The sequence below is a fragment of the Cebus imitator genome, unplaced genomic scaffold (assembly GCF_001604975.1).
Source record: "Cebus imitator isolate Cc_AM_T3 unplaced genomic scaffold, Cebus_imitator-1.0 Scaffold93, whole genome shotgun sequence".
Taxonomy (NCBI): Eukaryota; Metazoa; Chordata; class Mammalia; order Primates; family Cebidae; genus Cebus; species Cebus imitator.
The window spans coordinates 6,693,653-6,759,877 of NW_016107408.1; the positions used below are offsets into that span (position 1 = coordinate 6,693,653).

Here is a 66,225-nt window from a genome sequence, read left to right on the forward strand (position 1 = left end):
CATGATAAAGAAAGATTCATTTTATTGTATTTTATGCTTTGAGATGGAGCCTTGCTCTGTTGCCCAGACACGTGCAACAGCACGATCACAGCTTACTGCAGCCTCGACCTCGTGTGCAAGTGCTGGGATTACAGGCGTTCTAAAGCAAAACAAAACAAAACAAAACAAAAACATTTATTAACTTTTTCCACTTGGTTCCAACTATGGGAGGGGGCGATTTTCCTGAGTGTGTACAAGGCTGCAAAGAGAATCCTCCACTTCCTTCTCCTGAAAGAAGCTGGGACGGCATTCCTCCAGCTTCTCTGGTCTCAGGCTGCAGCGCGGCTGCACCTCCTGAAAGAGAGGGAGGATGGGGTCACCCCAAGCAGTCACTTCCTGAAAGAGAGGGAGGAAGGGGTCACCCCAGGCAGGTAACGGGTCCGGGCGCAAGAGGCGGCTCCTGGTGAGGATCCCTCCGCGGCCAGCAGGGGACGCTGTGGGGCTGCGGCGCCAGGACCGCGTTTCCGGGAAAGGAGCCGCAGCGCACCCCGGTTCCCGACACCCACGTCGCTCACAGCCCCGGCTCGCCCGGGGAGCTGACCCACTTGCTCAGCGCCTGGGCGAGATGGCTAACGCTGGGTGTCGAGAACAACCGAAGCCCAGACGTTGCTTCTTACCCACTCGTCCCCTGCGCTCAGGCATGGCCCACCGAGAATCCCACGCCTTCCCCCCGCAAGGCCTCTGGGGGTGCCTGGTTTGTACCAGCTCCAAGCCGCATCCTCAGCCCGGGTCTGGCTGACTCGCTAATTGCCAGTGTCCTCTCTGTCGGGAGTGGAGAACAGGGAGAGCCTTCCCGAAGGGCCACATTCCCGAAGGATTCCAGTTTTGATGCGTTCAGAAGCCCCTTCACCATTCTCAAGCCAACTGATGTGGGAGGGGGGCCGGGCTGTCTTCCCGGAAGGTCTGCCCCACCCCGACCTCAGAAGCCCGTTTTCCTCCAGAGTCCCGGTAGTCCCTACAGCCCTGGCTCTGTGGCCCACATTGGCTTCGGTTCCAGCTCTGGCTTGCCTGGGCCCAGGAGTTGGAAGCGCTCCTGGTTTCCTGCTATTCTGTTTCTTTTCTTTTTTNCACTGCACCGGCCAAAACAGCGGCGTTATGATTGATGGTGCTTTTCTGACTCTGCACCAAGAACCACCGCACCAAGGCAGTGGCAAAACTGCCTCACCGGCCATGGCGACCCATGGGGCTTCTCCACTGGGAATCTCCTGGTGTGTGAGCAACAAAAATTCGTCTGAAAGTGTGGCGTCCTCTCGTTCTCTGCTTTTTCACTGCGAGCTACAATCCCAAGCTGCTAGTGATCAGCCATCTTGGATCTCTCTCCAAGACTCAATCTTGTTAGTGGCTGCTTGGATTTCTCAGTTTGGCTAGACCTTGATTTATTTAACCGTTCCCCTCTGATGGGTGTCATTTTTAAAGGCTTTGATGTCACAAACAATACTGCTGAATGTCCTCACATGGACTCCTTTCTTCCCACAGTTGGCAAACCTTTCTTAGGACAGAAGTGACCTGGCTGTCTTGGAGGAGATTCTGAGACCGCTGCTGCATCGCTCTCCCCAGGAACTGTGTTTCCACGGTCCTTTGGATGCTCTTAAATTGTAGTGAGTGCTGGCTGTCAGCCAGAGCCTGGGGGTGCATGGTGTCCAAGGTAGGCCCTGCCCTAGGGCAGCTGCAATCTTTGAGTCCTATGAGGAGATGGTTCCAGAGCCAGGGGCTCCAGTCCTGGGGTCAAAGGGCAAGTTCAGGGAAGGCTTCCTGGAGGAGTTGATGTCCAGGCAGAAACCTGCCTGCTGAATAGCAGCTTGTCAGGCAGAGGAGCAAGTGGAAGGGCTGCTCCAGCTAGAGGGGGACTTGGCCAGCTGAGGCCCTGAAAGAGCCAGGGCCTTCTATGCACCTCTGAGTAATGGTGCTCCCTAAATGCTCACCACAGGGGCTGAAGGGAGTGGCAGTGGGTGGGGCTGACAGGAAGCTGGGGCAGCTAAGGAGTAGGAATGTTGCCAGAGGCAAGTGAGAGACTTGATTACACACCCAAGGAAGTGAGCCACAGGCTGGAGCGGAAAAAGGACCCCTGCTGGGGATGGAGGTTGGGCAGGAATTCACACCTGGCAAATGCCCCCCAGGACCTGGGTTCCATGTGAGGGGAGGCCCCTCTTCCTCTCTTCCTTTCTTCTTTCCTTCTTTCCTCTCTCCCTTCCTTCCCACCCTCCCTCTTTTTCTCTCCTCCCTTCTTCCCTTCTCTCCTCCTCTCCTCCCTTCCTCTCCTCCCTTCCTTCCTTCCCTCCCTCCCTCCCTCCGTCCCTTCTTCCCTCCTTCCCTCCTTCCCTCCTTCCTTCCTTCCTTCCTTCCTTCCTTAATTAATAGACTTTCTAAAAGATCAATGTTAGGTTTACAACAGAAAAATTGAGCCAAAGTACAGGGAGTTCCCATTGACCTCTCTCCAGGTTAACCACCATTTGTCCTATGGGTAACTTGGTGTGAGCATGTTACAGCTGACAACCAATGCTGACATACACAGACCATTCACTAAGCTCCGTCATTCACATCAGACTTCACCCTTGGTGGTGTACGCTCTATGGGTTTTGACAAAGGCATAATGACATGTCTCCACCATTACAGTAGCCTACAGAGTATTTTCATGGCCCCAAAATTCCTTGTGCTCCTCCTACCCCAATCTTTTTTTTTTTTTTTTTTTTTTTTTTGAGACAGTCTCACACTTACCCCAGGCTGGAGTGCAGTGGCTCAATCTCAGCTCACTGCAATCTCAGCCTCCCAGGTTCAAGCAATTCTCCTGCCTCAGCCTCCGAGTGGCTGGGATTACAGGCCCCCACCACCACGCCCAGCTAATTTTTTGTATGTTTTTAGTAGAGATGGGGTTTCACTATGTTGACCAGGCTGGTCTCAAACTCCTGAACTTGTGATCTGCCCGCTTCAGCCTCCCAAAGTGCTGGAATTACATGAGTGAGCCACTGTGCCCGGCCAATCTTTTTACTGTCTTTATAGTTTTGCCTTTTCCAGAGTGTCGAATAGTTGCAAATATACAGTCTGCAGCCTTTTCAGGTTGGCTTCTTTCACCTAGCAATGTGGAGTTAGGGTTCCTCCTGGTGTTTTCATGGCTTGATAGTACATTTCTTTTTCTTGTTGAACAATATTGTGTTGCATGGATGTACCCAGTTTATCTATTTCTGAAGGATATCTTAGTTGTTCTGAATGTTTAGCAATTATGAATAACACTGACATAAACATTCATATGCAGTTTTTTTTATGGACATAGTTTTCAACTCATTTGGGGAAATACAACATTTGTCTTTTTGTGGCTGGCTTACTTTGCTTAGCGCAATATCCCCAGGTTTGCTCCGTGCTGTGGCATGCGCCCTTTCTTTTCAAGGTTGATTCATATTTCATTGTCTATAAATACACACCGCTAGCTATTGACTATTTAAATAAGATCCTGCTTTCAATTCTTTGGGCTCTATTTCAGGAAATGGGATTGCTGAATCATATGGTAATTCTATTTTTAATTTTTCAAGGAAGCACCATACTGGTTTTTCCACAGAGGCTTCACCAACACTTCTTATTTTCTGGTTCCTCTTTTTTCTTTTAGTAGCTATCTCAATGGGCGTGAAATGATACCTCATTGTGGTTTTGATTTGCATTTCCATGATGATGAGTGATGACTCTGAGCATCTTGTCACATGCTTCTTGGCCATTTAGATATCATCTTTGGAGAAACGTCAACTTAAGTCCTTTGTTCATTTTAAAATCACATTCCTTTTTGTTGCTGAGTTGTAGGAGTCTTTATGTATTTTGAATATTAACCCTTTATCATTTATATATTTGCAAATATTTTCTCCCAGTCTGTAGATTGCTTTTCCACTTTATTGATTGTTTCCTTTGGTGTACAGATTTTTTTTTTTTTTTTTTTTTTGAGACGGATTTTCGTTCTGTCTCCCAGGCTGGAGTGTTGTGGCTCCATCTTGGCACACTGCAACCTCCTCCTCCTGAGTTCAAGTGATTCTCCTGCTTCAGCCTCTCAAGTATCTGGGATTATAGGTGCCTGCCGCCACACCCAGCTAATTTTTGTATTTTTAGTAGAGACAAGATTTCACCATGCTGGCCATGCTGGCCTCGAACTCCTGACCTCAAGTGATCTGCCTGCCTCTGACTCCCAAAGTGCTGGAATTACAGGCATGAGCTACTGCGCCCAGCTAGTTCCTTCTACTTCTTTTCCTTTGCCTCCTGACATGGCCCCGATGGCCTGTCACTGTCCCCTTTCCTGTGGCATCCATCCTCCTCCTCGTCGTACCTGCCTTGTAAGGCAGCCTTCATGTTCACTCCTGTTGTAAGTTAGAGGTAACTGCAGCTCAGAAAGGCTGCGTAACTTGCCCAAGGTCAAATAGCAGCAAGAGATGGAGTCTGGGCCCAGAGCCAGTGCGCTGTCTTTTGGCATCGCCTTCCTGGAAGGGCCAGGCCCGCGCTGTCCTCTCTGCCCTGCACTGTTTTAGTTCATACAGCTCACTCTTGGCCCGTACTAGGTACTTGTCTTGCTTTCTAAGAGCAGTTCTTTATCGATTCTTTGGATTTCTACTGAGTTCCTCCCCTGTGCCAGGCCCAGGAGACAAAGGCAGAGGCTTCGCTCAAGGAGATCATGGTCTGGGAGACAAGACTCTTCCTGCATGTCCGCTGAGTCTTCCCAGGCAGCCCGCAGGCCTCCCAAGGGGCAGAGGCCGTTTCCTGCTTCTCCTGCAGCCCACCCGGCGCTGGTGACCTCCTGGTCCCTTCTCAGGGAACTGCTGCTGCTGCTGCCTTCATCATGAAGTGGGGGCTGGGCAGGCCTGACCCAGCCGGCTATGGGGTGAGGGATAGAGGGCTGGGGAGGGAATCTGGGAGCTGAGAGCACAGAGAAGGCATTGGGGGTTTAAGGCTTATGAGAGTAGTCTTCCTTTCTCAAATACCCAAGGGCTGATCCACTGCATGTAACTTGAGGTGGGGGGATCATCTGAGGTCAAGAGTTCGAGCCAACATGGAGAAACCCTGTCTCTACTAAAAACACAAAAGTAGCTGAGCGTGGTGACGCATGCCTGTAATTCCAGCTACTCGGGAGGCTGAGGCAGGAGAATCACTTGAACCGGGGAGGCAGGGGTTTTGGTGAGCCAAGATTGCGTCATTGCACTCCAACCTGGCAACAAAAGCGAAACTCTGTCTCAAAAAAAAAAACGGTCAAGGTTCAATCCTTGGCTCTATCACTAAAGCACTGGGACAAACAGGGTCCTTCTGTCTGGATATCTCGCCTCTGATTCCTTCCTCCCTATTCTACTCTTGCTGGGAAGAGATTTCCAGAACCAAATCTTAAAACCTCCTGACTTTTTTTTTTTTGAGACCAAGTCTTGCTCTTTTGCCCAGGCTGGAGTGCAGTGGCACAATCTCGGCTCACTGCAACCTCCACCTCCCGGAGTCAAGTGATTCTCCTTCCTCAGCCTCCCAAGTAGCTGGGATTACAGGTGCCCGCCACCACGCCTGGCTAATTTTTGTATTTTTAGTAGAGACAGGGTTTCACCATGTTGGTCAGACTGGTCTCCAACTCCTGACCTTGTGATCTGCCTGCCTCAGCCTCCCAAAGTGCTGGGATTACAGGCATGAGCCACCACGGCTGGCCAAGGGAGGACTTTCAGGAAAAAGGCCTGAGCCCAGAACCAGGGAGGGGAGGCAGAGGTGAGGAAGAGACCGCACAAGTGTGCACAGGTACAGCAAGAACAGGTCTGTTTAATGACACAGCTGGGTCTGGTTACAAACATCAGAAACTAGAAAAGGAAGACAGGCAGTTACACAGATGACAGCCTGAAGATGGGACAGGAGGGGACACAGGCATAGTAGCCACAGCAGCAAAACATCCTTGAAGACAATACATGTGACCAAGGGGCACACTTGGGGGGGTCCCCCTCCCCCGACAAGGCTGACACAGATAAATAGACAGGGCCGACCACTGGCCAGGAGGAGGATGGGGTGGGGAAGGCCCTCGGCCCTCAGAACTGAGGATGAGACCCAGGGATGTGGTCCCACCGACCTGCTGCCCAGCAGCCCGGATCCCCTGGGGCTGCTCTGGTGGCCAAGGCAGGTGGAGCTGGCGGTCCAAGTTTCTGGACTGAGGCCCCTCCCCCAGTGCGGTCAGCCCGTCCAGAATGCGCCAACCCATTCTCGGGCAATTGGTGAGTCAGTTCCTCTGGGGGAGTGGGGGGAGCCCCTTCCTTTCTGCCTGGAAGTGGAATGCAGGAATGTGGGGAGCTGGTCTGAGAAGGGGCTGGACTTTGCTGCCAAGCCGGGTTGCCCCAGCCCTGCCCCTCCAGGCCCAGGTCCTCTGCGCCGCCGTGGGACTTCCTTTCTGCCAGAACACTGTTCTCTGCGCAACAGGAACTCCTCCCTGCCCCACTCACAGGTGGGCAGAACCGAGGCTTCTGGGCCCCGCAGATACACATTCTAGATATGTACGTGTGTATATATATGTATATATATATTTATATATAGCTCATATATAGAATATATCTGTATATATGGTAGATGTGTGCGTGATACTCTAGATGGTGATATGGAGACTTGTGTGCCGGCTGGGCTGATAGAAACGGGGCTGGTTTATTCCCCAAGGGACTCCTAGACCTGTCCTGAGCCCCGCCAGCCACACAGCTAGGTCTCTCTCTAACAGTGAGTAGAAAAGCTAAGAGTGGGCCCCGCTCTGCGAGGAGGAAGGGTCCCCCACCCGCCCGCCACGCTGGGGTCAGCATCCAGGCAGCCAGCGCTGCCTCCCAGCAGCTCCGGGGGGGCTGTGGCCGCCGCAGAGGCCTCCTTCGGGGAAGTCGAGTCAGGGATTCCTCCAGCTTCCTTGGTTGTCAAGGAGGGTCTTCAGAACTCGGCCTTCTGCTCAAGGTGCTGCCAGGGAGGGGGGTGGAGGGAGGGGTCCTACGGCCCCGAAGAGGGCAGTGTGGCCGGTGGGCTGTGGACGAGATAGGAAGGGAAGGATATAGGTTACCAGAGGCAGGAAGGACCCTGGGGGGAAAGGGACCTGGGGCTGGCGAGGCTCACTTCCTGCCAGGAGACCCAGCACAGTGTGGTTGAAAGCAACCGTGAGAGCCAAGTTCCATTCTGTGTCCTGCTCCGAACCTGCTGTGATCTCAGGCAAGTCTGCTGGCCCATGGGAACTCTGGATCTTTTTCTCTAAAACGTGAATAATGTCTGTCTTGTGCATAAACTGAGCAAAAAAATGTTTCACAAACTGCAAAGCACCATACCAACGTGAGCTCTTTTTCCATTAATTCTGAAGCATGGCGAGTTCTGTCCGGCCTCTCTCGTCCCTCCTGGGGCCACCACGTGTATTCTCGTATTCTTGGTTCACGCAGCCCCCGCTGCAATCATGCATACACCCCCGCCCGCCCACGCAAAGGCACACACCCTGAAGCAGAGACGGCTCAATAAACAGTGGCGCCTGGCCCACTCCTGCCTTCCTGATAAGAGAAGTTGGGCAAGGGCCTTCTAGGACTCTGCCCTGTAACTCTGTCCTGCCCTCAAGCCCATGGGGACCCTGGCAGCAGGGAGGCTCTACAGGCCCAGGCCAGGGGCCCTAGGAGTGGGCTAGAGGATGTAAAGGGGTGAGGGGACAACCCCAGCACTTGACTGCTGGGCGCTAAGCCCCGTGGGGTGCCAGTGTCCACGGTAGCCCATCTCCATTTAGTCCACAAGGAGCAGAAGAGGGAGAAGGAGGAGACTTCGGCACTTTCCTAATGTGTGGGGTTTGGAGATGGAGGTCCCGGGGCAGGGTGGGGAGGGCAGGGTGGGCAGCGTGTGGGGAGCCGGGCCATGTGTTTCTGATTCACTGGGGCTCTCGCCCAGCCAGCTCTCTTTCCAGTCCCTCTTAGCCCTTGTAAAAAAGCCCGTTTCTCTGGAAGCAGGAAGTCTTGTGTCCTGGCTGTAAACAAGCTCATCTTTGGCAGCAGAGCCTGCCTGGGGAGAGGGGTGGGAGGGCAAACCCCGTCGCCTCTCCCCCTTTTCCCCTGTCTCTTCCCTGGACCCTCTGAGTGACAGCTGGTGGGGGGCGAGGGGGCAACCCCAGCTCTCCACTCTCTGCCAGTGCCCTCCTCTGGTGGGCCAACATCTGCTTGTTTCCCATTGACTCCGGGTTTCAGGCAGGCCAGGGCCCAGCTGTGCACATCTGGAGTTGGCTCGGCTGTGGCCAGCAGTTCCCGAGGACTCCATTCTCTTGGGGTGCTGCTGACGGGAGAAGGGGGAGGGGTGCAGGAGCCAGCCCCGGGCCAGTGTGGTCAGCAGCAGGAAGGGCAGGAGGCCTGACGTCCCCAGCTGCCCTCAGGGGACCTTCTCCAGGAGCTGCGCCTGTGAGCAGGAGGGCCGGCAGCTTGGGGACCCATGTAGAGCCCGGCGGGAGACACCGCCTTTTCCATGGGAAACTGCTGGGAATGTTTCTCCACCACGCGTGTCCCGGGCTGCTGGCTGACCTCTGCTTCCCCTTCCCGCCTCTGCTCCTCTTGCTCCTTCCTACTCCAGCCCTGCCTCTGCATCTCCATTCAGCTCCCAGAGTAAGCCTCCCCTTGGGGGCCCAGGGAGGCTGAGTGTTCCCAGCCGCCGTGTCTGGGGGCTAGCCCTCCCCTCACGCTCAGAGTCAGCAGGAGTCACGGAGGCCGGCCACCCTCCTTGAGCCACCTCCCGGGCCCAGGACTGGAAGGCCAGCCTCCAGGTCAGCCTGGAAGTAAACATCCCCCTGTGAGCGTGCGTGTGAGTGACACCCATGTAGCTCCCTCGTGGGCTTGGGCATGTGGGTGTGTACATGTCCTCGTGATCCTTCTGGCTCTAGCCCTGTTGAGGCAGAGGGCAGATCGCAGCACTGGTCAGCAGGAGATGAAAAAACATCCCCTTGTGACTGGCACCCAGGGAGGAAGTGGCTAGGCTGGCCTGGGCCGCTTCTGAGCCTGATGATCGGACGGACCTTCCGCCAGGAGCCTCTGGCGCCTCTCTGCCTGGCCAGCTGTGGCATTGGATGCTCTCAGCACTCCCTGGCTCTAGGGAAGGGGAAGGCTCGGAAGGACTTCTGCTCAGGGCTCACGGTTCGGCGCAGCTTCAAGTCACAGGGGAGCCGTCTTGAAGGCCTGTTCCTATGATGCCTGTTCTTCCATGTCAGACCCCAGGCTTGGCCTGCCTCAGGTTTTCCCTCCCAGGCGGTCAGCCCCAGGGCCCCAGGAGAGATGGGAGACCTTGGGGACAGGAGAGGACATGGCAGGGAGGCTGCCCAGCCCACCCTCGCCCGCCTCCTCACGTGGTGGCGTTGGGGACCTGCTGCACCCAGCCCACTTCCTTGTAGGCAGCGGTCACGTGGCTGTAGATGAGGCCACGCAGCTTGGCCCAGGCTCTCTGCGTCTCAGGTGGGAAGTCATTGGCAAATTCCTCGGCGATCACCTCCAGAATGACCCCAGAGAGGATCTGGGGGCAAAGGGAGGAAGGGAGAGTGAACATGGGGGCGCCCTGAGTCCGTTAACCCCCAAGCCCCTCCATTCCATGTGTGGCCAAGGGGATGGTTCCTAACGCCACGGCCTGGCAGCTTTGGGAACCCAGTGCTGTCAGGACAAAGGCTGCCCTGGACCTAGCCCCTCCATCCTGCTGCCAGCACTGCCCCTCCCTCTCGCAGCCACTCCGGGGGTCACCTCTGCTGCCCCAGGAAGCCCTCCCGGAGCCTGCGAGCTGCGGGTGGCCGTGAGGAATGGGCGTGGGGGCTCTGCAGCAGAGCTGGGTGCATACCTTAAAGTACACCGGCTCCACCTTGTGTTTGAGGGCGTGGGCCTTCCCCACTAGGGCAAGCACAGAGGACACCTTGTCGGGGTCATGCAGGTTCTCCACCACAGTGTTGAGGGCCCCCATGACCCGGCAGGCATGCTTCCGCAGCTGGGGGCTCCGCTCCATCTCCAGGGGATCCTCCATGTGCTTGAACTGGCTGAAGTACTGCTTGGCCGAGGGGAAGTTCACAAAGAACCTGGCAAGAGGAACAGGGGTGGACGCTGAAGCTGGGGCATCCTTGGGCCCACCCTGAAGCGGCCAGGATAGTGGGAGCTGAGGAAGCCACCCCCAGACCTCCCCACCCCTGCACCATTACTGTTTTCGCTACCGTCCATAGAGCTCAGCACAGAACCTCCTCGCTCGGCCAAGCCGGCTCGCCTGGGGCCCCCTACCCAATCCAGCCACATCCATTTGCCAGGCTTGCACAGGCTGGTGGCTTCCTCTCCCAGGCCTCTGTCTTCCTCACTTCTTGCTTCCTTCCCAAACGCTACACCCCCTTCAAGGCCTGCTCTAGTCACAGCCGAGAGGGTAAGAGCTCAGGCTCCGGAATCATAGTTAACCTGAAATTAAATCCTCTCCAGTTGGTCTGAAATGGTTCCGATTCTCCTAAAATACTGCTTTCATGAAGTCATGTCCATGCTCAAAAACATTCAACGGCTCCCTATTGTCTGCCAAAGTGAAACTCCTTTTCCAGGCACTCCCAGCTTCTTCTGAACTGTCCCCCACCCACTTCTTCAAACTTATGTTCACATTCCCCCCGATATTCACGTCATCCCTCTCCCGGCCCAGCGGCTCTATTTACTGTTGAGAAAACGTTCCTCAGGAGGCCCCTTTCCTTTTTATGACCCATTTTCAGTGTTAGGCATGCCTTACCTGGAGCAGGCTGGCCCAGTGCAAATGCTTTGCCCCCAAGGCCATTGGCACCACTCAGGTGGCCTTCGCTGACCCCCTTCCAGCCTGTCAGACTGGATCCCAAGGCTCTCATGCACCCTGACCCCCTGCCCTAGCTGGGGTCCTGCAGTGTGGAAAATGACAATGTCTTGTGTGTGTGTGTGTGTGTGTGTGTGTGTGTGTGTGTGTGTGTGAGGTTGAGTCTCACTCTGTCATCCAGGTTAGAGTGCAGTGGTGCAATCTTGGCTCACTGCAACCTCTGCCTCCCAAGTTTAAGTGATTCTCCTGCTTCAGCCTCCTGAGTAGCTGGGACTACAGGTGCCTGTCACCATGCCCGGCTGGCTAATTTTTTGTATTTTTAGTAGAGACGGGGTTTCAACATGTTGGCTAGGCTGGTCTTGAACTCCTGACCTCAGCCTCCCAAATTGCTGGGATTATAGGCATGCACCAACTGTGCCTGGTCGACAATGACTTTTGCACCTCCTCTCCCTGTGGGGGCCGGATATCAAGTGAGACATAGGCACCGACACAGTCAGAACTTACGTAACTTAAGTGAATCCCCAAAAGTGCATGGAGTGTCCTGGACCTGTTCTTCCAGATTGTTCCGCCCCTTTGTGTGTCCCCTTTGTGATCAGAGAGAGCTGATAATTTGTAGAAGCAGCCCTTTGGCCAGGAGTCGAGTCTCAGATGTGAGGGCTGGAACAGGTGCAGAGAGGGCATCTGGCCGGGTCAGCCCTACTGATGGTGGAGCTGCTGTTGGCAGGGGAAATTTGCACAGTGACCAGCGCACAGTCTGCGTGGAAACCCAGGAGGGCCCCTCTCAGAGGCTAACTGTGACCTTAGGCAAACCCCCTCACAAGCTCATGTCTGCAGAAAGGCGAGAGGAGAGCCCCTGCTCACTGCTTCATGGATACACGGGTGAGGACACGTGAGGCAGTGGGTCTAAAGATACACTGAATTTTCTGGAGAAGCACTGTAATGAGGGACCAATGTGAAAAACCCAATTTGGACTTAAATGAGCATCTCAGACATTGGAGGTTTTACAACTGCAATAAAAAATAATGATATGGCCGGGCACGGTGGCTCACGCCTGTAATCCTAACACTTTACGAGGCCAAGGCAGGCGATGGCCTGAGCACAGGCATTTGAGACCAGCCTGGACAATGTGGCAAACCCTGTCTCTTCAAATACAAAAACAGCCAGGTGAGGTGGCACACGCCTGTGGTTCCAGCTACTCAGGAGGCTGAAGTGGAAGGATCACTTGAACCCAGGAGGTCAAGTCTGCAGGGAGCCAAGATTACGCCCCTGCACTCCAGCCTGGGTGACAGAGTGAGACCCTGAATCAAAAGAAATAATGATAATAATTAATAATAATAATCAAAGGCTGGGTGTGGTGGCTCATGCCTGTAATCCCAGAACTTTGAGAGGCCAAGGCAGGAAGATCAGTTGAGGCCAGGAGTTCGTGACCAGCCTGGGCAACACAGTGAGATCCTGTCTCCAGAAAAAAAGAAAAAAATTGGCTTGGTGTGGTGGTGTGTCTGTAGTCCTAGCTATTTGGGAGGCTGCAGCAGGAAAATCCGATCACATGAGCACAGGATTGGTGGCTGCAGTGAGCCATGATTGTCCCACTGCACTCCAGCTTGGGTGACAGAGCAAGACCCTGACTCAAAATAATAATGATATATATTTGCCTGGCGTTTTACAATTTGCAAAGTATCTCCACGTATGTTATTGAAGCCCTTCCTTCTCTTCCTCCCCTTCCTCCTCTCTCCTTCTCTTTCCTTCTTTCTCTCTTTTCTTTTTCTTTTCTCTCTCTCTTTTTCCTTTCCTTCCTCCCTTTCTGTCTCTCTCTTTTTCTCCCTTCCTTCCTTCCTTCCTCTTTCTCTCTCTCTCTCTCTTCCTTTCTTTCTTTCATGGGATGTCACTCTTTTTTTTGCTTGGGTTGGAGCGCGGTGGTGAGATCTTGGTTTACTACAAGCTCTGCCTCCCAGGTTCAAGTGATTCTTCTGTCTCAGCCTCCCGAATTAGCTGGGATTATAGGTGCCCGCCACCAGGCCCGGGTAAATTTTGTATTTTAGATACAGGGTTTCGCCATATTGGCCAGGCTGGTCTTGAACTTCTGACCTCAGGTGTTCTGCCCGCCTTGGCCTTCCAAATTGCTGGGATTACAGGTATGAGCCACGGTGCCTGGTCTGTTACTGTATTTAATTGCCACAGCTAAGCAGGTGTTACCTCTATTTTACTGATGAGGAAACAACAGGGAACATTTATTGAGCACTTACTGTATGATCTCACGAATTCTTGCATTTCCCTCCTGAGATAGGCACCGTTTTAGTCCCCCTCTTATGAATTAGAAATTGATGTCCAAGATTGCCCAACAGAGTAGATGGGCCAGGAAGGGGCCCAGGTGGGCCCTGCTTTGACGGCTTCCCCATACTGCCTGGAGAGACGGCTGTGCCAGGGGACTGTGGCCTGGTAACCAGGTGTCTCCTGCCTCAACACCCACCACTGGGTTGTGGCCCTGAGGAATGACAGTCTCAGGGAGCCCCCACCCAGACCCTCCAAGGTTCTGCAGCCCTTGGGGCCCACGTGCATGGCTCCTGCCTCCTGGCTCCATGGCATTTCCACCTGAGACCCGCCCAGTCTCAGCCTGTGCTGCCAGGGAGGAGCCTCCAGAGCCAGCCCTGGGGAGTTTCTCAGCTCCCAGAGGAATCTGGGCTTCCAAGAGAGCCTGAAATAGGCCTGTCTGAGTGTGAGGAGGAAGGTGTCAGAGTTACAACCAGGCGGGAAGGTGGGTGTTCCCTCTCTCGGTCTCCCTGGCAGGGAGTGGAAGTGTGGGGTCTGCCCCAGGTTCTGAAAGCAATGCCTCCTCCACCCCCACCAACGTGGCAACTTCTCCAGGTTGGGGCTGTGGAGGTACAGTGATCTCCTCCTTGTCCTGCAGGCTCACTAGGGCTGAGCACGCTGGCCTGGCACAGTGAAGAGGGCACAGTTGAGAGCGCTGGCCAGAGGGCTCCAGCTGGGCCCTTGACCTTGAGGATGTGTGTGTTGTGTGTGGGAAGAAAGAGCACTGTGTAAAGACTGATGGGCCCAGGATCTAAGGAGGGATCTTCAGGAGCCCTTGTCTCCCTTTCCTCCTCTTCCCCTACTGACCAGGCCCTGGGCAGAGACAGGAGGAGAGAAGAGGGAAAGCAAGGCCCCGTGGGGTTGGGCTGGCAGGGAGTGGCCCGGGCTGGGCTCTAGTCCGCACGGAATTGAGCACGTTGGTAATGATCTCCCGCAGTCCAGGCCCAGGCCCCTCTAAGAGACAGGAGTGGAGACCGGAAGAGGGGTGGAGAGAGAAAAAGAAATCCTTGTCGAAAGCTTGGACTGTCCAGACATGGCCCTGCCCTCAGTGCTTCATTTCTCCTTGGCATCTTCCCCACCCTGGTCCCCTTCCTGGGGAGGTTCAGTGGTGCCCCGGGATGCTGATGGTGAGCACTTCCTCCACGGATCTGCACAGGCACATGGCAGGGGTTGGGACAGAAAACCTCCAAGGTCCTGAGGACCCTGGCTCATCTCCTCTGGTGACCCATGTGCATGCCCAGACACACACGAGGCCGGTGGGCTGTGGGTGCTGGCACCCGGCGGCCAGCCCGTCCGAGGATGCAGTCTGGCACGTCTGCGGCTCTGCTGCCTGCTGTGTGCTTGTGTGGATGCCGGCACGTGTGGGGATCTGCGGTTCCGAGAGTCTGAGGCTCCAGAATCCCAGTGCCCCTCTTAGCTTCCTGCCGCTCTCGGCTCTGTTTCTGGGCCTGGGGTGCTGCTGAGACAGCTGCCCCATCCTCAGGAACGCTCCTCTTACTCCTTAGAAGTGCTTCCTGCTGTTTTTCCTCCAAAATCTGCTTTGGAGTTGGAATCAGGGCATATCATGGTGGAGCTGGTAGGTCCCAGGCTTGGGAGAGAGAAGAGGCCTGGGAGTCAGGGAGGCCCTAAAGCTGTCCTTCCAGAGCGAGGCTTCACCCATCTTCCCATGACAAGGCTGTCTTGCTCTGTCCTAGATTTGACTCTTTCCTCTGCCAAGAACAGGGGATTGAGAGTGAGCGTGGTCTGGAACCTCTCTTCCTGCACCCCCAGGGGCCAGCACATGAGGGAAGAGAGCATGGATTTGTAGCTCGAGTCAGTTACTAGCTTTCGAGGCTTGGACACATCACCTCGACGAGAATGGTGTGTGCACGCTCTGTGCAGGTGTGTGAATGGGACGGTCTGTGTGTGTGGCTGTCTCAGGGATGTGTGGTGCCTGAATGAACCCCTAAGCCCAAGCCACTGCATTTCCTCCCGAGGTGGGGGATTTTAGGGTTAGGCCCTGTCTCCTGAGGCTTCTCTCTTCTCCCGTCACCCTCAAACTCAGCAGGGACTGTATGCTTCTGCACTGTTTGCTTCTCCACTCACCTGTGCCTGCCCCAGGAGCTCCTGCTGACCTGCACCTCCAGCAGGAAGAGGGCAGCTGGGAACACTGGCCCCAGCTCTCTTCCTTCTCAACCTCTGCGCTTTGCTCCCTGTTCTTCCAAGAGGCTTTGAATCCAGCAAGCGGCTGAGCTTGAGACAAGAGTCTGCTCCTCTTTGTCCCCTTACTTGGCTCAGCCTCGGTTTTCCCATCTCTAAAATGGGGAGCCCCTGCTACTCCCTTTGAAAGGCCAGAAAAATGTGTGTGTCAGACAGCTTGACTGGGTGTCTGGGGTCGCTGGCCAAGGGAGAAGTTCCGAGGCCGGGAAAAGGAGGGGGACCGAGGTGCCCTCCCGAATCTTGTTCCTAGTTCCTGGTGAGCCCCGCGCCGGAGCCAGGGAAAGCTCAGCCCAGGCTTCGTTCACCCCAAGGCGCCCCACGCTGCCCGCCCCGCTGACCTCGTACCGGCCCCAGTGGCCCCAGTCACGGCTGGGGAGGTGGCGCCGGAGCTCGGACCCTGGCCCAACCCGCCTCTGCCTGGAGCCGCTGCCGCCCTCCCTGCCCAGGGCCCGGCCGGGCCGGGCGACACCTACCTCACCAGGATGGCCACCCCCACGTCCTCGCAGTTGGCATACAGCCGGGCCCACGTAGCCTGCACCGCCTTCCTCTCCGCCTCGGACAGCTCCTCGCTCCGCTCCCTGCGCTCGATCTCCATCTCCCCCGGCACTTTCTCCATGAGCAGCTCCAAGCCCAGCCCGGCTTTGCTCGGCGGCTGCGGCGGTGGCCGGGCGCGGGGCGCCGGGCGCGGGGCGCGGGGAGCCGGGGCCGGCTGCGTGCGCGGCGGGCGGGCGAGGGGTAGAGCGCGGAGGGAGGGAGCGTGTGTCTGTGCGCGCCGGGTGTGTGTGTGTGTGTGCGTGCGTGTGTGCAGGGTATATGTGCGGGGGGCGGGGGACCGCCAGCGGGGGGCGGGGATGTGGTCTGCTGGAAAATGTTTAAAAAAACAAATCCGCTCCAAACCCCGGGCCCCGTGTGGGTGAGCCAATGCCGGCAAGGTGAAGGCTGCGCGGGGTGGGGGCGACGCGACTGCTGCCCGCCCACCCGCAGGCCACCGCGGAGTTGCACCGCGGGGCGGGGCTGGGGTAGGTGTGGCCGGAGCTATGGGGGTCCCGGGAGGAATGGGCGGTCACGCGGCGCTGGGTGGCGCGGGCCGCACAGGAGTGCGCCGGGGCGGGCGCGGGCCGGGAGCGCTGGGTCCCGGCTCCCAAAGCGTGCAGCATCGCTGGTGTGCGCGTGCAGACCCTTCCCGCGGCGGGGAACTGACTCAAAGTCCAACACTCCTGAGCTTTCGCGGTGAGGCTGCCCGCTAGCCCTTCCGTGGGGGGCCCCTGGACCGCGCTGGGCTCCCGGAGCCCCGGCCTCTCCCCGGAGCCAGGCGCTGGGGACCGCGGCGCCACTCCCACAGCTCCAGACGGCCAGGCTCTTGGGGTGGGGGTATTAGATGGGGCTCGTCCCCCTGCCCGCCCACCGCCCCGGCTGTCCGAACTTGAGCGCACTTCCGATCGCGGGCGCCAGAGGCCTGCGCCCCCTTTCCTTCCGCCCAGCACCCCCGTTGCCCTCGGTGCACGCGCGTGGCGGCGGGGGCGTCGAGAAGTCCCCCGTGGTTTACGAATGACAAGGACAGGCAAGAACTAGGCGCTGCCCTGAATTCTGGCCCAGCTGGTGGCGGAGAAAAGTCCGGAGAGGCACCGGATAGGGCAGAGAGGACCTGTCGGTCAAGAAGTCCTGAGGAAGGCGCAGGCCGCTGGGGACACCTCAGCTGCCACCAAGGGCTTGATTCCGGGCTGGGGGAGACAAATCCTTCCTCCTGGTGGACCCTGTCCAGAGCGGTGTGAGTTGGGCCAGAGGTAGGGGGAGAGTACCATGGTGCCCGCCCTTCAGCGGCTGCTGGGTCCTGGGGACAGCCTGAGGCCAGACAGGGCCTGACAGTGTCAGGAAGAGATGTCACTCAGGCTCCCCATGACCCTTGTCCTTGCTCAAGACTTGGTGTCCCATTGCCCAAGCATTGCCAAGGGTTGGCTCTGGGCTTCTGCTGTGTGTGGTTCATGTATTTATTCTTAAAATTCGACTGTAAGGTCCTGGGGAGGCAGGGAGAACTCGCCCAGGCAAGCCTCAGCTGCAGGCTGGGCCCTTCCTGGGAGCTCAGGGTTCCAGTGCCTGGGGGACCCGGGGGCAGTGACTCTGACACTGCCCCCCCCCCTTGTTGAGTGAAGGAAAATCTAATGCCTCCTTGGAGGTTTTGGAGGGCTGGAGAGGAGTGGGTGGGCTCAGGTTCTCACATTACTCCCAGACCCACGTCTCAGTGTGGTCATGGCTGGTTCCATGGCACACTCCACACACACTGAACAGTTTCTCAAAGTTGCTGCGACCAAGTGGCTGCCCAACAGGTCCCCTTGGGATGTGGAAAGAAAGTAGGAGAAATCCGCTATTTCTTTTCAGCTCATCCTTTGCAAATTCAATGCAGCCTTATGGTGTAGGAATGTATCTGTTTCATGATCTAGCATATAATTTGTAAGTGGGTGCACCTATCTATTTTGTGAGTGCGCACTTGAATTCCGCCTTTTACCGAAGAGGGTGTGTAATCAGAAAAGTTTGGAGAGGATTGTCCAGAGGGTAAACTGTGCCAGCCCTTCACTGTTGAGTCTCCCCTGTTTCTCTGGCTTCATTATCGAATATTCTTCCCTGTTCTTCCTCCTCTCCTGATCTTTCTATGGTGACATCATTGCTTCACCTCTACTCACCTTGCAGTTACCGGCAGATGCTCCATGATTTCATGTCAGTAGCCTCGGCAGCGTGTTCTGTCTGAGGGCTCATCCTCCTTGCGCACTGCAAATTTAGATGCCGTCGCTCCTCTTTGAACCTTGCCTTGAGGCCTGCAACTCTGAAAGTGCCCTGGAGGTGCCTTGAATCACTCCTGGGTCACTCTCCTGCAGCCATTGTACTTGACAGCACATTTGTCTAGACTGGCAGCTCCTTGTAAGCAAGGCCCAGTCTCTGAGATAGACACTCCGAATATGTGCCCAATGCCACGGTGCACACCTTGACCCTACAGCTGGAGGGGAGAACTGGGGCCCAGCGAGCTTAATCAGTCCTCCCAAGGTCAGGGCTGCTGACCCACTAATCAGCTTGAGCCTCCTAATCCATCCCCAGCAGGAACCGCAGGACAGACGGCAGTGGCTCCTGAGAGCGGGCCGGGGCCATTTTGGCTCCTCGCCTGTGGCCTTCTGTGGACTTGGTCTGGGAGGGGATGGGGCAGCTGCGCCATGTGCACCACACTTTTCCTGCTCAGCACCCTGGCCATGCTCTGGCGCCGCCGATTTGCCAACCGAGTCCAACCGTGAGAAACTGACTGGTCTATGGCTGGGGGTTGGTGGGGGAGGACCCATGGAGCTGGGCTGCCACCAAGCCTGGACCTTCAGGGGAGCTGGGAGGGCATTTTCAAGGAACCCTTGAGAGCTCAGTCTCAGAGCAGGGGACACTTAGAGCGTCAAAAGCTCTAGTTGCAGCCTCCAGTGCCATAGCCCAATGGGGCTGGGACCTGTGGAGGGGCAGGGAGGGGCTGGGCACGGTCATAGCTCTTCCTGCCTACTCTTGCCTCCCACAGAGAGCCCAGCGACGTGGATGGGGCAGTTAGGGCCAGCAGCGTGGACGCAGACCCTCAGGCCTCACGCAGGTAAGGCTGGAATCTGGGCTGGGAGAGGGAGGGTGCTGCCAAGGATGTTGTGGCTGTGCCTGGTTGGGGGTGCACGTGTGTGTCTGTGTGCGCGCCTGTGGGGCACCGTATCCCGGCGCTTGCCCTAGGCACCCTGCTCCCCGTCCGCCTGGTGGGCAGGCCGGATGTCTGTTTTCTGCAGTTGGGAATGGGAGTCCCCAGCCGCTCCTCTGGACCAAAGCTGCTGTGCCTCTCATCTCCAGTACGGGGCGGTCCCCCCGGGCACCTTCTGTCGGGAGACGCAGGGGAGTGGAGGGAGGGATGAGGCAGGGGCAGCTCTGTGCGGCTTTGCTCGCCTTTCCTTGCCCTTCCCCCTCCTCCTCCTCTGCCCCCGCCCCGCCTCGGCTCAGCTGCCCGAGCCTCCTGCAGGATTCGCTGTCCAGTCCCCAATAGAAGGCGCGGGAGGAGCATGACATCATCAGCATTGAGTGCCATTGGCTGGGCCGCCCCTGCGGGCAGGACGCTGTCTCCAGTGGCCAGAAAGTTAACTCTTCCCTAGGCTGAAGCCATGTGGTCTTTAGGGGGTGAAGTTGGGGGAACTTCCAGACTTTTCCTTCCCTGGGTGACCACTGTCGTTCGATGACAGGGGCGCCTATCCCAACGAAATACAGGGAAACATCAGCAAATCTTTATTAAGTTCCCGTGCACGAGGGGTTCCTTTTGTGCCTATGGACTCACCTAGCATGGGAGACCCGTCTGAAGAGGGACTTTTTTGCTCCCAGTGAAACAAAGAGTAAAAAAGATCCTATTATATCCCCGGGTCAGGGCCTGCTGGCAGGAGGGTGTCTCCACAAGGGGTGGACGCAGGTGGCGGGTCCTGTGACCATCCATGTCTCTGAGTGGGGACTTGCCAGCAATGAGTCCCTTTGATATGTGGACACTGGCAACCGAGAGAACCTCAGTCTTCCTGTCTCCTGTCGTCTGAGTCCTGGGATTCTGAGTCCTGAGATTCTGATGATCAGAAGGACCGCCGGGAAGCCGTGGGCCTGTACAGGAAACAGAAGCATTTCTGTGACACTGGGTAGGGGGGCTGGGATCATCATAACAGTGCCTGATTAGTATCATTAGTTAAATCGGATAAAATGACCAAATGACCACCCCTGGGCCTCCCCCCACAGGAGGCCTTCAAATGCTGAGTGGTCCTCACTGTTGAGCCTGGGTCTGGAGTTGGGCAGGGAGAATTTAAATCCTGGCTTCCCTCTTACTAATGGAAAGACTGTGGGGCCATTTACGCAATCAGTTTATTTTTATGTAAACTAGGGTTGATAACAGTGGTTGTGAGGTCCTGGTGAGGGTGCAGAATGATTGTACCATAAATGCTAGCAGCTGTCTTGTTCTACCCGGGACCTGTGCTTTAGTTTTCTCCAGAGGTTTCTTATACATTAGCTCACTCAGAAGTCTCAATACCCAGAGGACTGGCAGGACATGTGTTTTTAATCTTTGGTTAGCTGTTGAGGAAACTGAGGGACAGGGAGATTCAGGTGACTTGCTCCCGATCATCGATCTCATTCATGGCAAATGTGAGATGTTCAGGGCCCTGACTTCCAGGCAGTGCCTCTTCTACATGAAATGGGCCTGGACCTCCTGGCGGGAGAGAAAAGGCCAAATCTGAGGACCATCTGGCCAGGCCTGGCGTGACTTAGCCAGAAGGAAGCAATTGCCTATTAACTCCTTGGGACCCAGTTAACTGGAAAAATTGGTCTGACATCGAGGAGCCACCTGCTGATGGTGGCTGCTGTGGAGGGCTGGCAGTGGGAATGACATTTCTGCTCTCCAGTCACACTGTCCTAAATGCCAACTGATTTCTTAGGTGCTCCTGCCCCTCAATATTGGGGTGAATCGATAGGGATGGGAGAAGGAGGAAGAGGAGAGTGAGGAACATGTTAACGTCATGTCCTCCAGTCCTGACCCCAGTGCTTTCCTCTGTTTAGGGAGGAAGAACCTCTGAAGTAAAGCCTCACCTCTGCAGGTGGGCTCAGGCCCAGAGACTGGGATCAGCTGGCCCAGGCAGGTAGGGCAGGGCTGGGACCTGGGGAGGACAGAGGGCAGGGCTGGGGACAGGGAGGAAGAAATAGACAAGGCCTGGCCCTGTAGGAGTATAGCAGGCAGTGTTCAGCCCTTGCAGTCATTGATGGAGGTTCAAAGTAGGTGAATGGACTCGTGTCTCTGGCTGCTACCTTAAGCCTGTTGTGTTCCGGGCCACGGAGCAAGAGTTAGTTTGCAGAGAACCACGTGTGGTTTGACCACATTTTCTAGGCTTGGGGATGGCGTGGTGGTTATGCTGGGGCACAAGGGCAGTGTCGGAGGACATCCAAGGGAGAGGCGGTGCTCTGCAACATCCACCCTGAAATGCAAGTCCCATCCCCAGGCGTGGGAGAAATGCTGATCTGTTCTGATTTTCTGTTTCAGCTCAGGTCCTGGTTCGTCCCCTAGTCCAGGAGGATGCTGTGGGAGCCGGGGCAGCAGCAAGAGGGAGAATGGGGGAAAGCAGCACTAAAGGGTAGGTACCCCCACTTTCAGCCCAGGACCTGCCAGTCTCCCCTTCCCCCAGGCCCTGGCTATGGGCTCCTGAGCAGGAGCTGGCCGGGCCTGGCAGAAACAGCAGAGGGGCTCGCTGCTTTCAGATGGGCTCCCTTCCCTCTGTGTTCCTGGGGCTCCTTTGAGGAACTGCTGAGTCTGAGAAAGCCCAGGGTGAGGGACTTGCTGGGTCCTCCAGGCTAATTCCGGGGCAGCCAGCAGCCCAGGCAAGAGGCAGGAATAAGTAAGGAGTGAGGAGACCCCAGAAGCAAGGGACGGCTGATGGCTCATGTTTACTAAGCAAGGGCTTCCATTCATTCTGTAATTTAATCCTCAGTCACCCACAGAGCCTGGTAATGTTATTATCCACAATTTCTAAATGAGGAAACACAGAGAGAGGTTAAATCATTTGCCCAGCATCACCTAGCTAGTACATGGAGGCTCCCAGGCTCACACTGGAGCTGCAGAGCCCACGCTCCTACCCACCAAGGCAGACAGCCTCCCCCTGGAACCCAGCACAGTTTGCAGGGGTGGGGGGCGGATTGCCGGCCCAGCCACTGCCTGTCAGCCCAAGAGCTGTTCTGTGAAGCCTCCGCTTGTGGTCCGAGGTGCTGATGTCAGTTTGCCACAGTGGCACTCGCTTCTGTGGCACTTGCTTTTCCCCATTCCCCAGAGCTCCTCCTGTCACTGGCTGCTCTGCTGAAATTATCAATAAGAAATGCCAGTTGGATCTGTGACATGTCTGCCTGCAGCTGGATGGGAGCAACTGACAGCTTGTCCTCCCAATGTGTTTTCTGCATGTGTGCTCGGGCGCGTGTGTTCCAAATGGGCAGTAGCGTGTGGGAAGGAAAAAGCCTGACACTTGTTTTTGTCAATTTGCTGATGCTCAGTCCCCGCGGCTGCCTCCTTTGCCCCCAGCTGCTCTGCCATTTCTCGATTTGCAATCCTGCGATCCTGCACAGAGATAAAAGCAGATTTCCGCTTCTACTCCCAGATTCAGGCGCAGACCCTGCAGGCAGCTGCTCTCGACGTCTCACAGCTATTAGTCTTCAAAAGCCCCCCGTGCCTCCGTGCACACGAGTCTCTCCTCCCCAGCCAGCTCCCTCTGCCAGCCCGTGGCGATGTCTCCGCCTGGCTGGCCCCTGCCCTTGACTTTCAGGCAGCAGGAGACGGAGGAGTTCTCTAGACAGCAGCACCTCAGCTGCCGCTGCTCCGCCTCTGAAGGGAAGGAAGGGAAAGGGTGAGGGATGCTGCAGAGGAGAGGGAACCACTGGGGAGGCGCTCAGGGTGGGGGAGGAGGCGCACCCCGCTGGGAAGGGGCTGCTGGTTCCTCGGGGAGCCTGGCTGGGGTGTGTGCGAAGGCAGTTCTGTGGGAGCCTCTCAAAGTAGGGCAGGGAGGAGGCAGGGGGAAAGTCACACTAGGGAAGGAGCCCGCAGGGGCAAAGCCAGAGTGCCAACCTGACCCAGGCCGTGAGCCTGTGACCGCCTGTCTCAGCTCCTGTCAGCCTGTCTCTCTCCTGAGAAGCACTGGCCTTCCTGGTGACAGGCCTGTCAGGCTGAGGGCCAGAGGGCACTGTTCCGGGGACCCAGTCTGTGTTCCCTGATCCTGTCTGCATTTATTCTCTCATCTATTTGCCACGTTCCTCTCACCTCATCCTTGCTGCCATTTCCAAGTTGCCTATCTTCTTCCACTGGTCTGAGGAACTGTCAGGCCAAGGTCATGGGGCTGGCTTACGGCCCAGAAGCACTTCCCCAAGGCAGCGCCCCTCCACAGCACTGTTCCAAGAACCTGCGAGGAGGTGCCCGCTGCTCCAGGGACCCCATCTAGATGAAGGGCAGGAAAGAGAGAGGAAGGGGCTGCTGGCTGGCGGCAGGGCTGTGGTTGCCTGGGCTTGGAGGTTGCCTGGGCAGCTGGAGTGCCATGTGGGCTGGTGGGGGGGCTCTCTCCCCCAGGGAGCAGGCTGGCTTTGGTGGGAGCAGATTGTGTTTACACCTTCCCCGCACACCCAGCCCACGCTCGCCTCTTATTCTCGGGGCCTCTCCCACCCTGGGTTCTCTGCGCAATCTGCACATTTGCAGCTCCTGCTGCAGAAAGTTGCCTCTCTCAGCCTAGAGCTCCCCGTAGAAAGCTCCCGGGACCCAGGCACCCCTTCCTTGGCCCACTGGCTCCCATCACAGGGGTTGGTGTGAAGCTCAGGGCTACGGTGGACCTTCAAGTGGAGCAATGGCTTAAATCCTGACTAGGACACTGTACCCATGGAGGCTAGGTCCTTTCTCCTCCCGTTTCCTTGCAAGGAGCCACTGCTTGGGAATGGGAGCAGGAGTTCTCAGGGGCTTAGGAGAGGGTACGTAAAGGGTAACTAGAGAGGTGGAGCTGAGGCAAAGGGTGGGGTCCCTTCTGGTCCAGGGTGCTGGCTACTGTGAAACAACAGAGTCCAATAGGAGGGCATCCAGAGTCAGAGCTCCTGGGTTTGAACCTTGTTCCACCAGTGCATCCTACCTGTGGCCTGGGTAGGTTTCTGAACACCTCTGTGCCTCAGTTTCCTTAGCTGTAGGATGGAGATCGTGGTGCTCTCTATCTCTTAAGAGTTGTTGGAAGGGTTGATTAGATAATGCATGGAACAGCTTAGCACGTTGGGTAACTGTCCCGTATATGTGAGCTGGCACAGTTAGGTTTGAACCGTAAATTACTGAACAGTGGTAGATTCAGGACGGCTAGAGTTCCTCACCTCCTCACTCTGTGGTCCTCCTGCCGCTTCTCCACAAACACAGAGCTGGGCAGCCAGCAGTTCTGCAACAGATTAGAGCATGGCAGAAGGCGGCATTGCTGGGCTGGGGAAGCACCCAGTATGCCGAAGACTGTCACTGCCTGTGCCCAAAACCCTGTCCCAACCCCCAGTGGTGGTCTTGGCATGGACACTGCCACCGCAACTGGCTCTGCTTCCGGAATGAACCTCAGCTCCTTGACAAGACGGGAGGCGCGGCCCTGATGTGGTGGCTTCCTCTGTGTCAATGCTAATCTCTCTGCTGGGGGAGCCTGAGTGACGGGGAAAGGCTGCTGGGAGCTGCAGGGTGGCTGAGGGCAGCAGCCAGGAGCAGGGAGGTGCTGCTCCTGTGACTGAGGCTCAGGGTGGCTGCCAGTCTCTCCTGGAGACTGGAGCATGACCAGGGAACTAATGAGGCGGCAGGGTGAGGTGGGAGCGAGGGAAGTAGCCACAGCAGCTGCTGCTGTCCACTGTCACCCTGGGGTGTAGATGTCACCTTGGGGAGTACCCACCCACCCCAAGTGTGCGGTTGTGTGTGTGTGCAGACAGTCCTGGGCAAGGGCAAACAGCAGAGGTGCTGAGCCAAGACTAGATGGGTAGGGCATGGTGCCCACTCTGAGACAGGCACAATGGCAGAAGAGTGAACCCTGCTGTTCCTCAGGCTCCCGTAGCCCCTCTGCAGGGGGCCTCACTGTTAGGAAGAAGCCCAAGACCTAGAGCTAAAGTTAGAGGAAAATCATGCTTCTTTTCTTCTTTTTTTTTTTTTTAACCCTAATACAGATTTTGGTAGGAAAATCGTTTCTTTATGAATCTCAGAAGAACAGCAAAGTGGTTTGCACGGAAGCTTATGTTAATGATAGTGATACTAACCATATGATGAATAACCACTAGCATGCATTGGGCGCTTACTATGTGCAAGGCACTGCGCCAACTGCTGTATTTTATGCGGCAGGAACTGTTATCATTCATCCAACAAGGAAAGTGAAGTTCACAGAACTTGCTCAAGGTCACTCGTAGCTGGCAGTGAAGCCAGGACCTAAGCCTTGGAAATCTGATGCCAAAGCTTGGGATAGAGGGGGCCCGAGTCTAGAGTTGGGGGCCGTGAGGGAATTCTAGTTGTGACCCATCTACAAGGCACAAGGAATGGAGCTGTGGTCCTGCCCAGCCTGCCTTTGCAGGTGGGCTGGTGTCAGCCAGGGTCATTGCCACTGTTCTGTCTTCAGGAACTCACATTCAAGGGCACACCAGACGCTGGGCTCTGAGAGGCTGGTTCTTGCCTGCCAGGCAACATGAGAGGAGAGCTGCTCCGCTAGGACTCCTCAGTCTTCCTCAGGGAGGAGGTGGTGGCCCCTCGCAGGGATGACAGATAGCGAGGTCACCACCTACCGTCACTGCCACTGCCACTGTTGCCTCCTTCAGCCCGGGGCAGGGCCCTGGGGAGAGGAGAGGACTGCAGCCAGAAGCCCAGCTGGAGAAGGGGGAGCCTGGCGAGGAAGGCTGTCTTGATTTGGTTTTGCAGGGGGAGGGTGCAGGACATGAAGACCAAGGAGGTTGCTTTGAGGGGGATCCGCTGACAGGTGGCAGCCAGTCCTCGTGCCCAAGGAGCACAGACCCTCTCTGCGGGACACATGTGCCCCCTAGTGGGGATTACAACTGCAGGGGCCGAGAAAATTAAAACCAAAAAGATTTGCTGACAGACTCAGCCTATGAGCCTGGGTAGGAGAGGCCAATCCTGTCCCTATGTCAACACACACACACAGATATACACACACACACACAGATATACACACACATTCACACACAGACAATTCACACACACGTTCACACATATACACAGACATACACATATACATACAGTCACATACATACACACACACATTCACACACACATACACATTCAGACATCCACATACGCAGACACATAACATACACACACATTCACACAGACACAGATACACACACATAATCACAGATACACATACACACCTACACAAACACATACATACACATACACCCATATGCACACACTTACACATACACATACACACTTTCACACACACACAGACATATACACAGACATATATACATAGACATACACACATACAGATACACATACACACATATATGCACACACGGACACACAGACACACACAGACATATACATACACACAGACACACATATACTTAATATATACAGAGGCAGAAGCCATTTTTAACTAAGCGTTAAAATAATGTGTTCATTTGGTCATTTATTTAACAAGCATGCTCTGGGAACCTGCAATGTACAAACCCTGTGTCAGCTGTCAGGATTGACACCGCGAGGAAAGAGAGACTCTGCCCTGCCGGTTGGTCCTATAGGAAGGCCCCAGCTTAGGTGGCCTACTTCTGCCAGACCAATCCTGCCTGTCCCTGTGACCTTTTGTTCTCTGGACCTTGGTTTCCCCATTTGATAAACATTCGTCAAGCCCCAGCGGGCTGGGGTGAGGATGCGAAGGACTAATGATCTCCTCCGGAAAATGACTGTTTCGTAAAATGAAGGGGATGGACCAGAAGCTCTCTGGGGGCTCCACCGACTTTCCCAATTGAAAGCGACTATAATGAACTGTGTCTGGAGGTGCTGTGTGCCAGGCCCTGTGGATCCAGAAGCGGATTAAGACCTTCTGCCACTTAACAACCAGAAAACTGGGCAAAATATAGGAAACAGACACTTGACAACAGGCAGCACACAGGACACTGACCCCACGACTGCCTGGAACCAGGTCCCTGACTACGGTTTAGGGAGGAAAACCTAAGTGGATCATAGCGGCTTTGCTACGGTGAGGAGACAATCAGAGGTCGAGACAGTGTGCGATTCTTCAGGACACACACACAGATCAACGGAATCCAAAAACAGATGCAGCAAAGGTAATCCAATGGAGAAAGAAAGGTCCTTTCAACAGGATACAAAAAGCACTAACCAGAAAAGAAAAATCAGTGCATTGGACTTCATCAAAATGAAACCTCTGCTCTTGGAAAGACTGGGAGTAAATATTTGCCAAACAAAACTCTGAGAGAGGACTTGTATCCAGGATACTTAAAGACCTTTTACAGTTCGATAATAAGACAGCCCAATAAAACAGTGGGGAAAGGTTTTAATATACACTACAACAAAATCATACATACAGCAAATACATCAAAAGACGTTCAACATGTGGCCAGGCACAGCGGCTCACACCTGTAATCCCAGCATTTTGGGAAAGACAGATGTTCAATATGCAAATCAAAAGCCCAATGAGATACCACTGCATGCCCACCAGAGGGATTGAAGCTGAAGGCTGACCATAGTAAGTACTGTCCAAGATGTGACCTTGTCATATATCATATACTGCTGGAGACTGATGAAGTGTTACAACCACCTGGGAAACCAGCGTGGCAGTGACAGAGGCATCTGTGGTTGACTGGGACCAGGGTTAGATATGGGGGTTGACTACAAGGCTAAGAAGTTTTTTTTTTTTTTTTTTTTTTAGACAGAGTTTCACTCCTGTCACCCAGGCTGGAGTGCCATGGCGCAATCTCGGCTCACTGCAACTTCTGCCTCCTGAGTTCGAGTGATTCTCCTGCCTCAGCCTCCCAAGTAGCTGGGATTACAGGCACCCGCAACCATACCTGGCTAATTTTTTGTCTTTTTAGTAGAGACAGGGTTTTGCCATGTTGGCCAGGTTGGTCTCAAACTCCTGACCTCAGGTGATCCACCTGCCTCGGCCTCCCATAGTGCTGGGATTACGGGCATGAGCCACCAGCCCTGCCTAAGAAGGTGATTTTTTGGTGACAAAAGTGTTCTAAATCTTAACTGGGATTGTGGTTACATGGGTGTATACACTTCCTGGACTACTGAACCATACATTGTAAATGGTTACACTGCATTGTGTGTAAATTACACCAGAATAAAGATGACACAGAGACTTAGAATGAAGACTGATACTTGTTTTGCTCACCATCTAGCAGAAAAGCCAGACATACAAATAATCATAAGAGTGGGATGAGTGTTCAAAGTATGTTGAAATAACATAAACTCCCATTTATCAAGTGCTTACCTTGCACCAGGCACTGTGCTAAGTGCTCTGAAGCACTGACTTAACGACCTCCAGTGAGGTTTGGCTCCTCTTCCTCCTCCTCCGATGAGAAAATGAGACTCAGAAGTGAGGTGACCTTTGCCAAGGTTACTCAGCTAGAATCAGTAGAGCTGGGATTTTCCTTCAGGTCATCCTGGATTGCAGAAAATGTGCTAATCCACCTGTCAGCAGAAAGGTACCACGAGGAAACAGCTCGGAAATTGTTGCAGCATCTCAGTCAAGACTTCGCAGAGGAGGTACTTAAGTACCAGCTGGAATCTGCTGAGCAGGGAAGAAGATGCAAGGAAGGGACTTTCAAGGCAAAAGGAATAAACACCATCACAAGCTAAAGGTTATGCAACAGCTGTGAGAAGGCAGAGGTTTCTGGGCATGGAGAGACGTGTCCAGGAAATGACAGAAGAGATCCATGGAACATTATATCGTCTCCAAATGCATTTATTTTTATTTTTTAAAAATCAATTTTTGAGTGATAATCTAGAGGCAGTGACTCTTCCAAGCAGGGATGTCAAATGCGTTGCTTTTCTTCCCGGACTCTGCTGGCGGGCACAGATAATCCACAACTCCAAGGTCATCTATTCTCAATGCATAGGGTCTATGTTATGTTTCTCCTCCTCCAGAAAGTTAAAGCTAAGTTAAACTTAATGCAGTGATCCCAGTTTTATGTTTTATTTTTATATTTTTACTTTTCTTCCATCTGCCTGGTCATCTGCATGATCCCAGATATCTGAGTAGGATCTGTGACCCTGTTTCACGGTCCCAAGAACTCTCAGGAAAAAAATCCTCTACGTTTTCATGACGGGCTTTCTAGGGGGATGAATTAAAATCTCTGGAGTTAAGCAAAAACGTTCCACTGTCATAGTGTAATTTTTGTAGGAAACAGGGCATGGTGGCTGAGACCATGGGTTTTTAGGCTGGATTGAGTTCAGGTCTCAATGCCTTCACCTGTGAATTCCTTTAACGTTTCTGTACCTTGGCTTCCTCAGCTGCAAAATGGGTGGGTGGGGGGGATAATGGCAGGGCTGTCATGAGAATCAGATGAGACAGTGAATAAAATGTGTTTGGAGGGTACCTGGCGCGGAGTAAACGCTTCGTACACACAGCTGCTATTATTTCAGAAAGGAAGCTTGCACACGAGCTCATCTTCTGTCTTCTGCCATGATCCATTCTTCCGGGAAGAATTATTTTTAAAAGATATCATTTAGGATGATTTGACTGAAACAGAACACCCAAATTAAAATGACTTAATTTCTTTTCAAAATCTCACATTTTGTAATTCACTCAAACTGAGATGCCATTGCTTGTAAGACACATCCTGCATTTAAGAATATGAAAATGCAGCCCGGCATGGTGGCTCATGCTTGTGATCCCAGCACTTTGGGAGGCTGAGGTGGGTGGATTACCTGAGGTCAGGAGCTCGAGACCAGCCTGGCCAAGATAACCAAACCCCTTTCTCTACTAAATATACAAAAATTAGCTGGGCATGGTGGTGCACACCTGTAATCCCAGCTACTAGGCTGAGGCAGAAGAATCACATGAACCCAGGAGGTGGAGGTTGCAGTGAGCTGAGATCATGCCACTGCATTCCAACCTGGGAGACAAAAGCAAACCTCTGTCTCAAAAAAATATATATATAGTACATATATATATCTGTACAAACCTGTCTCTGAATCAAAACAAGGTCTGAATTGTGGGGGTGTTGAGACTGGGGTTTCCGAACACTGAGGACTCATGTTCTTTCTTCTCTCTACTCTGCCATCGCAGTCCTTCGGCTCCTGCTTAACGGAAGCCTCACACATGCAAGACGGCTCCAGCAGGCCCAGCATCACTTCTTCACGGTGTCCCTAAGCCAGAAGAGAGGCTGTTGTTTTTAAAAGCAGGAAAGCCTTCCTAAACTTGGCCAGAATTGCATTGCAGACCCTTTCCCAAAACAATGTCCAGCAAAGGGAATAGACTCACCCTATCTGGTACAGATGAATCAAGGTCTGCCCCTGGGGCTAGGGAGGGGCTTGCTCCTGCTGAAGCAGACCCTCGCCCAGCAGCTGAAGAGAGCGTAGGCTCATCAGCTGGAGGAAGAGACTGGCCACTAACAGTGCCTGCCATACACATGTGCTTCCTTGATATTGCTGCTGCCCACTGTTCAGATGTAAGCAGTCAGCTGCTTGGGATACTACCTACCTTCTTCTGTGTTCTTATTAACAAAATTAAGGATTCTGTTCTGGGTTGAGAAATAATCTCAATATTCTAAAGACTGTTTGCTTTATTTTTAGGGTTTTTTTCTTTTTTTGAGACAAGGTCTTGCTCTGTCACCCTTGCTCAAGGTGACGGAGCAAGGGTGACAGAGAAAGACTTTGTCTCAAAAAAGAGAGGCTTGTCATGGCTCACTGCACAGCCTCAATCTCCCGATCCTCCCACCTCAGCCTCCTGTCCAGCTGGGACTACAGGCATGTGCTACGACACCTGGCTGTTTTATTTTTTAAAAATTTTTTATAGAGATGGGGATCTCCCTATGTTGCTCAGGCTGGTCTTGAACTCCTGGGCTCAAGCGATCCTCCTGCTTTGGCTAACCAAAGTGTTGGGATTATGGGCATGTGCCACTGCGACCAGCCTAAAGACTCTGTTTTCTATTACTGTGGGTTTCAGACACCATGTCTTCAACCCTGTCAGTGACTGCCTCAACACAGTGGGCCTGCTGACCAGATTTTCCCTTTGCACTCAGAGCCTGTGTCCCTGAACAGCACTTGGGACTTCGCCTTCGTGCTTGTAAAGGGTTACTAGACTGTGACTCTTTCCATGTCAATAAACAGGGGTCTGCACTAGCCTTGTATAATGGCTCTATAATAATTCTACGGTAGGTAAAACTCAGATGTCCTAGCTCTCACCAGCAATGAGTGCAAATGACATCACAGTAACATCAACACTTCAGTCTCAACAGCTCAGCCCTTGCCGGCTCATTCAGGAATTCTGATGCTTTCTCTGAAGTTTCCCCAGTTATTTCTGGGTTGGCTGTGCAGTTACTTCATGTGTGCTCAGGTATGAGGCCTTTCACTGTATTTCACTCCAGCCTCCTGGTCACTGCCCGGCTGCCCTAGCATCCCCATCCGCCACGAGCCTACTGCTGGGGAAGTGGTGTCCAGTCAGGTATGAAAGTGACTTGGTGGCCCGTGGCAGAGTGAAGAATGTGAAGAATGGCCCTCACCATACACTGGGTGGCATCTTGGCCCAATGTGGCCCCGCTAGAGCCCGGAGCCTCCGTCTTCCACACATCAGCCCTGCAGCCTCCCCTCCCCACTCTTCCTGCCACAGAGTGGCTCCAGTGGCAGAGCAGGTGCTCGTCGTTCCTCCTTTCAACCTCGTTTCTGATTTTGTTCCCAACCACCCCTACAAACACATGAAAATCTTCTTCCTTCTCTCTTCCTCTTCCAAAATAAAAGTCCTTATACTAAGATCACCTTATTCATTACTAGTAAAAGCATGAATTCTACAGGCTGGGAGCAAATCCTGACCCTGCCAGTTACAGGTTATGTGAATTTGGGCAAGTTACCAAATTTCCCAGTGCTTCCGTTTCTTTATCTGTGAAATGGGGGCAGTGACAGTTACCAGGGAGGGGTCCTGATCCAGACCCCAAAAGAGGGTTCTTGGATCTTGAGCAAGAAATAATTTGGGGTGAGTCCATAAAGTGAAAGCAAGTTTATTAGAAAAGCAATGGAATAAAAGAATGGCTACTTGGCTGGGCAGAGTGGTTAAGCCTCTAATCCTAGCACTTTGGGAGGCCCAAGCAGGCAGATCACGAGGTCAGGGGTTTGAGACCAGTCTGGCCAACATGGTGAAACCCCATCTCTACTAAAAATACAAAAAATCGCCGGGCATGGTGATGCGTGCCTGTAATCCCAGCTACTTGGGAGGCTGAAGAATTGGTTGAACCCAGGAGGCGGAGGTTTGCAGTGAGCTGAGACAGCACCACTGCATTCCAGCCAGGGCTAGAGAGCGAGACTCCATCTCAAAAACAAATAAATAAATAAAAATAAAAAGAGACTTCTGCCCTTGAAGAGCTTACACCCAAATGAAAGGAGGTAAACATAAGCAAAGGTGATGATTTGAAGATACGTATCTGCAACATATTACCACCTGCAGGACAATATAATCCACACCAAAGGCCATAGTAATGAGTGGATGGGAATGGGGAGACTGGAATGCAGAAGAGGCTCTTGGTCTTGCAAATTTAAACTAACTTCCAAATAGGGGCAAATTCTGGCCCTGGTTGTTGTCGTTTTTGCCTTATTTTTATTTAAAAAATGAAGCCAGACTAGGCGCAGTGACTCACCTTTGTAATCCCAGCACTTTAAGAGGCCAAAACAGGAGGATTGCTTGAGGCCAGGAGTTTGAGACCAACCCAGGCAACACAGTGTGAAACCTACTTCATCTATACGAAATAAAAATAATCAGCCGGGCGTGGTGACGCTCGCCTGTCATCCCAGCCATTCGGGAAGCTGAGGCGGGAGGATCACTTGAGCCCAGGAGGTCGAGGCTGCAATGAGCTATGATTGCACCACTGCACTCCAGCCTGAGTGCCGGGGTGAAAACCCTGCCTCAAAAACAAACCAAAAAAACCCAGAAACAAACAAAAAAATGAAGCCAAGGTGGTTGCCTGGAAAATAACACTCAGAAGAGGGGTGAATGTTACATCATTCTCCGTTCTTTTCGTAATTCCACTCGTGACACTCGCCTGTTTTCCTTTCTCGGAATAAAAAGCACGCTCGGCCTGGGCAGCCGCCGAGGCCAAGCCCCGTCGCTCTCGAGCGCCCCCTGCCGTCTGCGCCTGGGCCTCACCCCAATCTTAAAAACACCTGAGCTGGAGGTTGCACGATTTTCTTGGAATCTCTCTTCTTCACTATCCCAATGAACCACCCCAAATACCTCTATCCTCCCTCAAACAAAATACACAAAGCAATTAAAAAAAGATATTCGGCCGAGCCCCGGTTTCCTCATCCGTCCCTGCCCCCTCGAACTTTCTGTGTTTCCCGTCTCGGCCAGGGACAACCTGTGCTGAAGCTCAATGACTTTACGGCAGCAGCGACCCTCTAGCTTCGTTTTCTGACAGCCGTGGTTCTTCACAGGCCTGGTTTCCCATCCCGACCCTCCACTGCCGCTGGTGGCGACCACCACCATCTTACCCCCGGCTCTACAGTCGCGCTGAGGACGCGGCCGGCCCCCAGCCACCGCGGTTTTGAACTACATTTCCCTTCAGCCCTTTCTCAACATCGCGAGAGTTCCGGAGGGATTGTCGGGAAGACTTGCATGCAGGCGCGATCTCGCGTTCTTTTCGCTGTCGGCCGCGTGGCTGAAAGTCATGGTTGGTCCCGTCGGTGTTGAGCATGGCCAACAGCCTCAGGCATTTGTCATGGTAAGGCTGCCTGAATGGAAAAATGGGGTCTTCCTTGACACAGCACTAACACACTTGGTCTCCCTTCCTCAGAGACGAAGTGGTGATAAGCTCGGCTTCTCCCTCATAGGGTGGTTGGGAGGGTTAACAAGTACTGGATGAGAAAATGCTTTCCAGGCGGCGAGAAAATGTTATGTGAAGGGAGAAAGCTCAAGCCCGTCCTCGGCGTTACAGGGCCGGCTTCTGCCGGGGAGAGATCCTAATAACCTAGGCAGCCCCGTGCCCCTCAGCCGCGCGTGTGCTGAGCGTGGGCGCCCGGGGGTCTTTGGTGTCCGCGTACAGGCAAACTTTGACGGTGGTGGTTCTCAATTCAGCATCAGTATTTTTAACGTGTGAAGACATGATTCCACTTGGAGTGCTTTGAGGACGGCCTCGATCGGTAGTTTATATTTAACTTTACAGATAGGAATCAATAGGATTGCAGACTTATTCTTGAAAGCCACGGTTTTAACACGAGCCTTTCTTCCTTCCTCAGAAGCCCTTCTTTGGCATCTGCAGATACGGTGAAAAGCAGAGTTCCAGGTTGAAGGTTCACAGTAATGGATGGAGCCCTAACATGAGTTAAAATGGGTGCAGGCAGGGCCTGAGTGGTCGCCAGAAATGAGAAAGCAGAGTTGGTCCCATCACATACATTCACCTCCTGCTTTATTCTGAAGTTAGAATGTGAGAATACGTGTTGACATACAAGCCAGCTATGGTAAGAAATTACGCAGAATTCAGAATGCTAATTATTTTAATGATAAAAATGAGGGTCCCTGCCCAAGTAATTTGGGGCCACTAGGTGTCACTGTCGCCAACGTGGATCCTTGTCAGGGCATGCAGGGGTGAAAGAGGGACGTGGAAAATGCATTTTGGATCGCTGGGATTTAGGAATCTTTGTTATTGGCTGAGCTGAGGATGATTTAAAGTTATCCCTGTCTGAAGTGACATCTTTTGTGAGGAGATCTGACTTGCTGAGGCTCAGCCTTTTAATACAAGTCTGGAGAATAAACCTTAAGGGGGTTTCTGTTAGAATTAAGCCTGTCATCCTTCTCTTAGATTAAAGGTGTTGGCCGTGGTCTTGAAAGCAGTCATGTGAAAACTCATCACTTAAAGATGTTAAGTGTAAGGATCTTCATGATGAAATTTCTGTAAATGGTAAGATTTTTATTTCTTTCATAGAATTGAATAGCCGATGGTCTCCTTTAAGTATTGGTCCTTTTTTTTTTTTTTTGAGACAGAGTTTCACTCTTGTTACCCAGGCTGGAGTGCAATGGCGCGATCTCGGCTCACTGCAACCTCCGCCTCCTGGGTTCAGGCAATTCTCCTGCCTCAACCTCCTGAGTAGCTGGGATTACAGGCACGTGCCACCATGCCCAGCTAATGTTTTGTATTTTTAGTAGAGACGGGGTTTCACCATGTTGACCAGGATGGTCTCGATCTCTTGACATTGTGATCCACCCGCCTCGGCCTCCCAAAGTGCTGGGATTACAGGCTTGAGCCACCGCGCCAGGCTAAGTATTGGTCTTTAGTTTTGGAGATGTGTGGGTCCTCCAGAGTTATGATTGCGCAGATAATGGAAGTAGTGTGGGAATCCTTTTGCTAGGGTCCTTGGCAAGCACTCTCACAAATAGTATTTGTAATAACAATCCCACATGAGGTAAATTTTTTTCCCCACTGTAATGCTGAATAAGTAAAAGTGAGGCTGACAGAGTTCTCTTTCCCAAAGTTAAGCAGTTACTGAGTTAGATTAGACCAGTGGTTCTCAACTGGGGAGAGAGGGTGTTCCTGGCATCTGGTGAATGGTACTATTAATAAATATCCTGGCCAGGCATGGTGAATCACCTGAGGTTAGGAGTTCGAGACCAGCCTGGCCCACATGGTGAAACCTCGTCTCTACTAAATATACAAAAATTAGCTGGGTGTGGTGGCGGGCACATGTAATCCCAGCTGCTCAGGAGACTGAGGCAGGAAAATCACTTGAACCCAGGAGGCAGAGGTTGTAGTGAGCTGAGATCGCCCCATTATACTCAGGGTTAGTGATTTCCAAACTTAACTGCATGTCAGAACCACCCAAAAAGTGTTAAAACATACACATTCCTGGGCCTCACCTCTAGGAATGGGTGCGAATGGCTCTGGAGTGGAGTCGAGGAATCATGTGGCCAGTCCAAGAGCAAATGGGTGGTGGTAACTAGCTCAGGGTCTTCAATCTATTGGCTTCCCTGTGCCACGTTGGAAGAATTGCCTTGGGCCACACATAAAATATACTAACACTAATGATAGCTGATGGGCTAAAAGAAAAAAATCTGTGTTTTAAGAAAGTTTACAAATTTGTATTGGGCTGCATTCAAAGTCATCCTGGGCCACATGCAGGCTGTGAGTCAGACAAACTTGAATTAGATGATCTGATCTGTTTTTAGCGCAAGGATTTTGTTATAGTGAGATTATAGTGCTGGCTATTTTTAAGTAGCTCCGGCGGATCTCTAATCCCCTGTCTAAAACACTGAGCTACATGCTTGCTGCTTGCCCTGCAGGGCAGTTTTACATACACAGTTGGATGAAATGGATATGACCTGTGTGACGTCGCTTCTTGGCAGCAGGTACTGTTTGTGTAGCTGGTCTTGAATAGGCTAGCTGAAATGATGAGTGGTCTGCACTGTAGCAGGCATTGTACCGACCACCTAGAGAGACACTGGAAGGGATGCCCCCTACTCAGCTACCAGCCACTGTTGGGAGGGAGCTGGTCTTTCAAAGGGCAGGAACTGCCAGTGTGCCAGATCTGGACACTGGGTGCATCAACCAGACACTAGCTATGCCCTCGAGAGAAAACATAGTCTAATAAAGCAGACGCGATCGGCTAAGAGTTCACATGACGAGGGCTGGGCACGGAGGCTCATGCCTGTATTCCCAGCACTTGACGAGGCTGAAGCAGGCAAATCGCTTGATGCCAAGAGTTCAAGACCAGCCTGGCCAACATGGTGGGACCCTGTCACTACTAAAAGTAGAAAAACTAGCTCGGCGTGGTGGTGCACCCTTGTAACCCCTGCTGCTTGGGAGGCTAAAGCACGAGAATCACTTGAACCTGGGAGGTGGAGGTTACAGTGAGCTGAGATCACACCACTGCACTCCAGCCCGGGTGACGGAATGAGACTTTGTCTTAAGACTTTGCGTAAGGAAAGTGAACAATTTGATAAGAAAAAAATAGTTTGCATGTGCTGTGGCAGTTAGTGCTGTGGGCCAGCAGGTTAGTGGGAGCTGAGTCCATGATGATGTCGAGTTATCCCTGTCCGAAGGCAAAGAGAGGCCTTTCTGTGTGGAATTTGAATGTCTGAAACTCAGTTTCCCAAGTTTGCCTTACAGAAAATTTAAGAAAGCTGCCTGAGAGTTATACTCTGCGTGTATCTTAATTAGTTTTTTTTCTTAATTTCTCTTCCTTCCCAGGTGTAGTCAGCCTCAGTTTCCAAGGCTGGAAAAGGATCCTCTCGTAGCCACATTGTGGGCGCTGCCATGAACCAGGACCTGACCTGGACCCAAAGTACCATGTCTTTAATGCATGTAAGTAGATGAACTGCTAAACAGGCTTGGTGTGGGGGACTGGTCATCTTTTTTGCTTCCCCTGCTCTGGACTTAAAGCAGTATATGCCAAGGGGCGGGGAGGCTTTGGTAGTGTTTTGTTGCTAGGTGTCTGCAATAAGACATAAAACTGGACTGCTTTGCCGGACGCAAGTGAAATGATTGCTTTCCTGTTTGTAAGCTTTATGTTTTTACATCTTGCATATCCCTAAGAAGTCCTACAAGCCTGTGGTGGTTAGGTATCCCTGTCTGAAAACCTTGACTGAGAGAAACAATCTATTCTGAGGCTTCAGGGTTTGGTTCTGTGGTTTTTTGTTTGTCTCCCCCCTACCCCACCTTTTTGTTTTCAGCATTTCCTGCTGAGGGCCCAGTTGAGAGCATCATCCCCCTAAGACAGGAAAGCCAAATGTGTGGTTGCCTTGCTTTGCTTTAGCTCCTTGATTATGGCTCTGAGGGTACAGGCTGTATGATGGGGCAGGAATGGACAAGTGGCCAGGATTTGGTTTATGCTCTTACTGTGGAATGAAAGTGCTTGTTACGTATTTCAAGAAAATGAATGCACTCTTAGAAGCAGATTGGAATGTGGGCTGTATGCCAGCTTGTGGCCATGAGAATGGTTCATGACTCTGACCTTGCCTCTGCTCCAGGGTCCTGACATTTAGGGGAAACCACAGCTGTTTGGTTTCCAGGTGCTTTGTTTAAGGGTGCCAGGGAGGTCTCCTAAGTTTGCAGCTTAGATCCTGTCTGAATGCCACTGCTGGCATGTGAGCAAGAAAGAAGCAAAGTGGCCCTGGAGGCTGGGGGACCTGGCTTTGTTCCCATTTGAACGCCAGGCTGGAAGTACACAAAGACTGCCTTTCTTTTCTGTCGAAATTGGGAGGTGTGTGCAAACTCTTTGTATTTAAGGTTGCATTTTTGCTAGACGCCAAAGAAGCTATATTCTGGGTGAAATTTAATGAACCTAAAAACTGCCCCCAGTAATTTACAGCCTGCAAGTAAAACAGTGAAAAGGGCAGGTTATCAAGTGGTTATTGTCTGCTGAGTGGATGTGGCTACAGAACTCACAGGTAACCATAAGATTTGACTTGAAATGTTTCTATCCAGAGGGAGTGCTTTCTAATAGTTCTTTACTGGTCTCTTACCAGAAACTGCTCCCTCAGAGGTACCGTCTGCCTAAAATTAGTCATCCTGGGTCCCCACTAGCCTGCACGGAAACGATGTCAGAATGCCCGTTCTGCTCCCCGCGTGCACACATGCGTAATGGTGGTGAGAATGAGTGCTCTTAGACTGATTACCTTTTCCTCCCAAATTAGCTGTTATACAGCATTCAGTTTTGAGTCACTTCCTTAGCTGCTACTTCAAATTATTCTCCTGTTTTACAGGTTAGCTCCCAGCGATGCCAGATGGGATCGGCACAGCCTTGCCTCTGTGGCTAATTGTTCCTCTAAAGTAATCGCCATGCGTTCTTTGGGCTTCATCTTTAAAGGAATGAAGTGACTAAGATTATTCTGGAAAACCTTTTGGCAGTTAGTGAAATTAGAATACAACCAAGAACATTTTCAGACCTTCGCTATGGATGACCTGGGTATACTCTCACAAATCGATGGGACAACATGGGTTATAAACTGAAGTTAACATGACTCTACTCTGTCGGAGGACCTCAGGGGAAACTGATGAGTTGCAGAGAGTGATGCTTAACCCCGGTACACAGGATGCCAGCTTGTGTTTCCTCTTTTTACTTATCCACTAAATTGATTTTCTGATCTGCTAATGGGTTGCCACCCACAAACACTGCTTTAGCACTTTTACTTCAAATCAATGAAGGATTGATTAGAGTTCTCCTGGTGCCTCCACAGAGTGGCTGCCGGGAACAGATAATGGTTTGCATAGAATATCAGTGGTGTTGTTTCACATAGTGGTCAGAAAATATCTAGTGTTGGCTCACTAAGATAATCAGGTTCCTTTCTCCTTTTTCTTTTCTTTTTTTTTTTTTTACATTTTNCCAGGCTGGTCTTGAACTCCTGATTTCAAGTGACCTGACCACCTTCACTTCCCGCAGTGCTTGGATAACAGGTGTGAGCCACGGCATCCGGCTTTAATTTTTTTATTTATTGAGACAGTCTTGTTCTGTCACCCAGGCTGGGAGTGTAGTGCTATGATCTCTGCAACCTCTATTTCCCAGGTTCAAGTGATTCTTGTGCCTCAGCTTCCCAAGTAACTGGGACTACAGGCGCACACCACCATGCCTGGCTAATTTTTTGTGTTTTAGTAGAGACAGGGTTTTACCCTGTTGCCCAGGCTGGTCTTGAACTCCTGAGCTCGATCTGCCCACCTCAGCCTCCCAAAATGCTAGGATTACAGGTGTGAGCCGCCACACCTGGCCATTTTTCCTTTTTTAAAATTTTAAAGTTGGGGTTTTACTCTGTTACCCTAGCTGGTTTCGAACTCCTGGACTCCAGCGATCCTTCAGCTCCAAGCCCACTACCAGCCTCAAGTTTCTTTACTAAAAGATCACAACATAAGATACAAGGATGGACTGTGACTGTTGAGGGCTGCCTTACGTATCCCGCATTTGACTACATTCTTTCCAAACCAAGTAAACCCAAAGGAACATAACTGCTATCGTGGGGACCAAGGAGGAACTGTTAAAGATTGCCAGGGTCAAGGGAGCTGAGAGGCTTTGTGCTGGTGCCAGCAGCTCTGAAATGTCTCTGAATTCCTGCTGTCCAGGCAGCAGAATGCCATGGTTTCTTCTAAGTAGCTGCTTTGGCAAGTAAAGCCCAAATGTCTATTCTGTTGATCAGAGGTCTCTGAATTTCTGAAGTGGTGTTTTGTTTCTGGTGACTGAGTTAATCCCCATCCCTCTTGTAAAGTGTGTTGATAGAATCAGCCTTTCAAAGCTACAGAAGCAGATTGTGCCCTAAATTGACCAACATGATTGATGTTGCCTTGGGAAGGCTCTTGCCAGCTGTCCCTGTGAAGACACTCCCGCTGCCTTGCACACTGAAGTATCTCAGACTGCAAAGCCATTTAGTCATCAGGACTAAACCCCAGGGCTTGATTAAGTGCTGTGTGGTAACTTGTTTGGATGAGACTTCTTTAAAACCACTCACAATAAAATTAGGAAACTACTGTCAGCTAAGTTCAAATTTACTGAAGCCATGATACGAGGATGAGGGTTTATTAGCTGGTAGCATCGTCATCCTGTTGGTGACAAGGTGGTAATAATGGTTTTTGTTTTTTGGAAACGGAGTTTCGCTCTTGTTACCCAGGCTGGAGTGCAATGGCGCGATCTCGGCTCACCGCAACCTCCGCCTCCTGGGTTCAGGCAATTCTCCTGCCTCAACCTCCTGAGTAGCTGGGATTACAGGCACGCACCACCATGCCCAGCTAATTTTTTGTATTTTTGGTAGAGACGGGGTTTCACCGTGTTGACCAGGCTGGTCTCGATCTCTTGACCTCGTGATCCACCCGCCTCGGCCTCCCAAAGTGCTGGGATTACAGGCATGAGCCACCGCGCCCAGTGGTAATAATGTTTCTAATGGGGCTTCCCTCAGTGGCAGGCAGGCTGCCAAGCAACTAACCCCCATCAAGTGCCAGACCCCTCCAGTGTTCTTGAATTTTGAGTGATCTCCATATTAAAACACCCTGCATTTTATATGATTTATCTACCCAGCCAAAAAAAAAAAGACAAAATGGTGATCCATTGTGTACACAGTTACCTAGTCTCCAGTTACATTCTGCCTTTTGTTCTCCCACTTTATTATGGAGCAGAGGTAAGTCTAGCATGTTCTCAGAAAGGCTCTTAAGAGGTGTTCTGGAGTCCCTGAATCACTTTAGCCTCCAGTAGGATGCCCCCCAGAGGATTTGAGCTGCAGCAGGTGGCTTTGCTTCTTGCCTGGACTGCTGTTTGATCTTGGTGAGCACTCCACTGACATTTCCTAAAGTTGCTTGGTGCAAATCCAGCAAAACAGTCTGTCTTCCCTTGGCCAAAATTGAGATGTATTGTTTTAGATGCATAGAGGAGTTTCCTTGGATGAGCCAAGGACAAGTTGGGGTGTCCTGCACTGAACAGGCCTCTCGTCAATTCACCCGAGTGCCTTCTGTTGGAAAAAAGGGAAGGTGAAGCCTCTCAAGATTGAGAAGTTAAGAAAAAGGCTTTTGGCCACTTGAGAGGATCGGGGCCACGGTTCTGTAAGAGGCAAAGGCTCAGTACCTTGGTGTCAGCGCTGATAGAGCCGAAGGATGCCGGCCTGGTGCAGATCCCTCCACAGGGCGGCTTCCAGGGACAGATCATGGTTTGCGTAGAATATCAATGGCTTCTTTTTCCGTTCAAAGTAGTGGTCAGAAAATTTCCAGTAGTTGCTTGTGATGAATCCATAGGCACTGACCTGGGCAAGGGTAGCCATTGGGTTAGTATTTATTGAGTGCCTACTGTGTACAAACAGACTCGTGTGACGTGACATGAGTTTAGAAAGGTGTCCCCCTGCTAAGGTGAGAATGTAGGAAGTGGTCTAGGGCTTATTCCCACATAGCAAGTAGGGAGACAGATTCAGCGGTGACTTACTTTCCCCACTTGCACAGCTGGTGATTGACAGCTGCATTTGGAATTTGAGGGTGGAGGCAAAAGCCCATTACTACTCTCCCCATCCTAATTGGGGATTGCAGTTAAGACACTCCTGCATTTTTTGAGATGGAGTCTCGCAGTTGCACAGGCTGGAGTGCAGTGGCGCAATCTTGGCTCACTGTAACTTCTGCCTCCCAGGTTCAAGTGATTCTCCTGCCTCAGCCTCCTGCGAACTGGGATTACAGGTATGCACCACCACGCCTGGGTAATTTTGTATTTTTAGTAGAGCCTGTTTCACCGTGTTTGCCAGGCTGGTCTTGAACTCCTGACCTCAGGCGATCCACCTGCCTCCGCCTCCCAAGCGCTGGGATTACAGGCATGAACCACCATGCCCTGCTACTCTTGTATTAAAATAGGAAGAGGCCTAGTGTGGTGGCTCATGCCTGTAATCCCAACACTGGAAAGCTGAGGTGGCAGGATAACTTGAGCTTGGAAATTTGAGACCAGCCTGGGCAACATGGTGAGATCCTGTCCCTACAAAAAGTAAAGACTAGCTGACGGGCAGCTACTTGGGAAGCTGAGGTGGGAGGATCATCACACCATTGCACTTAAGCCTGGGTGACAGAGTGACACCCTGTCTCAAAAAAAAAAAAAAAAAAAGAGGGAAAAGGTGTAGGCCCGAGTTGTGGAGTGGCATTTGGCCTCCAGCTCTGCAAACCAGCTTTAGCATGGGTCACAGCCTCTCCTTGAAAGCTGCTGCTCAGCCCCTGCCTCCACGAGTTTCACATGGGCAAATCCCATCAGGAATGATTTAGGGTGATTTCAAAGTATTTGTGTGTGGGAGGCTAAACCTGCTGCCCCACCCCAGCTCTAGGATGTCCCCATAGAAGAATGGCCCTGTTCGGCCCAGTGTGTTGAAGAGATTGGCTTTCAGAAGGGCAGTTAGATGACTTGAGCCTTAAATACCATATTGAGTGGCTGCCTTGGAGAAGAGCAAAGAAAGAAGGAAACCTGGGGCAGATGTCAGGAGCCAAGGCAAGGCTGGCCCAGGACCTGTCCTTTTAAAGGCCCCCTGTATGGCGGCAAGGAAGTGGGCAGCACCAGCACTCTTGGAGCTGGGGGTTCCATGAGCAGAGGCCAGAGTCGCAGGTCTGAGGGTAAGGGATATCAGGGGATCTTGGGTTCTGTTCACCTGTGTTCTGCTGCCGTAGGCTTCGGGAAGAGAAGGCCTCTTACCTGGTCACAAGTGTGCAAAGCTGTCAGCAGCATGAGAGCCCCGGTACTAGGCATATATAGGTCTCCAAAGTTTGTGTTAATCAACTTGGATTTCAAGAACCTGGAAGCAAAAAGAAACATTCCAGCTCGCTAGCTTGACGTCTGTATCATCACACTTCATAGCTACACATTCAGATAGGTGGGAAAACCTCAAAAACTCTGGGCCTTCTACTCCAGTCAATCCTTTATTTGGTCCAAATGCAAAGCTCTTTGAGACCTTAGGTAAGGTGGGGGTGAGAAAGAGGAAAGCACAGGTGAAATCCTTCCCTTTTTCACCAACAGCCTGTTTTCACCGCAAGCTACTAAGTAACCACACTGCGAAGGGCACGGGTGGCTTGTAGCCCTAGACTGCAATTCCTGTCTATCCCACATCTTGATTAAGCAGGAATCCCATGTGAGGGGCAGGGAGCTCAGACCCTGTGGCTGGACCCACTGGCGTGATGGATGCACCCACAGAGCCCAAGAGTGGGGCCAGGGTGTGGCCACGGGCTCTGCCCTCAGGCCTGAGTTCACATCCAAACTTTGTCGGACAGATCCCCTGTCGTCTCTGAGCCTGTCTTCCTCTGTAGCATGGGACCAACTTGGGCTTCAGTTGCCTCCGCAGATCCATGCACCCCTCCAACTGCTCCCTGCCCTGGAATTCGAGCCTCTGGTCCACAGCAGGGTTTCTTAGGCACAGTGCTATTGATAATTGATATTGGGCCAGGTGGTTCTTCGTTGCTGAGCAGGGATGTTCAGCAGCATCCCTGGCCCCTGCCCACTAGTAGTACCCCACCACCCTGTGACAACCCAAAATGAGGACCAGATGCAATCTACATTGAGAATGCCTGGCGGGAGGGAGGGGAAGAAGGGGAGGGAGTGGAGGCTGTCCCCGGGTTCCTCCCCGCACCTTGGCTGGCTGTGTTTGGGCCTGAAGGTGCTGACACCCTGCTGCTGACAGCCCCACTGCTGTTCACCTCATGACCCCCAAGTCCCAGTCTGTGCCTTTGTGAGTAGTCCCTAGTAAATAAACCTCCTTGAGTTATCCTGGGTTTGTCTGTTTCCAGGTGATTCTGACCTGTATCACACTCCGTCTATCAGGGTGCTAAATAAAACAGTAAATGAAGTGACAGAGCTTCACACACGGCACTCAGGACAGTGGAGCTCTGGTTATTGGTCAGTGCATGGGGCTCATGGAAGGGCACTGCCTGGGTGTGGGGTGGGTGTGTAAGGGGGAAGGAAGGGGAAGCTGTTCTTGCGGCTCCCCCGCTCTGTACCTCTCTGTCAGGTAGCTGATGAAGTCCGGATGCAGCAGCTTGAATTTCCTGGCAGAGGCTTCTGGTCCGAAATAGGTGTGAGGCCTAGGACCCGTGATGGAAGTGGACAGAGCGCCCAGAGCCGTCGTATTGCAAGGAGGAGATGGGGGGGAGGGTCAGGGTGCCGGAGTAGCCGCGGTACCCTGAGCGGTAGGCGCGGGGCTGGGAGTAGTAGGGGGAGAAGGGGGTGTAGAAGGTGGCAGGCAGCGAGGTGGGGACCACGTGCGGCTTCCCGCTCACCAGGACCTCGATGGGCGGAGTGTAGGAGAGAGAGGAGGGGGGCGTGAACAGAGCGGGGGGAGTTGGGAAGGGGCAGTGAAACTGGGGTTGGGGGGGGGGGGGGGGAAGGAGAGGTAAGTAGAGCGAGTCAGGAGGGGGTGAGGGCTTCTGGGTGGGGCAGGGACAGGGACAGGCAAAGCATGGGTTTTGGGGAAGTGGTGCTGTGGGGGGCTGGAAAAAGGGGGGCTCCTTCAGAAAGCGGGACACATAGGGAGTGATATAGGATGGGATGCTCCGAGTTGGCCCAATATAGGAAGATGAGGTGGCGGGGCTGTACAAGGGAGACCTGGGCACAGTGGGGGTTAGGGAAGGGTTTCTAGAGAGGGATTTGAGCCCAGACTGGGAGGGAGATTTGGAGGTGGGTGGAGTGGAGGTTTGGGCGGCCCCTCGGGGCACATGTTGCACTTGAGGACTAGGGTTCAGGGAGGAAGCCCGGGAAGAGGGCTGTGAGGGGTTTGGGGTGGGAGGGTGGGAGGGGGGCCGGGAGGGAGTGCCCCGAGTAGGGGAAGGGGCTGAGCCTCCGGAGCTCTCGTGGGGCTGCTGGCCTGGAGGGTTGACAATGTTGTTGGAACGGGACTGGGAGGGAGACTGGGTAGGGGACGGATTAGGGGTGTGGGAGGGGGAGCTCATTGGTGCTGGGGTGGTAGAGGTCCACCCGATGTCTCTGAGGCAGCCCCGGAGAGCCCAGGCCCAGCGTGTCACAAAGCCCAGGTTAGACCAGCAGTGGGAGCAATTGTGTCATCACCGGGGCGGGGGCAGGGTGGGCCTGGCTTTAGAGCCCCTATCCATAAGGACCACCTGTAAAGCTGCTCTGTGGGGGATGGGCAAGATGCCCTCATGGAGACCCCTGAGACAGGAGGGCTGATTGTCTGGGCCACAGCAGCGGACTCGATTTCTAGGGACCTGATCTCAGGGACAGGAAATTGTCTCAGAATCCCCAGGAGGAGGTTCAGATGAGGGTCAGCATGTGGCTCAAGAGAGCTGGCCCCAGGCCTGCTGTGCAGGAAGGTGGGAGAGAAGACAAAGAGCCTATTGTTTCTGTCTTTCAGGAGGCTGGGCCTCAAGCCTGGTCTCCCATTTCATGGGCAGGGCCCTGGGAAGGATACCCACCAGGAGGAGTGGCACGGACTGGCCCTGACTCACAGTGTGCTCAGTGGGACAGCAGACCTGGCCCAGCCTTCGACCTGGAGAGGCTGGGCTGGGCAGGGAGAGAGCAACCTGAAGCCGAGGAGCCTGGCGTGCTCGCCCCATTCAGAAAAGCTGCCTCTCCCGCCCCCAGAGGGCCACTGGGGACTCAGAGCGTCATCTGGGCTTTCCAGGGGTAGACAAAAGGTAGAATTTCCCAGTGCTGAGTTATGTGAATAATTGGGGATGATTAAATTCTTAGGACTTTTCTTGCTGCCCTTCCCCTACCTCCTCCCCCATCAGGGAGTCGACCATGGCACCCCTGCCCCCCGGCATGCCCCACACCACCACTGCCCGGTGGCTCACCTGTCCCCTTTATCTAGGCCCTCAGGGACAGGCACGCCCAGAATGGCCGATCTCAGCATCACATAGTCGCGGATGTCTGAGGGGATGAAGATATATTGCAGGTCCTGTCGGAATAGAGACAAGGAGCCCAGAGGGGAAACAGGCCAGGTTTAGCTCCTGCTTGCTGTGGATGGCCCTCCATGCCGCCTGAGCCGACTGGAGAATTTCTCTTAAATGCCTTTCATTCCCACCCGGAGGTACTGTGCTGGTTTCAGTGTAGGTCCACGAATCCTCTGATGCTCCTTCAGGAGGTGACACCTAATTGCCATCCCCTGGAGTATAGGCTGGACTTAACACTCATGCACTTTTCTAATAGAGAGGAAAGTGGGCCGGGCGCGATGGCTCACGCCTGTAATCCCAGCACTTTGGGAGGCCGAGGTGGGCGGATCACTTGAGCTCAGGAGTTCGAGACCAGCCTGGCAAACATGCCAAAACCCCTTCTCCACTAAAAATACAAAACTTAGCCAGGTGTAGTGGCACATGCCTGTAATCCCAACTACTCAGGAGGCTGAGGCAGGAGGATCGCTTGAATCCAGGAGGCGGAGGTTGCAGTGAGCTGAGATACATCATTGCACTCCAGCCTGGGTGATAGAGTGAGACTTTGTCTCAAAAACAAAAAAGGCCGGGCAAAGTGGCTCATGCCTGTAATCCCAGCACTTTGGGAGATCGATGTGGGCAGATCACTCGAGGTGGAGAGTTCGAGACCAACCTGATCAACATGGTGAAACCCCATCTCTACTAAAAATACAAAAATTAGCTGAGAGTGGTGGTGCATGCCTGTAGTCCCAGCTACTCGGGATGCTGAGGCAGGAGAATTGCTTGGACCCAGGAGGCAGAGGTTGGGAAGCGGAGGTTGCAGTGGGCTGAGATCGCACCATTGCACTCCAGCTTGGGCAACAAGAGCGAGACTCCATCTCAAAAAAAAGAAACTAAAGCTGCCCCATTTTGTTCTACTTCACAAGAGAGGTTCTAGTGTGAGGACTCAGTGTGGCGTAGACACTATGGGAGGACACTCCTTAAGCCCCTGGTCAAGGGAGGAAGCTTCTAAAAACCCAGCTCAGACCCCTCCAGCACCGCAGGTCTTCTTTTCCTGGGATCCCCCTAACCCTGCATGTGACACCCGCAGCCCTGAGGAGGGAGGCTTTCACTTACAGCCCCTGGGTGTGGGTGGAGGAACCTGGAGACCAGCAGGCAGGACCAGATGCTGGCTCCCATGTACTGACTGTGACCTGGGGCACCGTCCCTTGTGTCCCTGAGCCTCAGTTTCCAACACGGGACTGTTGTGAGATTTTGAGAGGTCACACATCATTCTTCCAGGGGCCAGTGTGCGTAAATGGAAACCACCCTGGTGCTGGGGTCAGAGGGGCCTAGGTTCTGACGGTCCCAGCTGGGTGACTTGGACATGTTCCTGAACTTCTCAGCATCTCAGCTTTGTCATCTGGAAATGGGTATAATGGTCCCTCTCAGGGCTGCTGTGGTGGCCATGTGTGTGACCTGTAACATGCTGGGAACAGAGGAGGAGCTCCATAAATCCCCTTCCCCTGGGATTCGCTAGGACAGGCTGAGCTCCCCAAAGAATGCCAGCTCTGGGGGGTGGGCACTCTGGGTTCAAATCCTGACCCCACTGCTGCCTCACTGAATGAAAGGCGCCAGGCTTTTATCCCCTGTCCAGTAAACCACGGGTTGACATGGTCTCTGTAGAGCACCTGGCAAGTCACGAGCATTGGGTCGATGCTAGCCATTCGTGTCCCACACTCCGGAAGAGTCCTGTGCTGCCTGAATCAGCCAGCAGTCCAAGACGGGATCCTCCCTCACCATCAGTGGCCGTCCTGTGCGGCCAGAGTCCTGGCACACCCTCTGCATCCACTGGACCAGGCCCCCCATGGAGGGGACTCCAGGAACAATGGTGCCATTGTCAACCACAGTGGCAGCCCGCCAAAGGCCTCACCTGTCCTTGTGGCACGGAGGAGAAGCCCAGGCTCCTGTAGGAGATGAGGGAGTTCTTCATCGTGTTCACAGTGAAACCGTAGAAAGAAGTCTTGGTGCCCACATCGCGCTCGAAGCCTTTGATCACAGCTCCGTTGAGTCTGGTCGGCACAGAGGCCCATCAGGCTCTGCGGTTACCCCAGGCTGTCTGTTCTACTTCCATCTCCACGGTTCTGCCTGGCCTGTCCCCCTGCCTCTGTATGACCACTTCTTCTGCCCATGGCAGTACAAGTGCCCAGTTGCCAGCCAGACCCCCACTCCTCCAGACCTCAAGGGGTGATGCCTGTGAGTAGAGCTGGTCCTGGCAGCTCCTTCCTCCTGGGTCCCCTGCACAGGCACCCACGCTCCATCCTCAGGGCCTACTGTTTGTGTTTGCCTTGTCTACTCCCGTGTGCCCGTCACAACTGCTGAGCTGCCCAGGCCACTGCTGCCATGGCCCCTGGCCCCTGGGGGAGATACCCCCCACCCTCTGGGCAGCTCTCTCTCCCACCCCTCCCCAGCCCCTGCCCATCATACCTGAACACATAGTCATGGGCATCGATGTTGGGACCCTGACGGGACCCATTCAGAATGCCTCCGTTGCCCACCACAGCACACCGGATACACTTGGGAGGGGGCTCCCTGGGCCGGGCAAATAGCTTGGTGCTCTCTGAGCCATTCAGAAGGCTCAGGGTGGAGGCGATGGCTGTGGGTATGGATGGGGGCAGCCATGAAGAGGGCTGGCATCAGGGGCACCTGGGACCTTCCATAGGCTGGTTCTGGTGCCCTACCTCCCCTGAGGCCTGACCCAGCCCCTCCCCAGAAGCACAGAGGGTGGGAGGGGAAGGAGATGTCTGTAGGGGGAGAGAACTGAAAAGCTGACAGTGGAAGAGGGGGCTTGGGGCCTTCACTTGTCCTAAGAACCCGAATAACTTATCCTCTCAAGACTGTATTCCTAGAGAAGTGTGCCCAGGGCTTAAAAACAAAAAAAAAAAGCCAGGTGAGGTGTCTCATGCCTGTAATCCCAGCACTTTGGGAGGGTGAGGCAGGTGAATCACTTGAGGTCAGGAGTTCGAGACCAGCCTGGGCAACATGGTGAAACCCGGTCTCTTCTAAAAATACAAAAATTAGTTTGGCATGGTGGCGGGCACCTATCATCCCAGCTACTTGGGAGGCTGAGGCACTAGAATCGCCCGAACCTGAGAGGCAGAGGTTGCAGTGAGCTGAGGTTGCGCCATTGCAACCTCAATGAGACTCCATCTCAAAAAAAAGAAGAAAAAAGGCTGTGTATTGCAAAAGAAAAGAACTGGAAGCCGGTGGGGGTTGGGGAGCAGGTGTGATGTAGGGGGGCTCTGGGCCTGCAGTGTGGCGGGTCCTGCAGCAGCAACTGTGAGGGAGGTGGTTTGAGGCCCTCCCAGCCTGTCCTTGGCCACCAGTGGACGCTGCAGCCTTTCTTGCCAAAGAGGCCCCAGGACGGTGAGGGCCCAGCAGGGCAGCCCCAGCCCCCTCACGGACCCCTGGGTGCTTGGATGGAGGAGGAAGGTGAGGCAGGAGCTGCAGAGCTGGGGCTTCTGGGAGGAGAGGGGGGTCAGGGAGGCCTGGTCTACCTCAGGGCCAAGAGCGGGAAGCTGAGGCAGAAGGCAGGTGAGAGACATGGGTGCAGGTTACCTTGGCGAGAGAGCCCCCGCCAGCCATACGGGGCTTTGTGTTGGCTCAGGCGGTCCCAGAGCTCTGGGGTGAAGAGGTCCCCCCACAGCAGCACTGGAATAGAGAGATTGAACAGGCCACAGAAGTGGGGGTCCCGCTGAATGGCCAGGCGAAGCAGGTGTCGGCAGTCCTGGGCCTGTGGGTGAGAAGGTAGGGGCTGGGGTGGGTGGGACCCCGCTGACTCTGCAGGGAAGCTGGGAGTTGTGAGGGAAGGCCTGCCCTGTCCCCTCCAGATCGGGGCCATCCTTGCATTTTTGAACTGAGCTGGCTGCTGGAGCGTCTGCGAACTTTCTGGATTTAGTCTGCCTAGCTTGTCTTCTCCAGAGGCCACGTCCCCTTGGCCTGATGGCTCTGGCCTCATACTCCTTCACCTCACACTTGAGCAAATTCTGGGGCATTTTCTGATGCACGGGTCTGACCTGCCTGCCCTTTGGCGGAGGAGTTCCAGCCTGGGCTGAGCGGAAGGTGTCCCCCTGCATGCAAAGCCTAACTCTGCTGGTACACCATGGTTTGTGTGTGAACAGGCTGCCAGGAAGATCTGTGATGGTCTTTCTTCCTAGTGGTGCCATTAGGGAGTAGCAGTGTCCCCCCAGAATTCATTACCCCCACCCTGGGAATGTGTCCGTAGTTGGAACTAGGAGATGGAATTAATTAGGAGGAGATCACACAGGGTGAGGTCGGGCCGAACTAGTATCCTCATAAGGAGCCCAAGTGATGATGAAGCAGAGATCTGTGTGATGCAGCCACAAGCCAAGGAGCCTCGGGAGCCTCCGGAGCTGCAGAAAGGCAGGGGAGGCTTTCTTCAAGGCTTCGGAGGGAGCGTGGCCCTGCCAGCACCTCGATTCTGGGCTTCTGGGCTCCAGAACTGTGACGATTCCATTTCTGTGGATCGAAGCCCCCCAGGCTGTGTTCCTTTGTTCCAGCAGCCACGGGGAAGGAACATAGCACCTCCGTACTCATGGGCCTTGAGGGAGGGTGAGGTCAGGAAACAGGCCCAGCCTTGTCTGCTGTGCACAATCTCCTGCGCACAACCTCAAAAGGTCAGAATCGCACACAGTCATGGCCTGGGTGGCCCTTCTATTACTCCTGAATGGGGCTCTTTGTTAAGCCATTGGTTTGATCAAAGGACAAAGCAGGAAATAGCTGTATAGTCATTTCTGCTATAATGCAACTTATGAGTGGCTAAATATCACCATGCTATGCAAAGCTATGCAATCATGACCATGGGGCAGCTGGGCATGGGGGTGCACCCCTGTAATGCCAGCTCTTTGGGAGGCTGAGGTGGGAGGATCGCTTGAGGCCAGGAGTTTCAAGATTAGCCTGGTCAACAGAGCGAGACCCCACGTCTGCAAAAAAAAATTTTTTTGCAGACGTGGGGTCTCGCTCTGTTGCCCAGGCTGGAGTGCAATGGCGTGAGCTGGACTCACTGCAACCTCTGCCTCCCGGGTTCAAGCGATTCTCCTGCCTCAGCCTCCTATAGCTGGGGCTATAGGCCTGTGCCACCATGCCGGGCTAATTTTGTATTTTTAGTAGAGACAGGGTTTCACCATGTTGGCCAGGCTGGTCTCAATCTCCTGACCTCATGATCCGCCCCCCTTGGCCTCCGGAAGTGCTGGGATTACAGGTGTGAACCACTGTGCCTGGACAAAAATTTTTTTTTAATTAGCCAGGCATGGCGACCCAGGCCTGTAGTCCCAGCTACCTGGGAAGCTAAGATGGAAGGATTGCTTGAGCCTGGGAGACTGAGGCTGCAGTGAGCTATGATCATACCACTTCACTCCAGCCTGGGTGACAGAGTGAGACCCCATCACAAAAACAAAACAAAACAAAACAAAACAAAATAAAAACAAAAAAAGAAACACCATGGGCTTATGAGAAAATGGGATGAGTGACATAACACTGAAAAACTGTCAGGAATGCATAGAACCAAAGATAAATATCAAAGAAACATCGTTTTACAGATGTCCCATGGTTAAGGAATGCTTGAGATTAATGTAGCAGTGGGTGTGGAAGTGTGTGTCGGAAGGGGGCAGCTCGTGTGATATTGTAAAACGGTGGGAAGAAGGTTGTCTGGAACCAGAGGGAGCTGTGCCGACAGGCTCACTAGGGCGGGTGAACCCGCAACATGCTTGGTGAAGCTGATGGAGATCTCACGTGTGCCTGTCTGTGCTTTTTGTGTATTCCTACATGGCTCTGCTGAGTTGGGTGTGGTTTCTGTGTAACCTAGAGTTTTCACTGACAAAATCACGCAAAAGAAAATCCACAGCGGGGCGCGGTAGCTCATGCCTGTAATCCCAGCACTTTGGGATGCTAAAGATGGGCAGATCACCTGAGGTCAGGCGTTCGAGACCAGCCTGTCCAACACGGTGAAACCCTGTCTCTACTAAAAATACAAAAATTAGCTAGGTGTGGTGGCACACACCTGTAGTCCAAGCTACTAGGGAGGCTGAGGCAGGAGAATCACTTGAACCTGGGAGGCAGAGGTTGCAGTGAGATGAGACAGTGCACCTGCATTCCAGCCTGGGTGACAGAGCTAGACTCCGTCTCAAAAGAAAAAAAAAAAGTTACAATTAAGAAGGCAAAAACGGCTGGGCGCGGTGGCTCAAGCCTGTAATCCCAGCACTTTGGGAGGCTGAGGCGGGTGGATCACGAGGTCAAGAGATCGAGACCATCCTGGTCAACATGGTGAAACCCCATCTCTACTAAAAATACAAAACATTAGCTGGGCATGGTGGCGCGTGCCTGTAATCCCAGCTACTCAGGAGGTTGAGGCAGGAGAATTGCCTGAACCCAGGAGGCGGAGGTTGCAGTGAGCCGAGATCGCGCCATTGCACTCCAGCCTGGGTAACAAGAGCGAAACTCCGTCTCAAAAAAAAGAAGGCAAAAACGTACAATAGAATAAAATGAGGAAATGAGGGAAGGAGAAGTAAAGAAAGGAAAATAAGACAATGTGAAGTAAGTGCAGGAAAAAACGTGTCACAAAGTGGGAGACATGGGCCATACATCTGGCTCTGAGCTTCCCAGTGGTCGGAGCTAAGAAGGAAACTTTGCCACCACAACCAGGGGATACAAGCTGCACCTAGCAGTTTTTGCCTTCTCATATGTGTCCAAAAGCCACCTCAAATCCTTTGTTTTAGACCAGGTGGGGACATATGTCAGTTAGCATCAAACAGCTCAAGGGTCAAGTGGAAAAGACTTTAGGAAGCTTCAAGATGACCTGGTCCAAGCACTCATAAGGTGCTTAAGGCCTCTCTTCAGCCTGCCAGCCAAGTGTTCATTGACCTCTGTTCTTTTTTTTTTTTGAGACGGAATCTCAGTCTCAGTCTGTTGCCCAGGCTGGAGTGCAATGGTGCGATCCCGGCTCACTGCAACCTCTGCCTCCCAGGTTCAAGCGATTCTCCTGCCCCATCCTCCTGAGTAGCTGGGACTAGAGGCTCGTGCCACCACACCCCACTAATTTTTGTATTTTTAGTAGAGACAGGGTTTTACCATGTTAGGCTACTCTTGAATTCCTGACCTCGTGATCCACCTGCCTTGGCCTCCCAAAGTCCTGGGATTACAGGCGACAGCCCCCACGCCCAGTTGGCCTCTGTTCTGAAGACAGGGCCCCCATCACCTGCCCAGGGCTACTTGCTGTGTCTCTGAACAGCTTGGTTGTCACTAAACTCTTGCATGCAGTGAACTTTGTCTCCACTAGGCCCCTGTCAGCGTGTCCCAGATTAGTCTCTTGGGCTTGGAAAACACCTCTTAAGCCTGTGTTAATCCAGAACAACACAGTCACCATTCTGCTTAACGGCAGCACGTGGAGCCGGGGGGCGGCGGGGGTGGAGGGAGGGGTGAGGGAGGCTGTATTGTGCATTGGTTCTGAGCCAGGTTCTAGACAAGAGGCTCAAACCCAGTACTGCCTCTTACTACCTAAGTGAGGTACTTAACTTCTTGGGGCCTCATTTTACCCATTTGCAAGGGCCACATTCCAGGGCGGCTGTGATGCTTCAATGAGAGAACGCAGGTAAAGTCCCAGAATCAACGCTGGCAACGCTGTCTGCTACTTATGGTTATGAGGCAGGAACCTGAAGTTTCTCAAACCTTCTGGACAAGCAAGTGCATCTTTCCAGAGCCTGGAGTTTGCTCCGGGGTGAGCAGTTTAAATGTGATTTTTATAGGAAGTAGGTATTTTGAAGAGTAGAGTATAAAATTCACAGGACTGGCCAGGCGTGGTAGCTCACATCTGTAATCCCAGCACTTTGAGAGGCCGAGGCGGGCAGATCACTGAGATCAGGAATTCGAGACCAACCTGACCAACATGGAGAAACCCTATCTCTACTAAAAATACAAAAAAATTAGCATGGCGTGGTGGCGCATGCCTGTAATCCCAGCTACTCAGGAGGCTGAAGCAGGAGAATCACTTGAACCCAGGAGGCAGAGGTTGCAATGAGCCGAGATCATGTCACTGCACTCCAGCCTGGGCAATAAGAGCGAAACTCCAGCTCAAAAATAAATAAATAAAAATAATAAAATAAAATTCACAGGACTATTTAAGATACAATCTTAAGACTCCCAAAAACTGTTCAGCTGTCTCTACCCCAGGAGTATGTATTTATTCATCCTTCCCTGCTGTGGGGCACAGGAAAACCTATTTGTCAGGTCTGAGAGGCCCTGAAGAGACGAAGCTCAGCTCTGTACTTGGGGCATTCCCAAGAGCTCCAGCCTGGCAATCTCATGAGAATGTTCCTGTTCGTTCTTCTTCCCTCTGCCCCACTAATTTGAGGGTGCTCAAAACTGCCACAGTACCTTTCTTATCCAAGAATTTGATGCCTTGGGTTGAAAGAATGCTTGAAATGGTGTGGTGTCCCTGGGGGAAAAAGCAGAAAAAAAGCAGGGCTCAGCAGCACAGACCTACCCCTTGGAAGCTTTTGGACTGACTGACTCCCTTAGCTCTAGGGGCTGACAAATCCGCCTGTGCCCCACGTGGTGGCTCACACCTGTAATCCCAGTACTTTGGGAGGCTGAGGTGGGAGGATTGCTTGGGACCAGGGGTTGGAGACCAACTTGGGCAACATAGTGAGACCCCATGTCTACAAAAATAAAAAAATTAGCCAGGTGTGGTGGAGCATACATGCCCTCTGGCCTTTCTGTCTTCCACTATGAGGATGCAGCAAGAAGGCCCTCTCCAGACATAGACCCTATGACCTGGGACCTCCCAGCCTCCAGAACCATAGGAGATAAATCTCTGTTTTTTGTAAATGATCCAACTCAGGTGTTCTGTGATAGCAGCACAAGACAGACTCAGACAGCTCTGAAGCCTTACTCCCTGGGTTTGCAACCTGACTCCACCACTTGGCTGCTGTGTGATCTTGGGCAGTTGCTGAACTCAGAACCTCAGCCTCTGCATCTGTATAATAATGATAATCATACTGAGCTCCTTCAATTGTTAGGAGGGTTCAAACAGAGAGTGTATGTTGGCACACATAAAAAGTGTCCTCTAAATGTTAGCTCTTGTTACCTAAAGGAGGAAGAGAAAGGATCTTACTGTGTCAGCCTCTATTACTAGTGTCTCTTCTAGAGGGCAGTAAGGGGACAGTGTTACTGTCTCCTCCCAGTTCCCAATTCCCAGGCACTAGGTGGGCCCTGAATCGGGGCAGAAGGAAAACATGAAGGAAGGAACAGGGATCCTTACCCTTTCAAAAGGGTGGCCAGGGCCGGGCGCGGTGGCTCATGCCTGTAATCCCAGCACTTTGGGAGGCCGAGGTGGGTGGATCACGAGGTCAAGAGATCGAGACCATCCTGGTCAACATGGTGAAACCCCGTCTCTACTAAAAATACAAAAAAAATCAGCTGGGCATGGTGGTGCGTGCCTGTAATCCCAGCTACTCAGGAGGTTGAGGCAGGAGAATTGCCTGAACCCAGGAGGCGGAGGTTGCGGTGAGCCGAGATTGTGCCATTGCACTCCAGCCTGGGTAACAAGAGTGAAACTCCGTCTCAAAAAAAAAAAAAAAAACAAAACAAAAGTGTGGCCAGGCTTCTCTCAGACCCCTCCCTTCACTCCAGCAGCCACAGGGAGCAGGTGGAGGGGACTCTGGGTTGCTAGTTTGTGAGAGAAACAAAGGCCTATTGTTACGTGCTTCCAGGTGGCAGCTGAGCCACAAGGGAACTCAGGATCTGCCTTTCTGTGGTTTCTGGGTTTCCTACAAGATACTGGAGGCACGGCCTAGAGAGAGCAGGGTTGATTCCTTCCCCCCTCCCTCCGTTTCTCCCTCGGACTGTCCACCTGTCCATCCACGTAATCCCATAGTTCCTGCTCATGAGTGCAATATGACCCCCTCTGAGAAGGAACAGGACGGTGGTGCCCAGCCTAGGTTGCCTATGAGAACCCCCAGGGTGGTTTGGAAAACCCCATTGCTCAGCCCCTACTCCTGAGATTCTCATCTGATTGCTCTGGGGTGGGGAGTGGGCACTGGTGAGTCCAATCCCTGCCTTCCCATCCCAACCAGCTGATTCTAATGTGCAGCCAGGCTCGAGAGCCTGGCGGAGGAGCTGCAGAACAGGGCAGAGCTGAGACGGGACGGGTAGAGCTATAAGGGAGGGGATGGGGAACCACCAAAGTGCAGTTTTTCTGCCCTGAACTCCCCACCCTCAGGGCAGCCTGGTTCGACTCCAGAGCATCCCTGGTGCCCAGCAACTTCTCCCAGCCCCGCTACCATTGAGCCTTCCAGATTCTCCCTCTCAGGAATCCATGTGCCTGGGGCAGCTGGGAGTGGGTAGGAAGGGGCCAGCCTGCACATGCCCTTCTGGGAGGTTTTGCCAGCCTCAGAAGATGTACGGACCATGTGCTGCCTTTTTCTACAAGCTAATTTTACTCACAACTTAGATAATATTCTTTTTTTGAGATGGTGTCTTACTTTGTCACTCAGGCTGGAGTGCAGTGGCGGGGACTTGGCTCACTGCAGCCTCGACCTCCTGGGCTCAAGTGATCCTCCCATCTCAGCCCCCTAAGTAGCGGGGGCTACAGGCATGCACCACCATGCCTGGCTTTTGTTTTTGTTTTTGTTTTTGTTTTGTATTTTTAGTAGAAACGGGGTTTTACCATGTTGCCCAGGCTGGTCTCAAACTCCTGGGCTCAAGCAATCTGCCTGCCTCAGTCTCCCACAGTGCTACAGGCACGAGCACCGTGCCTGCCTTCATATTCTAATAGCCCTAAAATGTTCTCTTTATAAAAACATAACGTTGACAGTAACTGACAGCCCTATGTTGATTCGCACTCTGTCTTCTGTTAAGCAACAACAACATTTAATAGAAATCTTCATGTCTGGGACTCACTGAGCCAGATTCTGCTGTGAGGAAATTCCCAGACTGGATTCCACTCTGATCTGCACAAAGAGCCCCTCCTTGGGCTCCGTAGATCCTTCCCAGCTGCCCATCTTCCTGGACTCTCCCTTATAGCCAGGCATGTCCATTTCAGTCCTTAGCTGGAGAAGCTCATGCAGCCTGCTGGCTCTGCCCAGAATGCCATCCACCTCCCACTCTTTCCCCCAGACTAAATATCCACCTCCCACAGCAAGGCTGAGTCCTGACCTGCCCCGCACTGGGTTTATGCTACAGTGCAAATACAGAGAAACAGCAGGAAAGGGCCAGGTGCTTGAGTCCTACTACTTTTAGAAAAGAGGAAAGATCTTTAAAAAAAAAAAAAAAATGTTGCAGTATAATAGAAGTATAGTAAACTGCATACTTAAAGTTGTATTAGATATCTTGAAATAATTTTTTTTTTGAGACCGTTTTGCTCTTGTTGCCCAGGCTGGAGTGGAATGGCACCATCTTGGCTCACTGCAACCTCTGCCTCCCAGGTTCAAGCAATTATCCTGCCTCAGCCTCCCGAGTAGCTGGGATTACAGGCGTGTGCCACCACACCCAGCTAATTTTGTATTTGTAGTAGAGGCGGGGTTTCTCCATGTTGGTCAGGCTGGTCTTAAACTCCTGACCCCAGGTGATCCACCTGATTTGGCCTCCCAAAGTGCTGGGATTACAGGCGTGAGCCACCGTGCCCAGCCAAAATAATTAATTTGTGTGTGTGTTAAGATGGAGTCTCTGTCACCCAGGCTGGAGTGCAATGGTGCAGTTTCAGCTCTGCAACCTCTGCCTCCCTAGTTCAAGAGATTCTTCTGCCTCAGCATCCTAAGCACCTGGGACTACAGGTACACACCACCATGTCCAGCTAACTTTTTGTATTTTTAGTAGAGACAGGGTTTCACCATATTGGCCAGGCTGGTCTCAATCTCCTGACCTCATAATCTGCCTACCTCTGCCTCCCAAAGTGCTGGGATTACAGGTGTGAACCACTGCACTCGGCCTAATTTGTGTTTTTTAAAAAATGTATTACTAGGGAGGCTGAGGTGGGAGAATCACTTGAGCTTGGAGGTGGAGGTTACAGTAAGCCAAGATAGAGCCACTGTATTCCAGCCTGGGCAACAGAGTGAGACTGTCCCCCAGAATTATTCTTATAAGAAAAGTAATTTATTTCTTACAGTTATGGGGGCTAAGTCCAAGGCTGAGGAGCCACATTTGGTGAATTTTTGTTTTAATTTCGTCTGCTCTAGTGGAGCAGGGTTCCCCCATAGGCAGTGGTCCAGAGCAGCCAGAGGGCTTTGGTGTTGGTGGGGCAGGAAGTCACATGCGGAGGGGGCTGAGCTGCTAGATCAGGTCTCTTCCTCTCTGTAAATTTATGATAAATCAATACATACATGCAAATGTGCAATAATCAAACAAGCTAATTAGTATATTCATCACCTCGAATTTTTAAAATTATTTTTTGAGACAGGACCTCACTGTATTGCCCAGGCTGGAGTGCAGTGGCACAATCACAGCTCACTGCAGCCTCGACCTCCCGGGCTCAAGGGATCCTCCTGCCAGCTCCCTGAATAGATGGGACCACATGCATGCACCACCATGCCAGGATAATTTTTGTATTTTTGGTAGAGATGGGGTTTCCCCATGTTGCCTAGGCTCACATCAAACATATATTATTTCTTTGCATTGAGATACTTTGTGTTGTAAACATCTTTACATAAAAGTGACAAAGATTCCTTTTCTTTTCTTATGAGACAGGGTCTCGCTGGGTCGCCCAGGCTGGAATGCAGTAGTGCAATCACAGCTTACAGCCTCGAATTTCTGGCCTCAACAATCCTCCCACCTCCGCCTCCCAGAGTGCTGGGACTACAGGCTTAAGTCACCGTGAGAGGCCAAGGATCCTCCTTCTTAAGGCCTTTAACCTGTGTCAGGTTTTGTAACCCTCATTACGCAATCCTGACTACAAGGAGATGTAGGAATTCCAGGTGTCGCCGCCAGAGCACCCTTTGCTCTTAAGAGCGCTGGACTCTTGATCACTGGCAAGCTGTTTCACATTCGTCTGCAACTTTTGCTGTGTCCTTTGACTTCATCTGTGGAGACCAGATACTTATTTTGTTTTCATCCCCTTAGGCCCCCAGCAGGTTGGTGGGGGGCGTGCAGATGGAAAAGCGCCAGGAAGGGAAAGGCTGGGGCTGGGGCTGGAGGCCTCTCCCTGAGGCTGCGGCGCCCTTCCCGCCTCCCAAACCCAGACTCCGCACGGCCCGGTCCGCCTTCCTCAAGTTTTGCTGCTTCATCAGTCCCTGGAACAACCACCTGCTAGAGGCCGGCTCCCACGTTCTCCTCGTGGGGCACCCAGGAGAGGAAAGTGCCCAGGGAGGAGTAGGGCGTGGAGCGCTGGAGGCGGCGCGGGGAGGAGAACGTGGATGGAGCCGGGAGTCGCCCCCTGATCGCCCCCGCGTCCGCCTCTTCGCTGATCGCGCCCGTCCTGGGCTTATCTAGACTCGGCGAGCAGAGGCTGGGAGAAGGGAGCGGGCGCTGGTAGGGCAGAGACCGCAGCGGGCGGGGAAGGCAACTGGCCGCGGCCCGGCTGAGGGTCCCCGGGAAGTTGGAAACCGGACACTTGGGTCCCTGCCCCAAAAGCCAAATCAGACGTTACTGAGGGAGCACTCCCGGGAAAAAAGTGTAGTTTTTCTCTGCTTCGCGGACCCAGCCAGATTTCGACAATAGAAAGTGTACTAATCAGGTCGGGGGGGGGACTTTACCAACAAGGGCGACCGGGAAGGGTCGCCAGTGCGCAGGGGGCGAGGGCCCCCTTGGACTCAGGCAAAGGCCGCGGGGTGCGGGCAGCGCGAGGTTTAGGCTGGGAGGGGGTTCTGGGAACAAAGGGCCACGGCCCGAGTCCTCGCTGTGAGCCGCCCCAGAAGGGTCCACGCGGAGGTTGGGCTGAGGGCTGCGGGCCGCCAGGGAGCCCTGGGCTAGGTGCCCTCCCCGCGCCCTGGTCGCCCCTGCGCCTTCCCGCTCTGCGCGCCGCAGCCCCTACCTGGCTCCAGCCGCGGGCCCCGGGTACTGCTGCACCGCCGAGAAGTACAGGGCAAAGAGGAGCCCCGAGCAGGCAGCCGCGAGCAGGAGCAGCAGCCAGAAGAACGGCCCGCGCGGGAGCCCCATACAGCCCCGGCCCGCGAGCGCCCGGTCCGCAGCCGTCCCGGGCAGAGCGCAGAGGCCCTAGTGGGCCAGGTGGGACTTGCGGAGGCGGTTGCCCTGCCCTGCCCCGCCCTGCCCGCCCGGTGCCCGCGGCGCCTCCCCCCACCCCCGGCAGCTCCCTCTTGGCCCCGGCCGGGTGTCCAGACGCAGCTGCACCCTCGGAGGCTGGGCGGCGGGTGAGCACTACTTGGAATTTATGGTGTCAAGACTTCCATTTCAAATGGCAATACTCCCCTCACATCAAAGTCTCCTATCTACCCTCCTGGAGTAGTAGTAAGTCGAGCAGATTTTGCTCTACCTACAAGCTAAATGATGAGCCTGCCATAGTTCTGCGGATGCTGGTAGAAGACACAAGACCAATGGATCAGAAAAAAAGGACTTTATTACTCATGGCACAACAAGCAACATAGGCATCACGCTTGTGTCACTTCTGTTTACTCCTCAAGTCCCATGAGAGCCGAAGGGGCCCAGGTGGGTGTTACGCACACAGTCGGTTTGCAGCACAGCTGAGAAACCCTGAGATAAGAGAACCAGAATCTTTCATAATGGGCTTCAAGGAAACCTGCCCTTGTCTAAGAAGGAGACATTATCTTCCGTATGTTGGATGGTGAGGAAATCCGCCCTCTGCTCCAGAGGGAGGCACTTTATCTTCCAAGGCAGTCTGCTATACCAACGTTCTTGAACAGAGCCTGGAACAAAAGGGCAGTGAGTCCCTCTGCTCACAGCACGCCCACGCGCCCTCAGCTTATTGCTCCGGACTCTCCTCGTCCCAGGGAGAGCCAGCCTCTTCACTGTGGCCTCCCACTCTGTGGCAGCCCTTCCTGTCCCCTCTGCAAGGCCCTTATCACAGCCTATGAGCATGCCCCAAATAGCTCATCCTAAAAGGAAAACAAAACAAAGAAAAAACTGCGTTGAGCTGCCCCCTTCACAGCCACTCTCTTTTTCTTTCATCCAAGTTCTTGGTAGAGAGAAGTCTATTCTCTTTCCACTTCTTTTTTTTTTTTTTTTTGAGACGGAGTTTCGCTCTTGTTACCCAGGCTGGAGTGCAATGGCACGATCTCGGCTCACCGCAACCTCCGCCTCCCGGGTTCAGGCAATTCTCCTGCCTCAGCCTCCTGAGTAGCTGGGATTACAGGCACACGCCACCATGCCCAGCTAATTTTTTGTAGTTTTAGTAGAGACGGGGTTTCACCATGTTGACCAGGATGGTCTCGATCTCTTGACCTCGTGATCCACCCGCCTCGGCCTCCCAAACTGCTGGGATTATAGGCTTGAGCCACCGCGCCCGGCCCTCTTTTTCCACTTCTTTTTGCATCTGACTTACTTGCCTATCATGCCATCAAAATTGTACCCACGGAAGCCACTAGCAACCATCATCCTTCCAAAGGAAGCCTACATTTTCCAGTTCTGATCCTGCTGCATCTGAGCTCCAGATACCGCCAGCTTGTGACTCTTTGCTCTCACGGTTTCAACAACCAGCTTTCTGTTTGTGACTCCTGAATTGGTCTCCATCTGAGGCTCAGATCTGTATCAGCTGCACACCTATTCAGCTATTTTTAAAGGCCATCCCTGGAGACCTGTGTTACTTTTTTCTTTCTTTCTTTCTTCTTCTTCTTTTTTTTTTTTTTTCAGTCTGAATCTCACTCTGTTGTCCAGCCTGCAGTGCAGTGGTGCAATCATGACTCCTGCAGTCTTAAACTCCTGGGCTCAAGCGATCCTCCTGCCTTAGCCTCCCAAGTAGCCAGAAGTACAGGCACCCACCACTATACCTGGCTAATTTATTTTTATTTTTGCCTTCAGCCACTGTACCCGGCCTGGCCTATTTAATTAACTTAAAAAAAATGTCCTTAGGCATTTCAAATACAACCATAAAAAGAAGTGGAGAAACACATCTTATGCATGTAACAAAATGTCATATGTACCCCATAACTATGCACAAATATTATATTATGTATCAATAAGAAAAGGAAAGAAACAAGCAGGCCAGGCACGGTGTCTCATGCTTGTAATCCCAGCACTTTGGGAGGCCGAGGCGGGAGGATAACCTGAGGTCAGGAGTTTGAGACCAGCTTGGCCAACATGGTGAAACCTTTGTCTCTACTAAAAATACAAAAATTAGCTGGTCCTGGTGGCATGTGCCTGTAATCCCAGCTACTCAGGAGACTGAGGCAGGAGAATTGCTTGAACCTGGGAGGCAGAGATTGCAGTGAGCCGAGTTTGTGCACCGCACTCCAGCCTGGGCAACAGAGTGAGACTGTCTCAAAAACAAAACAAAACATTGCAAGAGATCAGGACTTCCAGCATGAGGAACTCTGCAGCCCCACTTTCCAGTGAAATGGAGAGAAAGTATAGAAAGACAACCACTTCAAGTCTGTGGAAATGATCTTAAGGGCATACAGCAAATGAACAAACATCTATCTGAGAAAATCTACTAGGCTGAGCACGATGGCTCATGCCTATAATCCCAGTATTTTGGGAAGCCAAGGCAAACAGATCACCTGAGGTAAGAAGTTCGAGACCAGCCTGATCAACATCGCAAAACCCTGTCTCTACTAAAAATACAAAAAATAGCCAGGCATGGTGGCATGTGCCTAGACACTTCTAAGTAACCAAAAAGTAAAATCAATTATTGCTAGCAAACATACATTACAAGACATACTAAAGGAATCTTCAGGCTGAAAGAAGATGGTAATTCAAATACACATGAGACAAAAAAACTCTGGTAAAAGAAATTCTGTAATTATAAAAAATGGTATTCATTGCAATATTCTCCCTACTTTTGTATATGTTTGAAATTTTCTCTAATAAAAACCTAAAGTTTTCTTTTTAGCTGAAATATGCTTCAGTAGATATTTTTAAACTATAAAGTTATTAACTTGAATCAAAGTCTTTAAAAGTATATATACATGCTTTTCACATAAGATGGACTATGGATTATGGATTTGCAAAACCAAGAGATTGAAACCTCAAGTACTCTATGTTCTAAAACAACCATGTGTTAGCATTTTGTAAAAACATATTTTTACTAAAATCAATTTATTTCTCAGTATCTGAAATGGCATGAATGTCAAGTAAGTTTCTAATCAAAATGTGCTAGACCTTCTAATGATGTATCAGAGGCTGGTTTTGTCATTTCAATCAAAACCATTTTTAGATGATTAATTATTTTATGAAAAAAGCAATGATGAAAATTGTTTCAGTTGTATTTCAAGAGTTTATAAAAAAAATTATGCATTGAATTGAAGCTGAGTAGAAACTGAGTTTGGAAAAAGAAAATACAGTAGATGACTTAATTTTGAATATGAAAGGGATATTCTAGATCAGTCAGAAAATGGATTATTAACACTTGTGGTTCACACAATTACAGCTTACTGCTTTTCAGGGTTTAAAAAGCTTCTTTTTAATTTTTTTCTATAGACTCATTCATGGGAAGATTTTCTTTTAACTTCTTGAAAATGTCAACATTTTGAAAAAAATGTTATTTTATTATAAATGAGAAACTGATTTATTTTTGGAGACGAAGTTTCCCTCTTGTTGCCCAGGCTGGAGCGCAGTGGCGCGATCTCCGCTCACTGCAACTTCTGCCTCTCAGGTTCAAGCAATTCTCTTGCCTCAGCTTCCCAAGTAGCTGGGATTACAGGTGCAAGCCATCATACCTGGCTATTTTTGTAGTTTTAGTAGAGATGGGGTTTCACCATATTGGCCAGGCTGGTTTCAAACTCCCTACCTCAGGTGATCCACCTGCCTTGGCCCCCCAAAGCGCTGGGATTACAGGTGTGAGCCACTGTGCCCAGCCAAACCATTTTTGTTTAATCTCATTTCTACATGGTTGTTAATCATGCCCAAGAGGACAGAGTTCGGGGAGCTTCTGGATAGCGGACATGTGGAGGTTCTGGGAGGGTGGTGTGCCCAGGAAGGACACGGAAGCTCCACGCCCCTTCCCCCATACCTCACCCTGTGCATGTCTTTATCTGTATCCTTTGTGACATCCTTTATAATAAACTGACAAACATAAGTGTTTCCTGCCTCAGTGAGCTGCTCTAGCAACTTAATTGAGCTTGAAGAGCGAGTCATGGCAACCCAGATTTATAGCCAGTTAGTAGCACAGGTAATACAACCCCTGGGGGTTGCGATAGGCATTGGAAGTGGGGAGGGAGCAGTCTTGTGGGACTGAGCGCTCTACCCATGCTCTGATGCTGTCTCCAGGCAGATGGCCTCCGAAGTGAACTGAATTAGAGGACACCCAGCTGGTGTCTGCTGCAGAACTGATTGCTTGCTTGTTGGTGGGAAGAGATCTGCACACATCTGGTCACGGAAGTCTTCTGTGTTGATTGTTGTTGTGTGAGAGCAGAGGAAAAACGTGTGCAGGAGATGTTCACATGTGTGGGAAAGTAGGGCAGGATAGGAGCCGGATCCTCATCTTCCCTGGGAGACATCAGGAGATAACGCCTAAAATCTAAAGCATAATTATGAATGCATGCATGTAATTTACAGGTATGGAGGTAAATGCCAAAGGCTCAGCTGGAAGATTTGAAAGTGGCCGACTGTGGGCAGATGAAATAGCAGGAGAGTAGCTGGGGACTACCGACTTTGAAAAACAAAATTCTTACTGGGAATTCACAAGTCGAATTTTGTCTTCAGGCCCGGCATCTAGAAAATAAACCCAAAATCTGATGCCTCTCATTCAAGGCTCCCAGTGAGCCGGACCTGGCTGCTGCTCTCGCGAGAGCCCTGCCTTATAGTTTCTGCAGCAGCTTCACCTACCATCTTGCAGGCCCCACCTGTGACTGCTGCTCTCTGGCCCCATTTCTGCTTCTGCATTCCTCTTTGCTTGGCTTGCTATTTCTTCCCCCCACCCTCCACCAGCCCCACCATCACCTTTTTCTCCTGCCTTCCTGTGGGTTCTTTTATTTTTAGCCTTCTGTTTTTGTTTTTTTGTTTGTTTGTTTGAGACGGGGTCACTCTGTTACCCAGGCTGGAGTGCAGTGGCAGGATCTCAGCTTACTGTAACCTCCGCCTTCCGGCTTCAAGCGATTCTCTTACCTCAACCTCCCAAGTAGCTGGGATTGCAGGTGTGTGCCACCATGCCTGGCTAAGTTTTGTATTTTTAGTAGAGACAGGGTTTCACCCTGTTGGCCAGGCTGGTCTCAAACTCCTGGCCTCAAGTGATCCACCCGCCTTGGCTTCCCAAAGTTCTGGGATTCCAGGCGTGAGCCCCCGTGCCTGGCTCCATTGTTTTCTTTATTCCCCACGTTCCATGTTTTCTTCTTTCATCATTTCCTTCCTGTTCGAACAACTTCCCTTAGTTATTCTTTCAGGGTAGTTCTTCTGGGGTCCATTCTCTTGGTTTTCTTCATCTTGTCTGGACACTACTGCTTTCCTTGGGTCAGTGTATCATTGTGTAAATACCACGTGGCTATGTCAACATCTGGATATCTGGTGAGGTAAGGCCTCTAGCTTTGTGGGATTTCTTCAGTATTGCCTTGGCTATTCTGGGCCTTTTGCATTTCCAAGTGTTTTAGAATCAGCTTATTTCTAGAAAAATCCTGTTGGGATTTGGTTAGGTCACAGTACAGATTAATTTGGGTGAACGAGATATCTAGAAACATTGTATACAGTTCCATGTATTTGTGTTCTTTAATTTCTCAATAATATTTCATAGTTTTCAGTATACAATTTTGCTCATTTTTCTGTAAATGTATTCCTAGGCATTGGTGCTTTTTTTTTTTTTTT

General features: G+C 52.4%; 3 protein-coding genes, 2 long non-coding RNA genes and 2 other non-coding genes across 19 annotated transcripts; 4 read left to right on the plus strand and 3 right to left on the minus strand.

The window, feature by feature from the left end:
• Positions 1–5,776: 5,776 nt before the first annotated feature.
• On the minus strand, positions 5,777–16,625 carry CYGB (cytoglobin). 5 transcript variants are annotated; one of them, XR_005201437.1, is made up of 7 exons: positions 15,771–15,828; positions 10,240–10,421; positions 9,826–10,057; positions 9,347–9,510; positions 7,314–8,409; positions 7,108–7,239; positions 5,777–7,018 (listed from the first exon to the last, which is right to left on the minus strand). XR_005201437.1 is itself a non-coding variant. In XM_017535848.2 (4 exons), exons 1-4 carry the CDS (start codon positions 15,911–15,913, stop codon positions 6,985–6,987), a joined length of 573 nt encoding a protein of 190 aa, XP_017391337.1. In that variant the 5' UTR covers positions 15,914–16,625; the 3' UTR covers positions 5,777–6,984. The 5 variants fall into 5 exon arrangements, 1 of the variants encoding a protein (XP_017391337.1); XR_005201435.1 differs by lacking the exon at positions 10,240–10,421 and having other exon boundaries at positions 7,108–7,231; positions 15,771–16,625; XR_005201434.1 differs by lacking the exon at positions 10,240–10,421 and having other exon boundaries at positions 15,771–16,625.
• Positions 13,989–30,571, plus strand: PRCD (photoreceptor disc component). Of its 3 annotated transcripts, none has more exons than XM_017535853.2 (5): positions 16,710–18,571; positions 18,839–18,907; positions 20,878–20,953; positions 21,356–21,446; positions 30,102–30,571. In XM_017535853.2, the coding sequence occupies exons 1-3, from the start codon at positions 18,498–18,500 to the stop codon at positions 20,897–20,899; spliced, it is 165 nt and encodes a 54-aa protein (XP_017391342.1). In that variant the 5' UTR covers positions 16,710–18,497; the 3' UTR covers positions 20,900–20,953; positions 21,356–21,446; positions 30,102–30,571. The 3 variants fall into 3 exon arrangements, with proteins under 3 accessions (XP_037597003.1, XP_017391342.1, XP_017391341.1); XM_017535852.2 differs by having other exon boundaries at positions 16,712–18,571; positions 20,878–20,957; XM_037741075.1 differs by lacking the exons at positions 16,710–18,571; positions 20,878–20,953; positions 30,102–30,571 and adding exons at positions 13,989–14,225; positions 26,490–27,765.
• LOC108309474 lies at positions 19,293–30,128 on the minus strand. Of its 2 annotated transcripts, XR_005201439.1 has the most exons (4): positions 29,998–30,128; positions 28,302–29,552; positions 24,193–24,254; positions 19,293–19,932 (listed from the first exon to the last, which is right to left on the minus strand). It is a non-coding gene; the product is annotated as an uncharacterized LOC108309474 (long non-coding RNA). The 2 variants fall into 2 exon arrangements; XR_001827345.2 differs by lacking the exon at positions 29,998–30,128 and having other exon boundaries at positions 28,302–29,729.
• A 3,040-nt stretch (positions 30,572–33,611) lies between the features above and the next one.
• LOC108309473 lies at positions 33,612–39,171 on the plus strand. Of its 4 annotated transcripts, none has more exons than XR_001827341.2 (6): positions 33,612–33,741; positions 34,256–34,477; positions 34,819–34,917; positions 36,230–36,359; positions 37,201–37,314; positions 38,715–39,171. It is a non-coding gene; the product is annotated as an uncharacterized LOC108309473 (long non-coding RNA). The 4 variants fall into 4 exon arrangements; XR_001827339.2 differs by having other exon boundaries at positions 36,294–36,359; XR_001827342.2 differs by lacking the exon at positions 36,230–36,359.
• On the plus strand, positions 34,667–34,744 carry LOC119472309. Its single transcript, XR_005201443.1, has one exon. It is a non-coding gene; the product is annotated as a small nucleolar RNA R38 (small nucleolar RNA).
• Positions 37,015–37,098, plus strand: LOC119472310. The gene has a single exon (XR_005201444.1). It is a non-coding gene; the product is annotated as a small nucleolar RNA R38 (small nucleolar RNA).
• A 1,691-nt stretch (positions 39,172–40,862) lies between the features above and the next one.
• ST6GALNAC2 (ST6 N-acetylgalactosaminide alpha-2,6-sialyltransferase 2) lies at positions 40,863–60,665 on the minus strand. Of its 3 annotated transcripts, XM_017535842.2 has the most exons (10): positions 60,332–60,665; positions 54,742–54,802; positions 49,912–50,086; positions 48,781–48,949; positions 48,227–48,365; positions 46,240–46,343; positions 44,431–44,514; positions 43,136–43,235; positions 41,549–41,723; positions 40,863–41,435 (listed from the first exon to the last, which is right to left on the minus strand). In XM_017535842.2, the coding sequence occupies exons 1-9, from the start codon at positions 60,454–60,456 to the stop codon at positions 41,556–41,558; spliced, it is 1,125 nt and encodes a 374-aa protein (XP_017391331.1). In that variant the 5' UTR covers positions 60,457–60,665; the 3' UTR covers positions 40,863–41,435; positions 41,549–41,555. The 3 variants fall into 3 exon arrangements, with proteins under 3 accessions (XP_017391331.1, XP_037597000.1, XP_037597001.1); XM_037741072.1 differs by lacking the exons at positions 54,742–54,802; positions 60,332–60,665 and adding an exon at positions 50,788–51,036; XM_037741073.1 differs by lacking the exons at positions 40,863–41,435; positions 41,549–41,723; positions 43,136–43,235; positions 44,431–44,514 and adding an exon at positions 44,639–44,919.
• Positions 60,666–66,225: the final 5,560 nt, after the last annotated feature.

Excerpts from the sequence above, each read along its gene's own strand:
- PRCD (XM_037741075.1), top strand. The coding sequence starts at position 14,132 with ATGGCCCTGCCCTCAGTGCTTCATTTCTCCTTGGCATCTTCCCCACCC. Across the intron at positions 14,226-18,838 it reads GGTGCCCCGGGATGCTGATG|AGAGCCCAGCGACGTGGATG; the intron begins GTGAGCACTTCC and ends TGCCTCCCACAG. Across the intron at positions 18,908-21,355 it reads GACCCTCAGGCCTCACGCAG|CTCAGGTCCTGGTTCGTCCC; the intron begins GTAAGGCTGGAA and ends TTTCTGTTTCAG.
- ST6GALNAC2 (XM_017535842.2), bottom strand. The coding sequence starts at position 60,456 with ATGGGGCTCCCGCGCGGGCCGTTCTTCTGGCTGCTGCTCCTGCTCGCG. Across the intron at positions 54,803-60,331 it reads GGGCCCGCGGCTGGAGCCAG|GGACACCACACCATTTCAAG; the intron begins GTAGGGGCTGCG and ends TTTTTCCCCCAG. Across the intron at positions 48,950-49,911 it reads GCGGGGGCTCTCTCGCCAAG|CCATCGCCTCCACCCTGAGC; the intron begins GTAACCTGCACC and ends CCATACCCACAG.
- CYGB (XM_017535848.2), bottom strand. The coding sequence starts at position 15,913 with ATGGAGAAAGTGCCGGGGGAGATGGAGATCGAGCGCAGGGAGCGGAGC. Across the intron at positions 10,058-15,770 it reads GGGGTGGCCATCCTGGTGAG|GTTCTTTGTGAACTTCCCCT; the intron begins GTAGGTGTCGCC and ends TCCTCTTGCCAG. Across the intron at positions 7,019-9,346 it reads CAGGTCCCCAACGCCACCAC|CCCACCGGCCACACTGCCCT; the intron begins GTGAGGAGGCGG and ends TCTCGTCCACAG.